The 72,089-nt window shown below is 35.0% G+C and overlaps 4 protein-coding genes across 5 annotated transcripts; 1 reads left to right on the plus strand and 3 right to left on the minus strand.

Annotated features, from left to right (window-relative positions):
• Positions 1–8,054: 8,054 nt before the first annotated feature.
• On the minus strand, positions 8,055–9,895 carry LOC128034757 (uncharacterized). Its single transcript, XM_052623597.1, has 5 exons — positions 9,550–9,895; positions 9,328–9,405; positions 8,909–9,213; positions 8,563–8,767; positions 8,055–8,068 (listed from the first exon to the last, which is right to left on the minus strand). The coding sequence occupies exons 1-5, from the start codon at positions 9,893–9,895 to the stop codon at positions 8,055–8,057; spliced, it is 948 nt and encodes a 315-aa protein (XP_052479557.1).
• A 23,133-nt stretch (positions 9,896–33,028) lies between these two features.
• Positions 33,029–34,514, minus strand: LOC105804363 (F-box protein At5g07610). Its single transcript, XM_012636954.2, has one exon. It carries the CDS (start codon positions 34,416–34,418, stop codon positions 33,237–33,239), a length of 1,182 nt encoding a protein of 393 aa, XP_012492408.1. The 5' UTR covers positions 34,419–34,514; the 3' UTR covers positions 33,029–33,236.
• A 22,112-nt stretch (positions 34,515–56,626) lies between these two features.
• On the plus strand, positions 56,627–61,164 carry LOC105804362 (uncharacterized). 2 transcript variants are annotated; one of them, XM_052624551.1, is made up of 6 exons: positions 56,627–56,866; positions 57,368–57,409; positions 58,048–58,284; positions 58,917–59,006; positions 60,472–60,591; positions 60,891–61,164. In XM_052624551.1, exons 1-6 carry the CDS (start codon positions 56,633–56,635, stop codon positions 60,933–60,935), a joined length of 768 nt encoding a protein of 255 aa, XP_052480511.1. In that variant the 5' UTR covers positions 56,627–56,632; the 3' UTR covers positions 60,936–61,164. The 2 variants fall into 2 exon arrangements, with proteins under 2 accessions (XP_052480511.1, XP_012492407.2); XM_012636953.2 differs by having other exon boundaries at positions 56,628–56,866; positions 57,239–57,409.
• Positions 61,165–62,452: 1,288 nt separating this feature from the next.
• LOC105804361 (uncharacterized) lies at positions 62,453–68,451 on the minus strand. The gene is made up of 4 exons (XM_012636950.2): positions 68,193–68,451; positions 68,005–68,060; positions 64,860–67,915; positions 62,453–64,172 (listed from the first exon to the last, which is right to left on the minus strand). The coding sequence occupies exons 3-4, from the start codon at positions 67,863–67,865 to the stop codon at positions 62,754–62,756; spliced, it is 4,425 nt and encodes a 1,474-aa protein (XP_012492404.1). The 5' UTR covers positions 67,866–67,915; positions 68,005–68,060; positions 68,193–68,451; the 3' UTR covers positions 62,453–62,753.
• Positions 68,452–72,089: the final 3,638 nt, after the last annotated feature.

Raw genomic sequence — 72,089 nt, forward strand, 5'->3', positions numbered from 1 at the left:
CTGGATTGTAGATCGGTTTGGCGACAACCATCTTCCTAAGTTCTTCAAATATTTCTTATTATGTTCTTCCGTAAATTGATTTGATCGAAATGATGTTGGATGTTATTTTGAACTTGAATTTCAATTGCCAACCCATGAATTAAATCTCATAGAGTTGGGATTACATGATGAAACTTTTATTTCTTTAATGGTTGAAGCATATATTTGATTTAATCTACTGTTTCATTCAATTGCTTCTATTTCCTAACTATATGCATACATTCTCTAGACATAGATGAGTGTGCAATATGCCCATGAACTAAATATAATTCTGAAAATGTTGTATTAATTAGACTAAAATTGAATGATACAAATGGGTATTCGACTGAATACCTACAACAGACTCTAGACATAGAGTAGGGTTTGCATAGAATGAAGACAAAACATATAGGGTGTCGTGCTAAAGCCTATGGACATAGGCCAGGTAACTTGAGATCTTGCTCTCGAAAGAAGCAGGTCACTTTAGGTCTCTTCTAAGCAGTAGGTTTCGTATGGTTTAGCTCGTATTACGATTAAATGTTATATTAACTATGAATTAAGATTTTGAATATCCTGATTTAATTGAATTGAAATAAATTGATGTAAGTCCAGAAAATAATTGATTTGAACACTATTATTCGATATTATTGAACTGATGAACGTAGGATAGGATGCAATTGGCGTGCTAATAAGTTTTTAATGCGCACAATACAGGTTTGATTGTGTTGAGAGAATGATTATTGATTCACTACTGTTCACTGAATATACTGAAGTCCAACATATGTTATAAATTTTTGAGTCATATTATAGTGATTCTAGTGTGTTACTAGGGTGGATATAAAGCCATCGGGCATGGCACTTGGTACCCAGGTGTGTTTTGGAAGGATGTTAGCCTACGGGCTAGGCACTTGGTGCCCAGGTGTGTTCTCGGTTGGTTAATCTCACTCAAATATTCTAGTGTGTTTTGGATGGTTAACCATGTATCCAAATCTGTTATATCCTTCATTGGGAAAATTTTAAATGGTTATATGATTTCTTAATAGATTAACTTGAGTTGTTATAGAGTGGTTTAGTATTATTAAATAGATAATTCATTAAGAGTATGGCTGTTAAGACTCACCTATTGAATGATTGTGACTGACAGGATCCTAGTTTGTTAAAAGTTAATGTGTGAATTATATATATACTTTTACAATAGTTTATAATTTTAACCGTGGAACGTACTAAGCTTTAGTAAAGCCTACTCATGTTATTTCTTCTGTTTCTTTGTAGATTACGTTTTGTGGAAACCAAGCGATCGGATCAACTCGAAAATCACACTATCCAGATATTTTTTGGTAGTTTTTGAATGTTTAACTTTGGGTTATATGGCATGTAATAGGTGATTGTAAATTTTGTGGTTGCTTGTCACTTGTAGATTTTTCTTATACTTGAATTGATGATGTCCTAGTTAGATTTTGGATCATATGTATATATATATGTTTTGGCTTTTGGCTTGTAAAAGTCCATAAGTTCAAGCTTTGGTTATTTTGTTCAATGCTACTTGTGAATGGCTAGATTATGTTAGAATTAGAATTGAATGAATTGAATAGTAATGGTAGATTTGGCATGAGATAGTACAGGTATTTGATAAGTTTGATTGAAATTTAATTTTGTATGAAATGTGAATTTGGCTTAGATATTGAATTATGGTGTCAATGAGGACATATTGGTTAGACATTTAAGTGTTTGGATAGGTGAAATTATCGTCTCTTGTGTCATAAGTGATTATGGAATGAAATGAACTTTTAAAGATGAAATTTTACCATTTTAATCTTAGGTATCGATATTTTTGCATCTAGTATCGATACTTGACCATATGAACAGTTTTCAAAACAAACAGAATGCAAAAATTGTATCGATTTTTTATTTGAGTATCGATACTTTTTCATAAAATATCTATACCCTAAAATAATTATCGATACCCTTATTTTGTAAAGAAAACAATATTCAATTTTGGTATTGATTTTCAAAAACGTATTGATGCAGTATCGATACCAATTATGGATTTTCATTATTAACTTTAAAACTTTAAAATATTATAAATCTATCTTATTATATGCATGCATTTTATAATTAGGTACTGATGCGGCCACGCCCCAGAGTGCACCTAGCTCGAGCAAGGACCCATTGGAGCTACCATAAGGTCCTATCACACGAGCTTGATCCAAGCTATTCAAAGAGGCCATGTCGGTCTTACTCAACCAAGTGTGGGGCGAGACGTTGGCTGGACACATCGAGAGAGCTTGGACCAGCTCTACAATATCACCTTGCAACCTCTTGCAAGCCGAACTCATCTTAAACTCAGCTCCTTGAGCTTAATTCAGCTCAACTTAGCTCAATTGAGCTTATTCCTATCCTTTTAATTCTTGCATTTTTTTTTGCTGGAATAAAATAAATGTCTGATTTTATTATTAAGTGTTTAATGTGTCTTATTTTAATACAAGTTTTTAATATGTCATAACCTAATAAATGTTATTAATTTTTCCTAGACTAAAACATGTTTTTATTATGTCCTATCTGCTGCCGATTTAATGTGTTCAAATTCAATTTAATTTGTTGAATTAATTTGGTGCAGGTACATGCTTGGGACAGCTTTAATGCAAGGTGTTGATGGTTTAGCTCTCTAAAATACGTTTTTGTGTACAACAAAAGACAAATGAATAGCTGTTGCTTTATTTCTCCTAAGCTGACCGTCTATGTCTCCCAGGCAACTTTAAAAGTGTTCACATTACTGGAAATTCCTTCCACATGGAGAGACTATTGGTTATGTGCATTCACACCTAAGAGTTATTCAACTTCATATGTTCATACCTTAAAACAATTGAAGATTCCAAGCTGACTTAATTGAAATCAAGACTATTCAGTTGATCAAAGCAACACAATTAAAGAGCATTCAATCCTTTTGGCCGAATCTGCCCACACCATTCCAACTCCTAATCAACCTAAATTAATTACAGCTGAATGAAGCCCTCTAAAAGTTGTCCATTGGTGTCACAAAGGTTGGGGAAGCTTCATGGAAGTTGCTAGGAAGATTCCAAGAAACTTCAGCTTATTTAATCTGAAAACAAATGGCCAATCAGCTCCCTAAGTGCCTATTTGGCTAGCTAGATGTTTAGCTATAAATTTAAGGTAATGGAGTGTGGAGGATTACTACAAAGAAATAGAGATTGTGATGATAAGGGCAGACGTGCAAGAAGATGGTGAAGAAACCATGGCACGCTTCTTGGCTGGTCTCAACCGAGACATTGCCAATATTGTAGAGTTGCAACACTACGTCGAGGTGGTGGGCATAGTGCACATGGTCATCAAAGTGGAGAAGCAACTAAAACGCAAAGGCATTGTCTGAGGCTACTCCACCGTGAACACTTCAAAATAGAGACAAGGTATTAGCAAAAACCCTCCATCAAGTCGAGCCAAAGAGCTAGAGAAAACAACTTCTATACACGGTGCCAAGTCCAAGGGACAGTTAGTAGCGTAATTATCGATGGTGGGAGTTGCACAAACGTGGTGAGCACTCTCATGGTGGAGAAGTTAGGATTGCTGACCACCAAGAATCTGAGCCCGTATAAACTTTAATGGCTCAATGACAGTGGTGAATTGAAGGTAACGAAACAACTACTTGTCTCTTTCTTTATTAGAAAATATGCCGATGAAGTACTTTGTGACGTTGTACCCATGCATGCGGGCCATTTTTTACTTGGACGCCCATGGCAATTCGATCAACAAGTCCTCCATGATGGGTATACAATAGTTATACGTTCAAACATTTAAGGAAAAACGTAACTCTAGCAATATTTACGCCAAAGCAAGTATACGAGGACCAAATCAAATTCAAAAACTCTGTAGAACAAATGAGAGAGAAAGAAAATAGTGAAAATGTAAAAGAAAAGAAAAATGAGAAAAAGAGAGGAAAAACAATAAAAGAAAATGAGAAAAGAAAAAGATGAAAGAGGAAGAGAGTGTGAGAAAATGAGCGTTTTTGCAAAAGCAAGTGATGTACGAAAGGCCTTGATGTTGAGACAATCTGTCCTTGTGCTCATGTACAAGGAGAACTTCTTCAATACTAATGAATTACCCAAAAACCTGCCCTCTTCTATTATGTCTCTTTTGCAGGATTTCAAAGACATGTTCTTGGAAGAAACTTTGAGTGGATTGCCACCCCTTTGAGGAATCAAACATCAAATCGATTTCGTGCCCAGAGCTGTCATTCCAAACCGACTAGCATATAGGAAAAATCTCGAAGATACTAAAGAACTCCAACGACAAGTCAATGAGTTGATGGAGAAAGGCTATATCCGTGAAAGCCTTAGTCCATATGCCGTACCCATTTTTTTGGTATCGAAAAAAGACGGAATGTGGCTCATGTGTGTTTATTGCCGAGCTGTGAACAAGATTACCATCAAGTATCGGCATCCAATACCTCGCTTAGACGACATGCTCGACGAACCAAGTGGTGCCAAGTTATTTTCGAAGATCGATCTTAAAAGCGATTACCATTAGATTCGCATGCAAGAAGGCGACGACTGAAAGACGGCCTTTAAAACGAAACACGGTTTGTATTAGTGGTTGGTCATGCCGTTTGGCTTAACCAACGCTCCTGGCACTTTCATGATATTAATATTATGTGTTAAGATCCTTTATCGGTAATTTTTGCGTTGTGTACTTTGATGACATACTCATTTATAGCAAATCGTCAGAAGAGCATGTAGTACACCTTAAATCTATTTTGGTAGTTCTTCGAAAGGAGACCCTTTATGCTAATCTTAAAAAGAATACTTTTTTTTACAAGGTTATTTTTCTAGGTTTTGTGGTCAGCTTGGAAGGTTTAGAGGTGGACCAAAAGAAGATAAAGGTTATACAAGAGTGGCCGACGCCGACAAATATTAGTCAAGTTCGAAGCTTCCTTGGTTTGGCTAGTTTTTATAGGCGTTTTGTGCCCAACTTCAGCAATATAGTCGTGCCATTGCGTGAGAATACTTCTATGGTGATTTATATGTTAGTGATGATAATTTTGGTGAAACCTTTGCTGCATGTGAGAATATGATGTGGTCGTTGAAAGCACCAAAAATATCCTATCCCTAATAAATAATGAAAAAGAATAGTAAAAGGGAAGTAGGGTCAAATCCTCAGAGACTGGATTTGCACAATATCTTGTTCCGTGGAATCCCAAGTAGAGTCTTGCCCAAGACAACCTGCAATCCTAAAAAAATAAAAAAAACAGAATTAAAGGTTTGGATCTGGAAACGAAGAATAAAATAAAAACAGAATTAAGAATATTGAATCGAAAATTTGAGAAATTAAAAATAGAGTTGAGAGAAAGGAAATTCTTATGGGAGATTCCAGCCTCCAGTTGTCTCATTCCGCCTTGGGTTCAATCCTCTGCTTTTAGATGATCCTTCCCAAACCGAATAAGCCAGTTATAGTGGAAGAGGATGCCTACGACCACCAGCTCCAAGGATTTAGACTTACGATTTAGATGAACCTGACTCTAGCCAACAATCGCTTCTGTGGGATCGTCTTATGCTAGATCAACGCTTCTCAATGGAAAATCCCACGCCATTTTGTCTCTTGGGCTCGCTTAGGGGTGTGCATAATTCGGGTAAAACCGAAAAAATTCGGTTAACCGACCAAATTCGGTTAATCGGTCGGTTAACCGAATTTTTTCGGTCGGAGGTCGGTTAATTTTTTTATGATTTTTCGGTTAACGGTTAATTCGGTTTGAAACCGATCGGTTAACCGAAAAAAATAATAAATAAAATTATCCAACCCAACCCAAACTCAATTACCCAACCCAATAAAACTAAAACTAAAGTTTACCCAATTACCCAATCCAATAAAACTAAAACTAAAAGACAACCCAATTTACTAAAGTCTAAAACCCAATTTACTTTAATAATTTATAAAATTTTAAATTTTAAAAATAAAAATAAAAAATTCGGGTAATTCGGTATTTTTCGTAATTCGTTAATTCGTTAATTCGGTAATTCGTTAATTCGGTAATTCGGGTAATTTTAACCAAAAATAAAAATACATAATTTTGTTAATTTGGTTAATCGACCTTATTAACCAAAAAATTTCGTTCGGTTAATTTTTTAAAAAAATCGGTTCGTTAACGGTTAAAATTTTTGGAAGGTCGGTTAATTCGGTTATAGTAATTTCGGGTCGGTTAACCGGTCGGTTAACCGAATGAACACCCCTAGGCTCGCTAACCTGTGACGCAGTAAGCTAACGAACCGACTGTACAACCTTCCCAAAACATACAAAGCGTACCGCCTTTGCATACGTTGAAAAGCTTACTTAAGGGACGCCGACGTCGGCCACTCAGTCTTGGAGAAATGATGAATACTCAGCGAGGAGGCTAAGTACGAATTCTAAGCCTCATGAACTCTTTTGAGGATTTTTGACAACCTTCGGCTAGATGGGTTTAGTGGCTCATGGTTGTGGTAGAAAATAAAATAAATAAAATAAAAATAAAGATTTTATTGAAAAGAAATATGAAAAGAACAAAAGCCTAGACTTTTGAGGAGAGAGTGTTTACAGAAAAAGATGGGATCCCCTTTTGAGTCACTTCACCCCTATTTATAGTGCTAGGGGAGATAGTCTAATCCTACTTAAATTCCTAAAAGACAAATACATTTAATTGAAGATAAATAAAGATAAAATAAAATCCTAAAAATAATCCTTAATAATTTTCTCAATATTAATTATCCTAATATAATTAAAATAGAGTTTAATAGAATAAAATCTCTTCTTTTTACATTTCAACCCTTGTGTCCTCCATGCTTGCACTTTTGGCACCAACTTTTCCTTGTGTCACACATTGGCCCTTTTTATCTCTAAATGCCCTTAATTTTGCTTTTGCCTCAAATTTAATCCCTATGAGATAAAAGATCATAAATAGCTCAAATTAGCAGGATCATACTCAGAATAAATACATAATTAATACATAAAAATACGTTATTCTAGAGTGTTATCAAATCCCCCCTACTTAGCCCATGCTTGCCCTCAAGAATGGTTCCTATCTACTGTGAAAGTTAGATTCTGCCATAAAAGAAATACAACTCCAAAGTTTTATAAAAATCAGTCAAAAATGCATATGAAAAATAAAGAGAACCCTAAGCTTGCTTTAAGTAAAACATAAAAAGTTTTCCAATTAATACACACAAAAATTAGAATCAACTTGAATTATTTAATGAAAATTAGGTAAATTACCAAACCTACCAAGACACTCTATTTGTTTCCTCCTTTAGTCCCCAAATTATTTTTTTTTCTTTTTTTCTTTTTTTCTCTTTTTTTATGCTTTAGGAATATACTTAACCTTTTAACGTGAAGAGAGATGACAACCAAGCACCCCACCTCGGTTACTCAGCCCAGCAAACTCCTAATTTATTATAATTTTTCTTAAGAACACATCAAACCTTTTGATGCGAAGAGAGATGACAGCCAAACACCCCACCCTGGTTACTCAGCCCAACATGTTCTTAAACATTAATTCCGGTTAGCGGAGTTTTACCTAACACGTCACACAACCTTTTGACGCGAAATAGGATGACAACCCAAGCACCCTACCCCGTTACTCATCATCACGTTTTAAGTCGCACTCATAACCACGTAAACATTAAACGATATTTTAATAATAACTTTTTATGAGGACTTTAGAGAAAAAAACTAATCAAGTGTCAAAAATAAGTTTCAGTAATTACCTTAATAGTCATCAACATATTTTAGCATGCAAACATATTAAGTGCCTACTTTGTATTTAAACTTGATCAATTTTACGAAAAGCAAGATAAAGTTAACTTTAGGAATCACAATTATTTTTAGTCTGATAAGAATAAAACAGTGGAGATGGCATCAATTATGGAAAATTCATAATTTTCTTAGAAAACAAGAATCATACTTGTAGGTCAAACAGTAGGCAATTCTTGGTAAAAATCTTGGGCATAAAAAGAGGCAGGAGATTCCAAAAAAATAAATATGGGCAAAATAAAGTCTCAAGCAGCAACACCTGCAACAATAACCAAAATCACAGCAGAAAATGATAGTAATAACGAAGAGTACCTCCCCCTACTGAAAGCACATTGTCCTCAATGTGGACGAAAAGAAATAAATAGGTAGAAAAGTTTAGAAAAACTCTTCGTGTTGTTAATGTCGATCGCAAATGATGGCAATGAGCTTGGTCAGTTGCTGGCCAAAGGTTTCAAGTCGGGCATCAATGCGTTCTAAGCGTTGCTTAACGGTTTTCTTCGAAATAAAAAAAATTAGGTTGCCTCCCAACAAGCGCTTGTTTAACGTCGTTAGCTCGATGTCGTTATTGGTTCTATGGTGGTTCCAAATGGATTTTCTTAACCGTGTGGGCTTGAAAATTCTTATAAAACGGCTTCAACCGCTGGCCATTGACTACAAATCACCTTCCAGATTATTCACTCTCTATTTCAACCGCTCTGTGTGTGAACACTTTAGTAACAATAAAAGGTCCCTACCATCGTGATCGAAGCTTACCTGGGAATAACTTTAACACGGAGTTATAAAGTAAAACTTTTTGTCCTACCAAAAAATGCTTTTGAGCCACTTTCTTATCGTGAAACAACTTTGTCTTGTCTTTATAAATGTGAGCATTCTCATAGGCATCATTGCGAATTTCTTCTAACTCTTGGATGTCTAATTTCCTTGTCTGCTCTGCGGGTTCTAACTCCAACTCTAGTGCCTGTATAACAGAAGGTAACAATTTAGTATTTAGAGATAATAATTCATTACCAAATTCAATTTCATCAAGTTCAGAATTATCTCCATAAATTGACTCAAAATTCTCTTCCACCAAAGAGTCAATTATGTCAATACGATTTACGCTCAAGATTTCACTTGGATGGCTAATGGCATTGTAGACATTAAACTTTATAATCTCCTCATCATACTCCATCGTGAGAGTTCCACTTCGAACATCAATTTTAGTACTTGCTGTACTAAGGAACGGTCGCCCCAACAGGAGATCTGAAGATCCAGGAGTGCTATCCTCCTCCATTTTGATCACATAAAAATCTACAGGGAAAATAAGCTCGTTAACTTTTACCAGAACATCCTCAAGGACTTCTTTTGGATGCACAACAGACCTGTCCACCAATTGAATTACAACACCTGTTTTTGTCAAAAAACCTGCGTTAAGTGATTCATAAATAGAATACGACATTACATTTATAGAAGCCCCTAGATCACACATAGCCTTCTTAATTCCCAAATGGCCTATTTTGCATAGTATTGCAAACATGCCCCTATCCTTGTATTTTACCGGCATTTTCTGCTGTAACACTGCAGATACATTCTCACCAACATTCACCCTTTCATTACCTGTTAATTTTCGCTTATTGGTGCAAAGCTCTTTGAGAAATTTAGCATACCGCGGTATTTACTTGATGGCATCCAACAGCGGAATGTTGATCTCGACATTCCTAAATGTTTCGAGGATTTCCTTGTCCTCTTTACGTCTTTAACACTGGTTGAATCGTTCTGGAAATGGAGGTTGAATTTTAGGCAATGGAGGCTTCGGTCGGACCTGTTCGTCTTTCTCGGGTTTTTCTTGGGCAATTTCTTGGGCAAGATTCCTGTCAGGAATTGGTTCCAGTACCTTTCCGCTTTGCAACGTCACTGCATTTGCATTTTGTCTAGGGTTTGGTTTTGTTTGTGACGGTAGCTTCCCTTGAGAGGTCAATTTCTCGATCGATGTGGTCAACTCTCTGATGGACGCCTCGGTTTTCTGTTGGAAATCCTTCGTCTCTTTTTGGAAATTAAGAGTTTGCTGTTGAAAATCAAAAACATTAGCTGCTAACTTATTGACCATGGTTTCTAGAAAATTACCTGAACCTTGTGGCTGTTGCGGAAACCGATTTTGGTATGGCTGGTTGTTTCGTGGATTGGCCCCATAACTTAAGTTAGGATGGTCCCTCCACCCTGGGTTGTAGGTATTAGCGTAGGGGTCGTACTACCTTTGTGGCGACCCAGAGAAATTTCCCACAGCATCCAGATGGGCTGTGGTATCATCATACAAACTGGGACATGCATTAGTTGCATGATCAGGTGTAGCACATATTCCGCATAACCGAGTTGTCTTCGTTTTTTCTTCAATAAGAGAGTTCATCATATTAGTAAGTCTATCAACTTTATCCTCTAAGGTTGAATTACTTAGCTGGTGAACCCTTCTAGGGGGTTCAATATTAGCTCGAAACTGCTAAGAATTTGCAGCCATCGTGGAGATCAAGTCTCTCACTTGTTGGGGAGTCATGTTGACCAATGTTCCTCCACTAGCAGCGTCTACCATATTCATCTCCATGGGCTTCAAACCTTCGTAAAATTATTGGATTTCTCCGTTATTCCATGTTGTGGGTAGCTTGCACTCAACTTCTTAAACCGCTCCCAATAATCGTAAAGGGACTCAGCTTCTTTTTTGCCTTATTCCAACGATCTCTCTTCTTAGCTCAGCTACTCGCGACGCTGGAAAAAACCTGTTCAGAAACAAACTAGATAGATCAGCCCAAGTTGTAATACATCCAAGGGGTAAATAAAATAACCATTCCTTAGCAGAATCTGCTAGGGAGAAAGGGAAAGCACACAATTTAATCTGATCCTCAGTTACTCCCTGAGGTTTCATGCTAAGACAAACCATATGAAATTCTTTCAGATGCTTGTGGGGATTTTCATTTTGTAACCCATGAAAAGTTGGCAATAACTGGATTAAACCTGTCTTCAACTCAAAATCAGTATCCATAATAGGATACGTGATGCACAATGGTAGTTGTTCTGTCGGAGCTTCGGCCAGTTGCCGAATCGTTTGAGCCATTGGTTGGTGTGTTAGATTTGGGTTTTCGTTAGCCCTAGCGTTAAGCACTTCTTCAAGTGAGTCGACTTCTACTTTTTCGCTTTCAAGTGTTCGAGTAGGGTTTTCGTTAACCCTAGACTCAGCTTCGTCGTCAACTTCTATTTCTGGCGGTGGGTTACTTTGAGTTCCAACCATCGCTGACTACTTTTTTCGTAACTTTGTCTCCTTGCGATTGGCTCTAGCAATCTTCTCAATTTCTAAATCGAACGCAAGAGTACCTGGAGCAGATCTGGTTATAAGAAACAAAAACAAGATTAGTACGTTGCCAGTCCCCGGCAACTGCGCCAAAATTTGATGCGGTCGTTGGAAGCACCAAAAATATCCTATCCCTAATAAATAATGAAAAAGAATAGTAAAAGGGATGTAGGGTCAAATCCTCAGGGACTAGATTTGCACAATATCTTCTTCCATGGAATCCCAGGTAGAGTCTTGCCCAAGACAACCTGCGTTCTTGAAAAAAATAAAAAAATAACAGAATTAAAGGCTTGGATCTGGAAACGAAGAATAAAATAAAAATAAAATTAAGAATATTGAATCAAAAATTTGAGAAATTAAAAATAGAGTTGAGAGAAAGGAAATTCTTATGTTAGATTCCAGCCTCCAGTTGTCTCGTTCCACCTTGGGTTCAATCCTCGGCTTTTAGATGATCCTTCCCAAACCAAATAAGCTAGTTATAGTGGAAGAGGACGCCTACGACCACCAACTCCCATTTCATTCTGACATCTTGAGCGTTGTGTGACGTGTAAGAAAGCCAAGTCCAAGATTCAACTCCATTGCTTGTACATGCCACTCCCCATTCTCTAAGCTCCTTGGATGGATATAGCCATGGACTTTGTCCTTAGATTACCGCAAACGAAAACGGGGAAGGATTCTGTTAACGTTGTAGTTGATAGATTTTCAAAGATGTCACATTTTATTGCATGTACAAAAACTAACGATGCTATTCACATTGCTAATCTTTTCTTTAGGGAAATCGTTCGACTACATGGAATTTTAAGAACGATAGTGTCTGATCGCGACAAAAAGTTTTTAAGTCACTTTTGGAGATCATTGTGAGGGAAGCTCAGAACCAAGCTACTGTTTTCAACCACTTTTCACCCCCAAACGGGTGGACAAACGGAGGTGGTTAATCGAGTGTTTTCTACAATGTTGCGAGCCATCATCCAGAAAAATTTAAAGTTGTAGGAGGAATGCTTACCTCATGTCGAGGTTGCATATAATCGATCAGTCCATTCAGCTACTAAGTTTTCTCCTTTTTAAATTGTTTATAGATTTAATCTGATAACTCCGTTAGACTTAGTGCCTTTACCTAACGATCAATTTATTCATGTAGATGCGAGGAAGAAGGCCAAGTACGTCAAGGAGTTACACCAAAAGGTTCGAGCCAATATCGAAGCAAGAACTGAGAGCTATGTTCAAAAAGTGAACAAAGGCCGAAAGAGAGTTGTATTTGAGCTCAGTGTTTGGGTTTGGGTTCATATGCAGAAAGAACATTTTCCAGCCCAACGTAGATCCAAGTTAATATCGCGAGGAGATGGACCATTTCAAATCCTAGAAAGAATCAACGAGAATTCCTATCGACTTAACTTACCGGGTGAGTACAAAATTAGTGCAAGCTTCAATGTGTCTGACTTATCTACTTTTGATGCAGGTTCCGACTTGAGGACAAGTCACTTTGAAGAGGGGAGGGATGATGCGGCCACACATCATCCACGCCCCGGATTGCACCTAGCTCGAGCAAGGACCTATTAGAGCTGCCACAAGGTCCTATCACATGAGCTTGATCCAAGCTATTCAAAGAGGCCATGTCGGTCTTAGTCAACCAAGTGTGGGGCGAGATGTTGGCAGGACACATCGAGAGAGCTTGGACCAGTTCCACAATATCACCTTGCAACCTCTTGCAAGCCGAACTCATCTCAAACTCAGCTCCTTCAGCTTAATTCAACTCAACTTAGCTCAATTAAGCTCATTCCTATCCTTTTAATTCTTGCATTTTTTTATTTGTTGGAATAAAATAAATGTCTGATTTTATTATTAAGTGTTTAATGTGTCTTATTTTAATATAGTTTTTAATATGTCATAACCTAATACATGTTATTAATTTGTCCTAGACTAAACATGTTTTTATTATGTCCTAACTGTTGCCAATTTAATATGTTCAAATTCAATTTAATTTGTTGAATTAATTTGGTACAGGTACATGTTTGGGACAACTTTAATGCAAGGTGCTGATGGTTTAGCTCTTCAAAATACCTTTTCGTGTACAGTAAAAGACAAATGAATAGCTGCTACTTTATTTCTCCTAAGTTGACCGTCTATGTCTCCTAGGTAGCTTTAAAAGTGTTCACATTGTTGGAAATTCCTTCCACGTGGAGAGACTATTGGTTATGTGCATTCACACCTAAGAGCTATTCAACTTCATGTGTTTATACCTTAAAACCATTGAAGATTCCAAGCTAACGTAATTGAAATAAAGACTATTCAATTGATCAAAGCAACACAATTAAAGAGCATTCAATCACTTTGGTCAAATCTGCCCATACTATTCCAGCTCCTAATCAACCTAAATTAATTTCAGCTGAATGAAGCCCTCTAGAAGCTATCTGTTGGCGTCACAAAGGTTTGGGAAGCTTCATGGAAGCTGCTAGGAAGATTCTGAGAAACTTCAGCTTATTTAAGCTGAAAACAAATGGCCAATCAGCTCCCTAAGTTCCTATTCAGCTAGGTAGATGTTTAGCTATAATTACTTAGCTAATTTTATGTAGTGGGGACTTTTGAAAACTTTGAATGGAATTCTGTCATTTTTGTGAGATTTCTTCTCTCAAATTTCGTCCAAGGACTTAGTTGGCTTATCTGCGAGTTAGTGGCGTCAACCTTTGTCTTTTATCGAATTCACCACTCTCGTAGAGTGGTGTTCACCAAACTATACCTTCGGTTCTTACCTCTCTAAGTAACGGGCCAAGGTCCCAATTCCATAACCTAAATCACCTTAAGATCATATAAGTTTTGGGTCAGCACTCCATTATAGTTTTGGTTCACTCTTGAATCTTAAGCCTATCTTCCATTCCATTCTCACTATCCATTTGAACCCTTCTGTTTTTTATACTTAGCCGAATCCATCGCCTATCTTCCTTAGCCATTTTTAACCTATTTCCATCACCTATCTACATACTTAATCAATTACTCTCTTAGCTAGAAAATTGGAACGATACTTCTATGTTCGACGATCAGGCACAACACGACTCAACTCACCGTACCGAGGCAAGATCGTATCAGGTACTTATAGAGTTTTAATTTTTTGTATATTTGATAATTCAGGATCTCATTTATCAATAATTGAGTTTTTTTCTAGTAAATTAGTTTCTGATTATTAAATTTAGTCATAGAATCTTTTTACTCGGTTTCGGTGATTGGGCCAGGCAAGAGGTGTTACATTTAGTGGTATCAGAGCTACGATTTAGTCGATTTTCAGACTGAACGTAGCATATTAAAGTCTAGAAATTACATTCTATACAAACATGTGATAGTGTGATATTGATTAATCTGATCTAACCCATGTTTCATTTTTAGATTTGAAATATGTCGGTAGAATCTGGTCGTGCTGGCATTGATGAAGTGAATAGTAATGCTCAAACTAATGAACAAGAAGCAAGTCGTAGTTTACCAATTCCACAACTGTCTAAAAATAAATTTTCAAATGTTTTCTTCGGTTTAATGGGTAAATGGTTCACAAAATTCATTCGAACCAACCTTGTGCCTCAACAACCTTCACCCCCTGTTGTACCTCCTGCTGTACTTCCATCTCCTCAAACAATTGAAACAAGTCGACAGATTCTTTTTGATAAAGTCAAAAAATATGGTATTGAGGAATTTTGAAGTAGAACGAATGATGACCCTGTTAAAGTTGAGTATTGGCTCAAAAATATTCAGCGAGGATTCGATGAAATGGCTTGTTCTCCTAATAATTACCTTAGATGTGTTGTATCTTTACTTAAAGACAACGCTTACAGTTGGTGGTCAACGCTAACAACAGTGATACCGAGTGATAAAATTAGTTAGGATTTCTTCAAAATAGAATTTCAAAAGAAGTATATCAACAAACGATACTTAGATTGGAAAAAGAAAGAATTCTTGAATTGAAGCAGCGAAACAAATTAATAGCTGAGTATGAAGAGAGTTTGTACATCTCAACAAATATGCTTGAAAAATTGTACCAAACGAGGAAGAAATGTGCATCCATTTTGAAGATGGATTATGCGATGAAATTAAAATGTTGATTAGAGGGACAGAAATATGAGAGAACGTTATTTTGTCAGATCATGCTCAAAAGATAAGTTTACAATCACAAGAGGTAGAGAGACAGAAAGGCTTTGGAATTTGGTAAAAAAAACATTTCTAAGTCATTTTCTGCACCACCGTCAAAGAAATCAAAAAAATATTTTAATCATGTTACATCACCATCTGGGTTCTCAGGTAAAAACACGTCGAGACAACATGATTCAAAAACTCAATTTAAACCTGCTAATAGTGTGTGAAGTGTTCGTACGGCTCCAAGACCGGTGTGTGAGCATTGTGGGAAACCTTATGTTGGTGAATGTAAGATAAAAATAGGTGCATGTTACAGATGTGGTGCGATGGATCATTTTGTGCAAAATTGTCTGAGATTAGTGGGAAATAGTAAAGAAAAGAACAAAAAGTAGTTTTCTACACCTCAAAAAGTAGGCATCCTGGTCAGAGTAATAATACAATAGCAAGTTGTAGTGGGAATAAAGATACAGCTATCAAATCTGAAGCTAGAACACCTACGCAAACATATGCTATCCGAGCCAAAGAGGAAGCTACTGCACCTAATGTCATCGTTGCTACATTCTATCTATTTGATGTTGTTGTGTATGCACTAATTAACCTTGGGTCAACTCATTCATATATTTGCACGACATTAGTAATGGATAATTTACCTATTGAGTCAACTGAGTCTGATGTTCGATTTACTAATCCACTGGGTCAGAGTGCGTTAGTTAATTTTGTAACACCCCAAAATAGGGTCTAGGAGTTTTAAGGGTATTTTGGGAATTTTAACCTATATGAGCTCGTAATTTTGTAAGATTGGTACTCGATAATGTTTTTGATTAGGGCATCTTAACTGTCAATTCAATTTTTGAAAAAGTGTTCAAGAAACCCTTAATTTTGAAAAGAGACTAATTTGTAACAAAGTCAAAATAGTAGGCATTTATATTGAAGTTTTGCCATTTTGTAAAATTGAACCTATTTCATCCCTTTCAACATGTTTTTCACATCTTTTTCTTTTTGCTTCAAGTTTGTGTCGCCCCTTGCTATTCCCCTTCCATTCTCCATTGATTTTTGAGTCCCAAATCACAATACATTGATTTTCTATCATTCCTAAGTCATTTTCCATCATACGCCTTCAAGAAAAACACCCAAAAACTCCAAAGATTTCATCATCATCTTCAAACGTTGGGCTTTTTAGATTTTTGTCAAAACTCATTCACTCTTTCGTCAAAGGTAATCATTCAGGTCACCATCAATTTTTAATGTTATTTAGACTCTAGAACTGTATTATTAACCCTCGAATCACATATTTTAAATAAATGCCGAAAATTGAGCCATTAATGGTGGATTTCAAGATTTTGCATAAAAACTTGGTTTCAAAGTGTTTTTCAACTCGTTTTAGCAAGATTAGGAGGTTTTCAAACTTATCTTAGAGTTTCGTCAATGATTTCTCATGTTTTAATGAATTTTATGAAAATTGCCTAAAAGAAGTCAAAAAATGCTGATACCATGAATTGAGTAGATTTGTCTAGTTTCAAGGTTGTGAATTAGGCGTAGATGAATAATTAGATGAACGAAACTGATTTTATACCAAAATGTTTAATATAGATCGAGATATTAGCCTATAAAGTTTGTTATGTTAATAGTTTAAGTTACATGGGGACTTAGCTTAAAACTTGTGTTTTAGTCAGTTTGAATGAACATTTGGTTGATAGGTGACTCTGGTTATTGTGTGATTATATGTTTTAAGCTTCGGATTCGTTAGAGATTGCTACGAGTTAGAGAACATTAGTTGAGCTTTCGATTTTTGACAAAAGCATAAAGTGGTGAGTGTATAGAATTGCTACTCGTAAACATGAGTCGTGTGATAGTTGGGAAGTTAGACATAGCCTAAACCCCTACTCTAAATTCTGAGTGTAAGTTTTCTTGAACTATGCCTGCCTTATGGTTATGTGGTTATATAATGTGAATGGTATGTTATATATGGACATGGTGCTTATTGTGTAAAGTGCAATTACATACATGGGGTAAATGTGTGGAATTTATGTTATATTAATATGCTAGTGTCTTGCAAAAATTGCTAATATGAAGTGTCAGTGCATGGTTATTTGGTAAGTAACTATGCATTATTTTCGGATATTTTGGCCTTGTAATCTTGGAACCATTGGATATAGTTGGCATGACATATGATTGTGGGTACTCACTTATATGTACGGAGATTTTTGGGCGTTAAGGCTCTGGTACATGTTTGGAAGGATAAGGGAATATGAGCTAAGCTCCAATCAAAGGAACATGTGAGGGGAAATAAGGAGAATGTTAGCTATACGCTTCACTTTTGGGACATGATTGACTCTACGAGTCTAGGTGGTGTAAGGAGATTCGTGTATCTGATGTGTGATGATAGAGTTCACTACATGTTTTATAGTCCAAGTTCCATTTTATCTTATTTTATTTTATTTTATCTCTTATTATATAATTGTGTGAAATATGTTCTATGCTTGAATAAATTTGTATATGTGCTACAAAAAGACTCCTATACTATACATGTTTTTGTATTAGATGATGCTAGAGTTAACAATGTGCTAATTGTGAATAAATGATTGGTTGTATTGCATGATGACATATTTATGTTATGGTTATTCTATTCAATCACTAAGCTTGCAAAAGCGTATTCCCCCCATCTCAACGTTTGCAGATTAGTGTCGTACGGTGTGGGCGGTGTGGTTTCTAAGGGAGTGATCCAAGGAAGGCTGGTGATTTTTATAGGTGCTTTATTATTTTCATTTGCTTTTGGGAGATAGGCAATATGGTAGAATCTATTCAAGCTATTGAATTTTGGACGTTTGAGTTGGCTTGCGTGAATTTTATGTTATTATTTATGTTAAAATACTTGGTATTTGATGTTAGCATGATGACAATTGTTCGGATCAATTTTGGTGTTTTATGTTATCAATTAAGCTATACGAATGATTATTTAACTTGGCACTTGATGCATGTTGTTTAGGAACTATTTAAGATGAGTTAATTGCATTCCTATGTTGTAATTTAGCTCCAATAGTAGAGGCATCGATATTGGTCTTCAAAAATCGATACCGCTGGGAATTAAAACGTACAAGAAATAGAATAGAGATTTGGTATCGATACCCTTTCTTGAGAACCGATACTCGGGGAAGAAATATTGATACTTTGTTCAGAGGTACCGATAATTTTTTACTTATGGGTTTTTGAATCGAGAAACAGAATGCTCAATTGGTATCATTTTTCCAAGTGGTATTGATACCACTATAGAAAAATATCGATAATTGATAATCAGTATCGATATCTGCTGACATCTTTGAGAAATTTTGCTACTTGACCATTATGCATGACTCTGGCTGTTGGTGTGATCGATTAACAAAATATTTGCATGTAATAATGATAATTAATCATTTGAACGCAATGATCCTTAATCATCTTACCAAAAGATGTTTGACTTATTGAATCTAGCATTCTGTTTCATGTAAATGAGACGAGACATTGGTGTGGCATCCCGTATTCGAGACTGGCAGCTAGGCTGGGTATAGGGTGTTACATTTGGTGGTATCAAAGCCTAGGTTCATTAACTCTCGGACCTAGGAGATTTTTATGTGTTTCGAGTTTCGAAACTCACGAGTCTAAATCCCTTTTGTTGTTTTCGTTATTGGTGATGTAACCTGATTGAATTGCATGAGATATCTCTTATTGTGATGTATGTAGGGTACGAACAGGAACACATCGCCTTTAACCCTAAAGTTTGCTTGCAGGAACGAGACTTAGATCATTCCCGCCACTTACACCGTTCGCTTGTTTATTTTTATGCTAGATTAATTAGACATGCCTCCTAGATGTGTTAATGTGAGAGCTAGTGCTCAAGAGGATAGTACATCCGCTGCACCTCATGTGCCGCCGCATAGAGTGAACATCCCTGATGAGGGTGTAGGGCCTTTGATGGAAGCCATGATAAGAGCATTTCAGCAGATTGCTGGTGCTAACCCTGCATCTGCACCTACCAATCTGGCACCGGCTAATCGAGGTTTGCCGCTTGAACGTCTTTGGGTGTTAGGTGGTAAAGAGTTTTCTGGAGTGAAAGACACTGATCCAACCATATCTGAATACTGGTTGGAAGGATTTGAAAGAATCCTTGAGCAAATAGCATGTTTTGATAAGGAGAAGTTGGGATATGTTGTGTCCTTACTCGGTGGTAAGGCTCATTGTTGGTGGAATACAGTTAAGAGAGGTACTGTTACTGATAGATTGACTTGAAACTACTTTCTCAAGGCTTTTAAGAGGAAGTATATGGGTGAACAGTATATGGAGGCTCGTAAGCATGAGTTTTTGGACTTAATTCAGGGTGAATTATCAGTAGCTGATTATGAGGCTGAATTCGTGCGACTTAGTCAGTATACTCCTGAGATGGTTCCTTTTGAAAAGGACCATTGTAAGAGGTTCTGTTTTGGGCTAAACTGCGAGATTCGAGTTTATTTGGTAGCTCAACCTATAGAGATGTTTGATGAGTTGGTTTAGAGGGCTAAGGCTGTGGAGGAGACCTTAGCTAAATGCCCTATTTTGTGTATACTGATTCTGGCAAGATATCTTTTGCTAGTGCATCGAGACGACCATCTAAGAGAGGGCGTGATAGTCATGTCTCTAGTAGAGGTGTAAGACGTGGGACTCGACCGAGTCAGTTTAAGTAGAGTGGTACTGTGGCTAGTGCTAGTGGTTCAGTAGGTAGTTCTAGATGGCCGCTTTGTGAGCACTGTGAGCGTAGGCATTCTGGAGAGTGTCGTAAGTTGATAGGTGGATGTTTTAAATGTGGTTTGAAGGAACATTTCTTAGGGATTGTCCACTTAGATTTAAGGTTTCATAGACTCAGAGTTAGGCACCTGCTACTGCGCATGCTAGAGGCCGTGGTCACAGTAGAAGTAATGGGAAACTGAGTGGGCAACGGATTTTTGCTCATACTGTTTCTACACAGGTTGAATCTGGAAGACTAGCTCAAATTTATGCTGTTAGGGAGCCGGAGGATCACAAGCCGACTGATGTTATCGTAGGTACCTTTACTTTACGATCTACTCCGTTGTTTTCTTTAGTTGATTCTAGATCGACATATTCTTATATCTTGAGTGAATTGGCATGTAAGTTAGGGATTCCTGTTGAGACTATTGGTTTGGGTATGACTGTTATTAGCTCTTTTGGTGATAGTATACTGGTAAATAAATTTTATCGTAAGTGTCCTCTTATGGTTCAAGGACATGTTTTCTCTGTTGATCTCATGGACTTGCCATTTTCTGGATTTGATGTGATACTTGGAATGGATTCGTTAACTGAATAAAAGGCTAGGGTAGATTTTGAGACTAAGCAAATTTCCTTGAGAAATGGTGGTGGAATGGAAATATTTGTAGTGGGTGAAAGACAGGGTTTTATGTCAAATATGGTTTCAGCAATGAAAGTTGAAAATTTGATGGGTAAAGGTTGCGAGGCTTATCTGGCGTATGTGATGAATTTTGTTAGTAAGGAGGTAAGAGTTAAGGATATTCGCACTGTTAGGGATTTTCCTGACGTGTTCCCAGAGGAGTTACCGGGTTTACCATCAGACCGAGAAATGGAGTTTGGAATTTAGCTTTACCCTAATACTGCATCGGTTCCCATTACGCCCTATCGCATGGCACCAAAAGAGCTTAAGGAGTTAAAGGTTCAATTGTAAGAATTGTTGGATAGAGAGTTTATTCGACTGAGTCTATCTCCGTGGGGTGCACCGGTTTTGTTTGTGAAGAAAAAAGATGGTTCAATGCAGATGTGTATTGATTATAGGAAGTTGAACAAATTAATTGTTAAGAATAAGTATCCCTTACCTCGATACGATGATTTGTTTGATCAGTTTAGAGGTGCAACAGTATTTTCAAAGATTGATCTTAAATATGGGTATTATCAATTAAAGGTGAAAGAGTCAGATGTGTTGAAAACTACTTTTAGGACTCGGTGTGGGCATTATGAGTTTTTGGTGATGCCATTTAGATTGGCTAATGCTCATGTCGCGTTCATGGATTTGATGAATCGTGTGTTCCATTCATTTTTGGATCAATTTGTGGTTGTTTTCATAGATGACATCTTGGTATATTATGGTTCTAAGGAAGATCACGACGAGCACTTAAGGGTTGTTTTTCAGATTCTTTGAGATAAGCAGTTGTATGCGAAGCTAAGCATATGTGAATTTTGGCTTAGGGAAGTGGCGTTCTTAGGTCATGTCATATCAGCAAAAGGGATTTGAGTGGATCCCAAGAAGATAGAGGCGATTTGGAATAGAAGCCGCCTATAAGTGTTACTGAAGTTAGCAGTTTCTTGGGTTTAGCTGGTTACTATCGTAGGTTCGTTGAGGGGCTTTCACTCTTTTCTGCACCTTTAACGAAACTACTTCAAAAGAGTCTGGTGTTTGAATGGACTGATGAAAGGAAAAAGAGTTTTGATCGACTTAAGGCAATCTTAACTAAGGCACAAGTGTTGGTTCAACCGGAACCTAGGAAAGATTTTGTAGTTTATAGTGATGTTTCGTATTCGGGACTTAGTTTCGTTTTGATGTAATAGGGTAAAGTTGTGGCTTATGCTTCAAGGCAGTTGAAGACGCACGAACGGAATTATCCTACTCATGATTTGGAGTTAGCTGGTATGGTGTTTGCGCTTAAGAATTGGCGACATTATCTTTATGGAGAGAAGTCTGTGATCTACACAAATCATAAGAGCCTTAAGTACCTCATCACCCAAAAGGAGTCGAATTTGAGGCAAAGACGTTGGATCGGGTTGTTAAAGGATTATGATTGTTTAAGTAGAAAGTCGATGATGGGATTGAAAGCTATGTTTACGCGCTTGAGTTTAGCTAGTGATGGTGGTTTATGTGTTGAACTTCAATTAAGGTCGACTTTGTCACAACAAATTAAGAAGAAACAACCATTAGATTGAGAATTGTTAAAAAAGATTCAACAAGTTGAGCAAGGTATTAAGGGAGATTTTGATGTTGATAGTAATGGTATCTTGAATTTCCAAGATAGGTTGTGTGTGCCACAAGATATGGATTTAAGGCAATCGATCCTTACTGAGGCGCATAATAGCCCTTACGCTATGCATCCCGGAAGTGGAAAGATGTATCATGGTCTTATGAAAGTTTACTGGTGGCCTGATTTAAAGCGTGATGTTACAAATTTTGTGACTCAATGTTTGGTTTGTCAAAAGGTGAAGGCTGAACACCAATTTCCCTCGAGTTTACTGCAACCTATTGCGATTCTTGAATGGAAGTGGAAAAGAATTACTATGGATTTTGTTTCGAGTTTGTTATTGACCCCTTCAAGGAAAGATTCGGTATGGGTTATAGTTGATCAGTTCTCAAAAAGTGCACATTTCTTAGTCGTGCAAACCAATTATTCTTTACAAAAGTTAGCGGAGTTGTATATTGCTGAGATTGTTCATCTTCATGGGGTTCCAGTTTCAATTATTTTGGATAGGGATACGAGGTTTACTTCGAGGTTCTGGAAAACTTTGCAATAAACTTTGGGATCGAAGCATACTTTCAGCACGGTTTATGATCCCCAAACTGATGGTTAGTCTAAAAGGGTAATTCAAGTTTTAGAAGATATGTTGTGAATCTGTGTGATAGAGTTTGGAGGTAGGAGGTAGTTTGGAGCGGTATCAGCCCTTAGCAGAGTTTGCTTACAACAATAGTTACCAAACAAGTATTCCTATGACCTTTTTTGAAGCGTTGTATGGCAGGAAGTGTAGAACTCCTTTGTGTTGGATAGAGTTAGGTGAGAGGTGAATTGTTGGGCTAGATTTGGTTCGTGAAACTGACAGAAAGGCTAAGCTAATTTGTGATCGTTTGACAGCAACGTCTGATAGGCAAAAATCTTATACGGATCTAAAACGTCGAGCTATCGAGTTTCAATTTGGTAATAAGGTATTTTTGAAGGTTTCACCGTGGAAGAAAGTCTTGAGATTTGGTAGGGAGGGTAAGTTAAGTCCTAGATACATTTAACCCTATGAAGTAGTTGAGAGGATAGGTCCGGTAGCTTATCATCTCAAGTTGCCACCGGAACTTGAGCGAATTCATAATGTTTTCCATTTCCCCATGTTAAGGAAGTATTGTTCTGATCCATCACATATTGTGCCAGTTGAAGAAGTTAAAATCCGTGATGACCTTTTTTATGAGGAAGAGCTAGTTGAAATTTTAGACCATGAAGTGAAAGTGTTACGAAACAAGAGAGTTTCGTTGGTTAAGGTTTTGTGGTGTAATCATAAAGTGGAGGAGGTTACTTGGGAAAGTGAGAAAGCAATGAGACGTCAATATCCCTATTTTTTTAGCTCAGGTAATTTTGAGGACGAAATTCTTTTAAGAGGGGGAGAATTGTAACACCTTAAAATAAGGTCAAAGAGTTTTAGGAGATTTTAGGAATTTTGGCCTATATGAGCTCAGAATTTCATAAGATTGGTACTCGATAGTGTTTTTGACTAGGGCATCTTAACTGTCAAATAAATTTTTGAAAAAGTGTTCTAGAAACCTTAATTTTGAAGAGGGACTAATTTGTAACAAAGTCAAAATAGTAGCCATTAATGTTGTTATTTTACCATTTTGTAAAATTGAACCTATTTCATCCCCTTCAACATGTTTTTCATGTCTGTTTCTTTTTGCTTCAAGTTTGTGCCGCCACTTGCTATTCCTCTTACTTTCTCCATTGATTTTTGAGTCCCAAATCACAATACATTGATTTTCTATCATTCTTAAGTCATTTGCCATCATAAACCCTCAAGTAAAACACCCAAGAACTCCATAGATTTCATCATCTTCTTCAAACGTGGGGTTCTTTCATTTTTGTCAAAATTCGTTCATTCTTCCGTCAAAGGTAATAATTCATGTCACCATTAATTTTTAATGTTCTTTAGACCGTCAATGGTGGATTTGGGGATTTTGCATAAAAACTTGGTTTCAAAGTGTTTTTCAACTTGTTTTAGCAAGATTAGGAAGTTTTCAAACTTATCTTAGAGTTTCGTCAATGATTTCTCATGTTTTAATGAATTTTAGGAAAATTGCCTAAAATAAGTCGAAAAATGTCGATACCATGAATTGAGTAGATTTGTCTAGTTTGAAGGTTGTGAATTAGGCATAGATGAATAATTAGATGAACGGAATTGATTTTATGCAAAAAGGTTTAATATAGATCGAGATATTAGCATATAAAGTTTGTTATGTTAATAGTTTAAGTTACATGGGGACTTAGCTTAAAACTTGTGTTTTAGTCAGTTTGAGTGAATATTTGGTTGATAGTTGACTATGGTTATTGTGTGATTATATGTGTTATGTTGGAACACCAGCACCCCCACGGCGCAGAAAAAATTAATAAATCTGGCGATCCAAACCACGGATCCATGTGTAAGGAACGAATCAGGGTGAAATAAGGTTTCAAAATTACCGAATCTTTATACTAAATAGGCAGCGACGCCTTGGCAACGAGTATTCTATTCTACAATCGAACCAAGTTGCAACCTTTAGTGACTCTGGCCTCTACGCAATCCACCCAATTGACAATGAACAGAAGAAATCCCCAAAACTGTTTTGAAGAAAACTTTGCTTGACGGCTGCTAGACCCTTTAAGCAAAGGAAAAATAGGACTTCATATTTTTAGGGTTTTTTTTATATAAAAAAAACTCCCTCTTATCCCTCTTATAATTGGTATATCTATAAATAATGAATCATAATTCATTAAATAAAGTATATAAATATAACAATGTTTTAAACCGAAAATTATAATTACATTAATTATAATAATGATTTCGGTAAACTATATTTATTTGAATTTATATACGAACCAAAATCATATAATATGTTCTCATTATGTGTACAACAACCTTGTACATATAATATGTTTGATATTTGATTACCCAATTAAATTAATTCTACAATTAATTTAATTCATGTGACAACCAAACACAATACCAATTATGTTTTATTTCGTTCATTTCAACCATAGGGTGTGACCCTGTAGGTTCTTGTAACGTTAGTAGTAATACTAGAACGATTCTAATGTTACAAACAATGAGTGGCATCTAGCAATACATCATTTCTACCTAAGTTACAAGAAATCATGATTCGACATAACCTTTTTACGATTAACCTTTCATGCATTAATCCTTAAGTCCTTTATCTCTAGGTTGGACACAAGTCATGGAATAGTCACACTTGCATAGTCCATCCCATGTTCCTTGATATCTTGAGTAGACTATGATATACAAATAAGTATGACATCTCATATCAGCTTATTTGAGCATGGCCATGCATTTCTAGTCTCACTCAATCAAGTGGCCTAAGATATTACTCCCTTTATGTAGGAGGGACTTATCCTATATCGATCAACCATATCCCTCTACATAGATTGTGGTATATCCAACATCAGCCTTTATAGAACAACCAGTTACGGTGTATGTTTGACTGTATCAAAATATACAACTTACGATGTTGGGATAATGATGATCTCAAGTCTGAGGATCATATACATATTAATCACTATGAGTAATGTTGTGACAATTACATAATAATCCAAGAAACATACTCATAACGGGTCAGTCCAATGGAAAATCATTTGTTCACCTTGAGAGTGTTAAATGCTCATTTGAATTTGAATGTTCTCTAAGACTTTTTGTTTTACCAACCATGCCTTGTGATATGGCATGGTGTGGCGCGGTAAACTTTTGAATGGTCCAAAATGTCGAGCTCTTCCTCACGGATGCCATGATTTTCCATTGACAACTTGTTCATCACAATGCGTACTTTGCCTCGTATTTCTCTGCTCGGGAACATGTAACAGTGAAATTCACTCCGAGCTGTATATTGTACCACTTGGCTGCGATCACAAAAGCATCTTTGGATTCAAACTCCATCCCAACTTCTAAACGGCCGAAATCTAGAGACGAAGTCACATGCCCTAGTCTTCTATGAGGAAGGTCTAGGAATTCTAAACCATCCTCAAAAGCAAGACCAAGGGTACGCATGTGGGGTGGGGGTTTGTACACAGTAAACCCGGGTTCATCCCATCAGGCAATGTCTGAAGCCTAGCCGTCAGATCCACCATCTTTCGATTCAATGGGAATGGGATCTAGTTTTGATATCACTGTAACTTTTGCACCATCCGGCCTAGGCTCCTCCATTAGGTCATTATCTATCGTGCAATCCTCTTAAGGTTGTCTGGATATGCCTTGTGAATCTGGCGTCAGCCCCAAAATCACTTCTTTTTGACCCACTCTAGTAACTTGATGACATACATGCCTGAGTGTTACCGGTGTTGCTCATCGATGCTCCAAAGTTAAAATCAAAGGAATTGGGGAATGTCGTGTGGGTGTATCGTATGCCCAATGACCGAATACACCCGATTGTCCCCCTAAATTGACATCGAAGGGCAAAATCGATGAATGCCTTACCATTGATGATAATTTTGACGGGTCTTAGTATGAGCTTTGCAGCAATGTTGTGAATCCACCACAAAAACGTGTGGTAGGACTTTCAGCTTCTTGACCCGGAGTGGAACTTGGTTGACACCGTGCGATCGAGCTCAAATCAACTTCATCCTCTTCGATGAAGTCAATATACAACTCCAGTACAATATGCCCACAGGAGCAATGGGATTCAATCACCTGCTCCAAATCGTTATCCCTCCCAATCTCATAGATGATACATCTAACGAAGTCATATGACGAGAGATATCTACATTTGAAGCTCAAAATTCTTCTCTAAATCCCTACTTTACGCCTAACAATTATTCGAAGCTCTTTGAATGTTAAGCTTCTGTTGAATGCCAGATCTTCGGATTGCGCAGATACAAAATGGGGCCAATCTCGATCTCACAAATTTGACCGTTGTAATGGATAACTGCTCTGACTTGTCTTCTCATTTCGACAAAAATACCTTTTTCCACATGTTTAAAATCAAGGACATAGTAAAAAAACACAGTTCTCATCATTCAAAACCCTAAACCTACATGTAATTTTACGATTTGCCTTTGCTTCGACAACAAATGTAGGAATGAAATCCAAGCTTGCACGACAACACTTGCTGCTTGTAATGGAAACCTTCAACAACCTACTTCAAAAGTCGTATGGAAAACCAAATGCTAGTATTATGCTTATGAATTTTCAAGGGTAAAACAAGCTACCCCAAAGGTGCGTCTTTTAAGAATCTTAAATTTTATCCCAATAATTCAGAGCTATAAAAAATCCTAGAGATAAAACACCCCATTTAGGAGGCATTTTCAACTAATATGCCAGAGATGCTTTGAAAACGCCCTTACTAGGAAGTGTTTTCAAGTCAAAAATGCAAAAGGAAACGTTTTCACTGCCATGCCAAATGAAAACACCTCCTGCACGGAGCTTTTTGCCTCTGGGAGTTTCAACCCATCCGAGACCTGTAACCTAGGATTCCTGGGATAAAAAATAATTTCCCATTTTACCCTTCCTCATTCCCTATATCTATGCACTAAACCTAAACCTCCTCACCTCACCCACATCTCTAATTTTTTTCTTTCTCTTCCATTTTGAAATTTTCAGTTTGAGATTTATTTCCCTCACTTTGAAAGAGACATAATTTTAGTTTTAAGTTATGTTTAGGTTCACAGTGATGTCGTGTAGCCCGGTGACCTACAAATTTCACCTGTCGTGTGAGTGTCGAGCCATCATTTAAGAAGTCGGGATCACATTGCAACTCGAGTTCCAAGTTGATGGTGATTATACCATCTCGGGTAGAAGTGTAACCAAGGTTTCAAGTTTACAAAGGATATGCTGCCAAGGGACGGAGCATAACTTTGGCCCTAATTGGCGGTGGTTATGCAGGCACAACAACGATTTTTTTCATCACCAAATAAGGAAGTTGTACAATATAGAAACAGAAGTACGATGAAGAAAAATGCAGTGGCGTTTTAGTATAAACAAATAAGCATTTTATCCATTTCCAATGAATTACTTGAATATACTAAAACGTCACTTTGTTTTTCTTCCTCGTACTTTTGTTTCTGTGTGTATAGCATCCTCCTTTGATTATGAGAAACTCACGGCCAATTGGGGCCCCATTTATGCTCCATCCCTTAATATCATAAACTTTGTAAAATCGAAGCCCTAGTTACACTTCAACCGAAGATTGTATAACCACCGTCAACTAGGACTTTAAGTTGCAACGCAATCCAGCTTTTCAGTTGATGGCTCTAGCTCACAAGCCAGATGAAATTCGTAAGTCACCCAACTCCACGACACCACCGTAAATTCAAACATACCTTAAAACTATAATAATGTTTATCTCGAACACAAGAAAAGATAAATATACAAACTTCTAATTTCAAACAACAAGAAAAAAAAAGAACAATTTACGAAAGTGAAAAGGCTCCACACAGGACGCACTTTTAGAAAAAAGAAGAAAGCACATCCTACGTAATGCGTTTTCTTTGGAAGATCAATGAAAACACCCTGTAGAACGTGTTTTCTTTTCTCTCTCCAAAAGCAATGTAGATCGGTAAATTTTCTAGAAAACATAGTTTTTCAAATGATTTTCTTCAGTATATACTTGTAATTCTGCCAATTTTAAAATTTTAAAATATTTTTATTTTTAAATTTTACTAATTTTATAATTTTTCAATTTTGATAATGTTTGATATTTTTACATTTTTTGTAAATTTATCATTTTAAATTATTTTTAAATTTTTAATATTTTTAATAATTTTTATTTTTAGAATTTATAAAATTTCTATAATTTCTAAATATTTTTTATATTTTTAATACTTTTTGACTAGTCAACGACAACATTAGGAGTTCACAACCACATTAGCAATGAACTATATACATGTGACATGTTCGATTGGTTGTTTTTTTAAACACTGTTAATTTCAAGCGCCAAAAAATTTAATGGAACAAAATTTTAAATATTAAATTGGAATCAAACAAATTTATGTACCAATATAAAAAATATAATTTAAAGACTTAATTGTAAATAAAACCAAATAATTAATCAACGATCAACAGCCATTTGATTTAAGCTTAGAGAAGGTAACATTAAATTTAATTTGTTGCTCTAAAGTTTGTGATGTTTTTTGTCAAAAACCATGGCGGAAGTAAGTATTTATAGTGTTAAAATTAAATCTTGGATGCTGAAGAATACACGATTAAAGTTAAAAACTATGCGTATTATTTTAAGGAAAATTAAGCCTTGTATTCAAAGACGCTATTGCCAAAGACAATTTTATAAATTATATTATAATTTTGAATATAATAGTTATATCAAGAATCTATCTATTTCATTGTTTTGATTTTTTTTAACAAAAATTTTCTTCATTTTTCTTATTTGAACAACCAAATGTAGACAACCCAAAGAGAGATTTTGCTTTAGAAATTTGCTTGAATATATAAATTTTGTGATAGCCTTGCGAAGAAATATCTAATTTCAAATTTTGCAAAAAAATATAGAGATAAATTTAACACTTAATGTTTATATTTTTATCACTTTAACATTTATTTTTTAACTAAATTTGCTTTTAAATTTTTAACAAAGAATCAAATTTAATAATCAACCGCTCAAAAATAATTAAATTGTTAATTTTAACAAAATTATTAACTAAAATGTTAAAAGATTAAACAAAACAAACTGTATAGCAATTCACATTACTTAATGCTAACTTATTTTGAATTTTTGTCAAAGTTTTCTTTTTGAATTTTTATAATTTTAAAATTATTTATTGATGTGAGATATAAAATAAATAGAGTTATGTCATCATGAACTATATACAAACTGCCATACAGGTTGTTACGCCAATAAAAGAATAGTTTAACTCTTTTTCAAAGCTAATGGCCGAATTAGCTAAAAAAAAATAAGTATCAAACCGACAAAAAAAAATAAGTATCAAACCGACAAAAATTATAAAAATTGAGGCCTACCCTACGAAAACGCTGAAACAAAACGGAAAGCAGCAACCCCATAACAAGAAAACAGCAGTTTAAATACTCGGAAACGATACCCAGAACACCAGAAAAAGATTGAATCCACAATACTACAAATATCAGCAGGCAAAGCATTAAACAATCTTCCATAAATGAACCACCTCAACAATAATCACACCCCAAAAGCATATCACAAAACAATATAAAAATTCCAGCATCCTTATTGACCATCAACCTAACCATTAATGCCAATCCTACACTAGAAACTACCCAACATAATCAAAAATCCAAAGCTCCTATTCAGAATTCCCCCAACATTGCAAAAGCAAAAGCCAAATAAAATATAAATAATTACCAAAATTGGATAACCACAATCAAAGTCCAATCCGTTTCCATAATAGACAACTCAGCACTTACCTTAAGTGGAATTCACTTTATCTCTCTCTTTCCTTCTTGATTGCCCATGGTTTGCTATCCAACCTCTAATCAAACATGCCATTTCTCCAAAAATTTTGCAATCAAATTCACCTACCAACATAGTTTTTGCTTTGTTAGAATTATTTGGTTTTTCTTTTCTTTTGTTTCAACGTGTTTATAAACTTTGAAAAGTTAGAATTCAAGGTAATTTAGACTCAAGGGCAAGATGTGCTGAGAGAAAAAAGAAATGTAGTTAAGGTTACTCATGTCGATTGCTTTACATGACTGACTCTGAATGAGAAACAAGAGTGGGATGCACATGTTTTGGTCACCTTCTTGTTTTCTATTACAACTTGTACTTTTAGTATTGTCGAGGAGTAAGAGTAGGAGGAGATTGATGTGGCAGTTCACGAGGGTTGAGAACTACAAGTGGTGTTGAGATGGAGGAAAACGAGGACTGTAGAGAGCTGGACAGGGAGAAAGAGCCTTAAGAGATGGAGTGTCGGTACACGAACTAAATTTCAAAAGTTTAAAGAGTAAACGGATAGAAGTATAATTAGGCCTTATATTAATTTTGATAATATGTATAAGAAACGATCATTTTTCATCCTAATACATAAATACAAATCATCTCAAATTGAAATGATAAAAAAAGAAAAAAAAGTGAGATTTAAATTAATTCAAAATTATGCAATTTTTTAAAAGTTCCATTTTCATTCTTTTGATTTTTCAACACTCCACCAAGTAGTGAATGAGAAGAAAATTATTTTTTCCTTTAATCTTTCTTTCCTACCAAGTACACAATAGAATATTTTCTTTCTACTTTTCTACTCCTTCAATTTTTTATCTTTCTAATTTTTTTTCCACCCTACCAAGCAATCTCTTAATGCTAAACCCCAAATGACCGGCAAAAACGACTTCAGAGAACTGGAATTAACATATAGCTATATACAATGCAATAAAAATTTACAATAATACATGCATAACAAGCACAGCCCTAAAATTAACTGTTTACTCATGCTTTCAACCTTTTAAATCAAAAACAGGCAATTCGTTACAGTTCACATTGGTTAAACTTCAATTGCCTAGTACGATAGTGTTTGCATGAAAACACAAAGATTAATACAATAAACCAAAGACAAGAACCAATGAAGACTGAAAGCTGGCCTTATGATGTCATTGTGAATTCCGATCCAGTGAAAAAGGGCTGAGAACTTGGTAGTCTGCATTCACAATATCTGAATTTCTCCAAGCACCTATCAAATTTCTACTAATGGAACTTTGCATATCAAAACCAACTGCCCAGCTCAACAGTAGCTCCATCATTGAATTATATATATCCTATTGTCAGCCTCCACCACCGTTACTGACGCCATGTGCCATTCCTAATCAACTTATTATTCTGCTCGAGCGAAATGTACTAAAATTGGTCAATTTCCTATACAATAGGCATAGTGAGACTCAAAGAGTTAGATCTATATTCTTGAAGAAATATATTATAAAGGGCAAGCCTTCTTTCTAGATTGCTAGCAGTTAGCGTCTTTCCCCAAGGTTAAATGCATACATATTTAAACTCAGGAAAAAGCCACACTGATGCACGCTTTTGCCCAGCATTAGTTCCAAAAAGTTTCGAGTAAATGAACGCTAGAAAAGGCCCTCGTACTCATCTTAATCATAAAAGTGATAATTCAAGGAGCATGGAAGTTTCAGTTAACAAATGATTTCAAATAAATATGATGAGATAAATTCCTTTTGGTAGGGGTGAGCATTCGATCGAATCGAATCAAGTTAAAAAATTTTAAGTTAGTCGAGTTGACGAATCCTATTTTAACAACCGAACTCAATTTATTATTTAACTATACAAACAATATAATAGTTTTAACTTTTAACTTAATGGGTAAATATTTATCAAAATAACGTAATTTTTCCTTTTAACTTAATGATTTTAATTTTAACTTTAGAAAAAAACAAAAATTTATCAAAACAACGTAGTTTTGCCTTTTCTTATTCTGATTTTCGAATAACTCGAATTGTGTAATTCATATTCAAGTTAAACCGAAAATTTTAATTTTTTATTCGAGTTAATCTGAATAACTCGATTAACTTGAATAACTCAAACTATTTAATTCAAAATTTGAATTTTTTATAGAGCTTTTCGAATCGAATTGGATTTTGCTCGCACTTACCTGTTGGTTCTCTCTCATCCTATCAAACTTTAATTTTTTTTTTTTACAAGTTAAAAATGGTCAATCTAAGACAGCATAGGGAATCATGTCCCAATGGTTAATTGATTATGCTGAAAGAGCTTAGAAGTCAAACAAGAAATTTTGAACCATACATAAAAAGCGGTTAGCCACGCAAACAGGAGGTGCAGAAGGAATACAGCACATATTGTTTAAAAGAAGCATAGATCATAGAAATCAGTAAATATGAACAGGCAAACTAGATTGCTAATTTCACTTGATACAGGTAAAAATTCCTTAGTGATGAGAACACTATCACCCCAACTCCTATAACTGCAACTTTATGTAACCACAATGTTAAGCATACAACATAAAAACTAGATTATTTACTAAAATAAGACCTGAGAAGATTGATCCGCATCCAATCATAGTATAAGTTTGCTAGACCCTCAAACACACGAGAGTGTCTCAAAATATTGATAGACTTGAATTCCAATATAATTCAATGGACACCGATTGAGAGTCTCCGGACACTGCTTTAGCTCGTAAACATTTAGCAAAACCCCATTCTTAAGCTCATAGCAAATTGCTTTATAATCCACGAGAATCACAACTTTTGACTCCTCACCTTCAGATCGGATAACAGATAAAACATGGAATCCATAATAGATATCAACAACAGGTAACCTCAAGTCAGGGAAAGCTTTCATAGTATCATCCAGGTTCAGACAGTATTTAAGAAACCAATGAGAATAATCAGCCGCCATCTCGAAAATATTAAATTTAAAACAAAGTGGCATGTATGTAACTCCAAGATGCAAATGGCCCCTAGACTCCCCAAAATATCGACTATCCTCATCCTCCGAGCCTTGCGGAGCTTGAAACATAGGAGCCAACATTGGCATTTTCTTTAACACTTTATTCTCCAAATCAAACCGCAAAGATTTCCTACCGTTACTGTTCCAATGAAAGACCCCATTACAGAAAACACCATGGTCAAACCTTATATACTCGTTGGCCCGAAAACTAATCCAAGAAGAATCCCATTCATCAGACTTTGATGAATAGATATACAGACCGAACCTTCTATTTGGAGAAGGCAATTTCCTTACACAAATGATGTTATAATGAGGTGATTTCATAGGATCAAAGGCTAAATTCACAGCACGCAAAGAACCCAATTGAGAAACAGGTAAAGAAATCATTTTGAACTTACGGGTTGTTGGATTGCAGATGAAGTACCTCAACCTTTCATTAATATTGTAATAAAAGTGACCCAAAAGCAAGCCGTTGCAAGATTGGAGGATTTTGAAGTGTGGGTCAACAATGAAATCCAAGACGGGAAGTCTGGTATCAGGAGTTAAGGGAAGAGCGGGTAATTCAAAGGGAGGTCTGTAGTAGTTGCCGATGCCTAGAAAGAGGGCTGATGGGGTTAGAAAGCCTCGGTTCTGGTGGTGAAGAGAGTGGGAATGAGAGAATTGGAGGCTGGAAATAAGGGAACGCCATTGTTTAGAGATTAATTTGAGTTTGAGGAGATGTTTTGGAGGGATTCTTATGAGGATTTGGGTGAGAAGGTCGTGATTGTAGGCTATGGTTTCTGCCGAAGGCGAGGAGGGTCTGCTTTTCTTCATGCTCGCAATCGCAATCCCTAATTCTTCGACATTTGGGGAATTGGGAATTTTGAACTCACTTAAATTATTTGGAACAATTCCATCGCAGTTTTAACACAAACCTTGTAATTTTGGGAATTAGTCGGTTTTGATAGAATTATTATTTAATAATAAATTAATTTTCTCACTCCTCTCTCAAGTAAATTTGAAAAGTAGCAAATTAGAATAATTCATCATTACAAATATTTTAATCTTACAGGTCACTTATCAGAGTCTCCAAATTCACATGATATTTTAAGAAAATCTTCAGCCATTTCAAAAATATTAAATTGTAAACAAAGTGATGGCAAGATGCAAATGTCTCCAGGACTCTGTGCATCCGAGTTGGCATTGGCATACCTATTCTCCACATCACTTTCCCAATGAAATCTATGTGAAGTTGAGCATGGGACAGGCAAAATTGAGAAGGCCATTGCTTTGAAACGGATTTGAAGTTAGGTTTGTTGGCTATGGCTTCTCCTGTCGAACTCAACAGATTGGGTAACTCGTCCTCTTTTGACTCGCCTTTTTTCCTTGGCTTCCATGTCTATTTCATGGATTAGTTGCTTACAATTGTATCCAACACCACAAGTGCCTAGCACTTAGAAAGCTGAAATGCATACCTAGATTTCAAAGACACTGCCGAATAGTTAAGTTGTTTTCTTCCACCATACGCCACGACTTAATATTACAAAGTAGATAAAATATAACACGATATAAAAATACTAATTTTAAAATATAAAATCAATAGAATATAAATATCTTAAATTATATATATTAAATATTCAAATTACGTTGAGCGAAACTAAAGAAGATTTGTAACGATGAATTCATATTTAAATATTTAAAGACCCAAAACTTCAGCTTATGTAGGGCACTAAAGCAAAGTGAGCTCCCCCATGCTACTACCACCCACAATCCAAAATATTATTTGTCAATAGCCTTGCTTAAGTTGTATACTTTTTACAGTGGTTTGGTTGTGATATTGTAGCAAGTTTTTAATTATAGTGGAATTTTTTAGTAGACTTTCAAGTCTCGTGATTTTTACCCTTTGCTTTAAAGAGATTTTCCACATAAAAATCGTGTCTCGATTTATTATTTTTGCTCGTGATGTTGTGGCTTATTTGCATTCGTTATTAATATATTGTATTATTGAGTTTGCCATAATTGCTGAATTAATATTTTGAAAGTGTAAGAATATCGATTATGCTTCCACGTTATTTCAGCGAGTTCAGTTTCATCCTAACAAATTAGTATCAGAGCTTCATTCTCGTGCTCAATAATCATGAAAATTAGCACTAATCAAATGATTATGTTGAATGTCACAAATTATCAACTTTGGCGAAACAAAATAAAAATCTTCTATTTGGGAAAGTTTTGCATCTTTATGTTTTTGCTACTCAAAAACCCGAGTAAAAAATTAATGAGTGAGAATTTGACCATTAATAGGTGTGCGGTTTTTTCAGTTTGTTGAATAAAATGTTTACAATCACATTGATCAAGAGACACGTGCAGACACATTATGGAAGCTTGAAAACTTGTAGGCTTCGAAGTCCGACAATAACAAGTTGTTCATGCTTAAGAGAAAGATGACGTTAAGTTACAAGAAAGGGACTTCTATAACCAACCACTTGAATGAATTTTAAGGTTTGCTGACTCAACTACTTGGTATGGGACTTATATAACCAAACGGGGCTTTAGTTGCTTGCTACTCTATCGGACTCTTGGGAAAAGTTTTGAGTTTCATTCATTAATGTTGCTCCAAAAGGGTATTATGACCTTGGAAATTGCTAAGAGTGGTGTGTTGAATGAAGAGGTGAGAAGAAGGTCTCAAGGTTCTCTATCACTGTTCGAGGTTCTAGTTACCAAAAGTAAGGGGAGAAGCAAAGAAAAAGGTGAAAAGGGTAGATATAAAAGCAGAAGCAAGTCAAGATTAAGATACAAGAATCTTGAGCATCATCATTGTGGTAAGAAATGTCATATCAAGAAGTTTTGCTACAAGTGGAAATGAGATAATAAAGATAGTGGTGATAAACAAGAGAGAAGGAATAATGAGAAATCTGAACATGTTACTACTGCTATTGATGATCTATTAGTCCTTTGTGATGAAAATTTGATCAACCTAACATGCGACAAGACTAGTTGGGTGATAGATACCAGTCTTCACTTCAGGTAATGTCACAGAAAGAGTTCTTCACATCATATACTCTTGGAGATCTTAGGGTTTTGAAGATGGGTAATGATGGCTTGGTACAAGTTGTTCACGTGAGAGATGTTACCTTGGTTACTAATAATGGAACCAAGTTGACACTTAAATATGTTAGGCATACATCAAATATTTTTTTGAATTTGATTTCTATAGGAAAACTTGATGATGATGATTTTTATAACACTTTCAGTGAGGCCCAGTGGAAATTGACTAAAGGCGCATTGGTTGTGGCTCGAGAGAAGAGGAGTTTGAACTTATATTTGATGTAGGTTTTGACTTCTCGAGGTGTGGTGAATGTCACAAAAGATGATGGCTCAATAGAGTTGTAGTATGGCGACTTAGTCACATAAGCAAGAAAAGGGGCTTAATTTTTTTTGTTAAGAAGAATCATCTTTCGAGTTTGAAAAATACTACACTGAAGAACTGTGTTCATGGTCTAGCTGAGAAGTAGAGAAGAGTTTCGTTTAAGTGTCATCCTCCTTCGAAAAAGTTAGATTTGCTAGAGTTGGTTCATTCTAATGTTTGTGGTCCGTTGAAGGCTAGGTCACATGGTGTTGCATTTTACTTTGTGACTTTCATTAATGACTGTTCAAGAAAACTTTATATGTATGCTTTGAAAGTAAATAATTATGTACTTGATGTGTTTAAGCAATTTCAAGCTTTAGTTGAGAGAGAGACTGGAAAGAAGTTGAAGTGCATCCGTACTGATAATGGTGGCGAGTATAGAGGACCATTTAATGTTTACTGTTGATTACAGTGAATTAGACATCAAAAGACACCGTCAAAAACTCCACAACAAAATGGGTTGGCTAAAAGAATGAACCAAACATTGATTGAGAGAGTTAAATGTTTGCTTTCAGATGCAAAGTTACCTAGATCTTTTTGGGCTGAAGCTTTGTATATAGTGCACTTGTGATTAAATTGTCTCATAGTCTTCCTTTGTAGGGTGATGCATCGGATAGGGTTAGATTTGGCAAAGATGTGTCATATGATCACCTATGTGTGTTTGACTACAAGGCATTTGTTTATATTCTAAAAGATGAGATATCTAAGTTGGATGCTAAGACTTGACAGTGTATCTTTATTGGTTACGGTCAGGACGAGTTTGGGTACAGATTGTATAATCTAATTGAAAACAAACTTCTAAAAAGCAGAGATATGGTTATCTTTGAGGATTAGACCATTAAAAATATTGACAAGATGGAGAAGACGGATCCACAAAGTAGTGGCGATTTGATTGACATGGATCTGGTTCCTTTAGGTTTTTCTTCAAATCCTATTCAAGATTATATGCAAGAAGATAACATTGATGACCAACAGGGCATAGTTAATTTTAATGCTCCTATAGATGAGTTTAAGAATGATTAACACCAAACACCTATAGCTCCACCAATACTTCGACCTTAGAGATCAACTAAAGATCAATGATCTTCCGTGAGCTATTCTATTGATGAGTATGCTCTTTTGACTGACGGGGGAGAAATAGAGTGTTTTAAGGAGGTATGGAGAGTGAATGCAAAGATAAGTGGATTGAAGATATGAATGATGAATTTCAACCCTTGTATGACAACCATAGCTTTGAGTTGGTGAAATTGCTAAAGGGTAAAAGAGCTTTGAAAAATTGGTGGGTTTACATGCTGAAGCAATAAGATAATTCAATTCATGATACAAAGCTAGATTAATAATTGTTGATCAAAAATTACACACGCAAGTATAAATATCATGACAATTAGTATAAAAATATCAATCTCATGGAAAGTTATTACTAATTATAATGGTAATCACCAAATATTGCTCTAATACCTATTGAAATAAATCGATAATATAATTTTCTAAACTAAATCAAATAAATAAATAGAGGTGAAGAAATTAAAACGAAATAATCAATCAATAATAAAACCTAGGATTACAATTTCATCCAATGTATTAGCTAATTATTCTATTTTTACCCAATTTATCCTAATAGAGTTTATTACTAACCTAAGGTACTAAGATTCCCTTGATTCTTTTCTAAGTAATTAATTTAATCTAACTATTGAGCTGTATTCCTATCCCAATAATTCAGACCAAATTGATTAAGAACAAACCCCAATTATGGCTACCAAGGTAGTTAAATATATTCTTATCTGAATTACGAACCACAGATTGACCCATCTAATTTAGACCAAGAGTTATTCATTCTAAACCTAAAACGAAAAGTCTTCTTCTGATTTCTTTAGGTTTTGACCGACTAATAGTTGGCCAAACTATTATCAATAAAGAATAAGAATGAATAAATAATCAAATCTTTATTTTTAAAAAAAAGATGGAAATAGAAAATTATTCAATTAACTAAACAAGGAATCCATTACAATCCTAGAAAGAACTTAGTTCATGGAAAAATTGAAAAACTTCTTCAAATAAAAACAAGAACTAGTCATAGAAAAAGGAAACGAGAAGAAAATAAATGGAGAAACTCAGTCTTCTCGATGAAATCCATCAATTCTTAATGTTTGAAGGTTTTGGCTGATTCTCTCCTCCTTTTTGTTTAGGTCGTTTTTTTCCTTTTATAACCTCTAAAAATTGTAACTCTTAAAAACTATCCAGGTATGTGCGCTGCTCCAGCTGACGACCTTTCCATTGGAACAGAAAGTTGTCTAACAGATATCAATCATGCAGTGAACAATAAGTAATATCATTAATCGATACAGTAACAACACAATATCATTAATCAGTGCAAATATACAGTTAGAATTCCTACACAATCCAGCCTCTACAAACCACTCTGTCCCGCCAAACACAACATGTGGGGATAAAATCAACCCGCCCTGCCAGACACACCAAGATTAGCACCGGTTGCAGCACTAAACAGTATTGCAGCAAAGCTACTAGTAAAATAAACGGCATATAGCCATCAGTAGGTCCACATTCGTCTTGGGCGACCCATGCAACCTTATCAGTACGGTACACTTCCTCCAAATATAACAACTGTAACAGCCCGATTCTGGGCCTAGTCGGAACAGTGGTTTCGAGACCACAAATCTGATGAGGGAAAATATAATTATTATTATATTTTTATGGTCTAAAATTTCACAGAAAAATTTCGTGAAAATTTCGTTCGAAAATTTCAACGTTTGGGCACTCAATTTAGTCAAAAGGACTAAATTGTAAAAAGTGAAAAAGTTGGGTTCTATATGTTAGAGGTGTCCAATTGCTATGAAACTTTAAATTGGAGGTCCTTATGTGGTAATTAGACCATTGGTTAATTAATGGACAAAAATGGGCATAGAATTAGTGAAATAGATTTTTTTTAAGTAAAGGCATTTTAGTCATTTGGTTATAAAAAGAAATAAAATGGGAAAAAGATGGAAAAATGGTGTCATCTTCTCCATAGTTGCTGCCGAATTTTAAGGGAAACCATAGCTAGGGTTTCTTTGCTCTTTCAAGCTCATAGTAACTGCATCCTAGCCCCGTTTTTAATGTTCTTCGCATTTTTGAGATCCTCGTAGCTCGGTTTAGCTATTTCTACCATTAATTCATGTTAGGGTTCATATTTGGAAAAATACCCATAGGTGAAATGTGTTTATTTTGCTGTTTTATAGTAGAATATGAAGCTAGGAATTATGTTAAACAACTTTTGCTAGGTGATTTTAAGTCAAAATGGGTAAATCGACATAATCGGTAAAAATATTTAATGTTCATAAGTACATGTTAGAGTGAGAATTTGATATTTCCATAGAAGGAAAAAGTGTTCATCATGTTGTAAAACATAAGAATAAGGAGTGAAATTTAATTTTCGAGCTTGGGGACAAAAATGTAATTATGCAAAAGTTTAGGGACAAAATCGTAATTTTGAAAAAATTTGATTCGAAGCTTGATTTAATAAATTTGAATGTTAAACAAGCTCAATTTGTTGTTATAGATCAAGAAAGACGAGAAGTCAACCTTAATCGAGGAAAAGAGAAGATTGGGGATTAAATTCCAAAATCTTTACATTTTGTATCGGGGTAAGTTGTATGTAATTAATAAATTGTTATAATTATTTTTGTTATATTTCGTGACAATATATGCAAAAGGGTTGGATATGAAATAGTTATATTAAAGTTAGAAATTTGAAATTGATAGTTAATTTGTTTAAAATCAGCTTGGTTTATGGATATACCAACTGCAAGTAATGGTTGAAGTGATTTAAATCGAATTATTAAATTGGTTATGGAGTTGAGTGGAAAGATTGATATTATAATGTGCTATGGAGAAATTGTAAATTAGTGGAAAGTAAGAATCTTTGTAGAACTGTCGGAATGGTAAAGATTTGAATAAGGTATCGATGAACACGTGTGTAGTACTGTGTGAAGGCTACCACGTGTATCGATAAATAATGGTCACATGTGTAGTACTAAGTGAAGGCTACAATGTGTACCGAGAAGCTTTGGTCACGTGTGTAGTACTGTGTAAAGGCTACTACGTGAATCGATAAATGATGGTCACATGTGTAGTACTAAGTGAAGGCTACTATGTGTACCGAAAAGCTTTGGTCATGTGTGTAGTACTATGTGAAGGCTACTTTGTGAACCGTAAAACTTGATCACGTGTGTAGTACTATGTGAAGGCTACTTGATCACGTGTGTAGTACTATGTGAAGGCTACTACGTGTATCGAATGATAAAAGCAACATGGGTAGTACTGTGAGAAAAACCCCAAATATTTGTTGTTATACTGACATGTTCAATGAGATATGAGTATGTGATTGGAACGTGATAAGTTGCGAAAGAGTGACTGAAGTGATGAAGTCTTGTAATGTGTTATAAAATAAATGGTTATAGTGCTATGTGAATGAGGGATGTTGGAATAGAATAGATTTGGACAGCGACAGTGATGTTAGTTTGAAAAATTACCAAAAATTATAGAAATTGAGTTAGTGGTTGAATAAGACATGAAATTAAATCTTAATGAGCCTACTTTCACATAAAATAGAAAGAATGGCCAAATGAGTTATATATTTTGAGATATTGGAATTTTAGTGAGATAAGATCTGAATGATTTCGAAATCCTCTATTCTGACTTTGGAAAATCACTAAAAATTTTACAAAAATAATTATGTTTTTCAATTTACATTCTTAAATTTCTTATTGAATCTATTTTCAAAAGAAATAAGTGGGAACATCATTTGAACTATGTACTAAGAGATAACTAACTTTTAGTGAAGAGAGGTCAGAAGTGTCAAGCAATGAAACAGGGGAATCTTTAGATAATAAACTGTACTAATTGGCTAAACCAAAAATTCGGTGACGCAGATAAAAATAATTTACGGATCTTAATTTGGAGTTGCATAGCTCCAGATAAAAATAATTTAGTGACTGTGACGCAGAGAAACAGTTTGCTGGAAATTAAATAGATAATAGATTTATGTGTGATAAAACGTATATTATATATGGTATCATGCTAGAAATTTATTTATCAATTACATACATACTTACTAAGCTATAAGCTTACTCTTCTTTATTTTTCCCTTGTTTTATAGTGATATTAATCAGCTCAGGAATTGGACGGGATCAGAACATCATCCACTCTACCATCATCATCTTTTGGGTATTTTGCAACCAATACTTTGAAAAATGGCATGTATAGATGACTTAATGTAATGTGGTATAAATTTATATATATATATATATGTATAAAATATTGTTTGGTTTAAAATGTTGGTGTATATTAATTGATAAATTGTTTCCTTAAACTATTAACAAAGTAATTAGAATGTTGTGGATGGATAAATTGTGTCTGAACATATAATTGTATTTTGTTGAAATATTGAAGTTGTTTGAAATTGTGTTTCGAGAATTTTCAGGAGGAATTGAATGTTTATGAAAAGGAATTATGTCAAAATTTTTGTAAAAAATCAAAAAAAAATATTTCAGATCGTTTGATAACACTTCTTACTTTGTTTCGATGATGAATACGGGTAAGAGGTGTTACAACAACCCATCCCCATGCAATATCTCGTGACATAATATCATATGTGTATGCAAAATGTCATGCTCAATCATAGTCATACATATCATAGAGAAAATCAATCATACATAATGTAGAAACCATTTTTATTTTTGGAAAAAACAAAAATTAGTTGTCGATGAAAATTGGAGTCACCGCCAATCTTTTATTAAGGTGTGATTGGATCACCTAAAATGACTTTGGCCTACAAGTTTTTAGAGAAACGGGTTCGGGAGTCAGTTACGTTCGAGGAAGGATTAGCACCCTCGTAACGCCCAAAAACTGGTACCAAATTGATTAATTAATGTCTTAACGTCGAGAGTTAAAAAATACGATCCTTAATTAAATTAAATTATTTATTAAGATTCCCTCATTTTGAAACAGAAAACATCACACCCAATGCGTTAGGGCACAATATTTTATTTCTTCAAGATGAGTTTGTCCAAAAGATTTGTATGATAAAATTTAAAAGAATATTCAATTGTTTAAGATTTATGACGAAACCGCAGCCCAATACGTTAGGGCACAATTTCTCAACATCCCAAACATTGAATATTTCATTTATTAATATATATATATATATTTTAAAATCTTTGTCTCGAGAAATCAATACGCCACATCCAATGCGTTAGGACACAACATATTAAATTCCCAACAACAAGCTTTTTCATTTTATTATTGATCAAAGAGCAATTCTCGATTGTTAGATTTAACGAAGAAAATTGAAACCCAATACGTTAGGGCTCAATTTTCTTGAAAATTCTAAATACGAGTATTATCTCTATTTTGAAAAGTTCTATTTTTAAATTCGAGTAAAAAGATTACGTAATGTTATATTGAATGTATGTATAAATGTCACAATAACAAATACAACAATGGCATAGAAATAATATAAACAAATAAATAAACGAAATGAATATATAAAAAACCGTAATCCATGACATGCAAAATATCAAATGAATAAAAAATATAAATGTAAACACAATTAAATAGCGAATGAGGAAAGCAAGCAAAATAAATAAAGAAAAGAAGGTATATAATATTCACATAGAAATTATTAAAATTAAAATATACATATGATTTACAAATAAAATTTTGGGTTATAAAACTTATCTATGCATTTATGAAAACAAAAAAAAATAAATATATGCATATATACATAAATTATAAAATATGTGTTAAAAATATAAGTAGGTAGTTAATCATTTTCAAAATAAAATAAAAACCATAGATGTATACGTATGTATATATATAAATATAATGGAATATTCAAAATATATATATATGCATATACACATAAAATATATTAAAATAATTAAATAATAACTACATTATCAAAATTAATTTAAAAAATATGAGTATATATATAAATATGAGAAAAATATTAGTTTTAAAAAAATAAAATGTACATAAAAAATAAATATACATGTATATAGATTTTAAAAAATAATTACATATAAAAGTTACAAAATAAAAATAAAAATAATTACATTATTAGAATTAATTAATTTTAAGAAAAATATAAAAAAACTAAATTGAACTGTATATAAAAAATATGGGGTAAATCCGTAAATAAGAAGATAAAAGCACTAAATTAAACGCGAAAACAATAGAGAGGGACTGGAAGAGAAATTTTCCCTTCTCCTCTAAAACGGCGTCGTTCAAGTACGGCTAAATCGAAATTGAAAGTAAATTAAAGGGCAAATTTAAAAAACCTAATTGTAAAATATTAAAAAGGCGGAGGGGTTAAAAGCGTAATTTACCCCTCCGCTCAAAAACACGCGGATCCTAGGCCGGGTCGGGTCGGAGTCGGGTCGACCCATGCCCAAAACGATGTCGTTTTAGTTGGCTATTTAAGCAAAAAACCTTTCAAAAAAATCATGTCTTTCATTTCTTAAAAAAAATCCAAAAAATGCTCTCAACCCTCAGTTCTCCGGCGTCCAATCCGGCCATCAGCCGGTCATCGGCCACCGCGCTAGTCACCGATCTCCGGTGACGGTACCGCCGTCTGTGGTGGCCGGAAAAGGGAAAAATTCCTATTTGACCTTTCTCAACCCTTCGAAGCCCAAATCCGGGTTCAAAACCCTCAAAAAATTAACGGAAAAGCCTCAAAAGCACAAGAAACCTCTCGGTTTCCGACCGTCTTTCCTAAGAGACGACTTCCTCGGCCGTTCACGGTGATCTGGGCTTGAAAAATAAAGGTTGTATTTATTTTATTCGTATGTACATAAATAATAAAAGTATATAATAGCTTTTGAATCGATTTATGCCTTCTCCGTATTGAACTCTCTCTTCGTTGTGAAAAATACATGCTTTTTTTATTGATTTTTTTCGATCCTTTTTACAGTATATTGAGTGTGCTTTTATAACAAACAATGAACAAAAGAAAAAAGGTATGAAATCTCTTAGTGCATCTCGCAGATTTCTTCTGATTTTCTTGTTATTCTGCCGATTCTTATTTCCTTTTTTGTTATTTCTTGCTGTGCAGGTGAACGGGAGAGGCGACTGCGGTGCGAGGCTTACCCCAGAAACCCTAGGGTTTCTGAAACTGCTTTGGGCCTGGGATTAATTTTGGGCCTATGTTTATTTCAGTTTGGGCCATGTATTCTGGGCCAATTGTTTTGTTTTTGGATTTAGCTTTGTAAAAAACTGGACTGTTTATTAAGGGTCGGGTAAAATTTAGGTATTACAGCTGCTCCTCTTTGCTCGTTATCATGTAACGGGAACGGAGCAAAGACTTTAAAAATGCCCAATTTACCCGGTCGTGCTGGAACTTGGTACTCTTCTTCTTCAAGTAGCCTCATTCCTTCCTACTGCATCTTCAGAGGTATAGGAACTAGTGCTTCAATCTACTCCACTGCAATATTAAGGAGATAGGGTTTGTACATTGTAGTTCCTCAAAATTTGCTATCTTTAATCTGCTCCACTGCAACTTCAGGGAGATAAGACTTATAGCTTCAACTTGATCTACCGCAACTTAAAGATAAATTTGATGCGATCTGCTCTACTGTAATTTCATAGAGATAAGATCCATCACTCTAATCCACTCCACTACAACTTTAGGAAGATAGGATTTGTTTATTTAGTCTGCCCCACTGCAATTTCAGGGGGATAAGACTTGCTTTCTTGAGTCTCCTCCACTGCAACTTCAGGGAAATAAGACTCGCTTTCTTGGGCCTGCTCCACTGCAACTTCAGGGAGATAAGACCTACTTACTCAATCTACTCCTCTGTAACTTCAGGGAGATAAGAATAGATGTGATCTGCTCTTTGCAACTTCAGAGAGATAGGATCTGTGATTTTAATCCGCTCTACTGCAACATCAGGGACATAGGATTATTGGCTTTAATCTGCTCCACTGCAACTTCAAGGAGATAAGGTTCGCCATCTTCAGTTTTTAATCGCAATGTTAGGGAAATAAGATTCGCCGTCGTAGCTTCAATCAGTTCCACTACACCACCAGGGAAGTAAGATTCGTCGTTGCAGCTTTAATCTGCTCCACTGTAATGCCAATGAGATAGGGTTCGCTACCCACAGCTTCAATCCGCTCTATTTCATCTAATCCAAGCCTTAACGCCAGGGAGATAAGATTCGCCGTCGTGGCTTCAATCTGCTCCGCTACAATGCCAGGGAAATAAGATTCGCCGTTGTGGCTTCAATCTTTTAAATTGCCATGTTAGGGAAACGAGATTCACCGTCGTAGCTTCAATTTGTTCCACTACACCGCCAGGGGAGTAAGATTTGCCGTTGTGGCTTTAATATTCTCCAGTGTAATGTCAAAGAGATAGGATTCACTGCCCACAGCTTTAATCCGCTCCACTTTAGCTAATCCAAGCCTTAACGCCAGGGAGATTAGATTCGCTGTCGTGACTTCAATCTGCTCTGCTACAACGCCAAGGTAATAAGATTCCCCGTTGTGACTTCAATCTTTGCAACATCATGGCGATAAGACTGATGTCTTCGATCTACTTCACTGCCAGTACAAGAAGGCAAGATCTGCTATTTTCAACCTACTCCACTGCTGCTCAGAGAGCCAAGGCTAGAGTTTCACCGGTTTGTTCTCTAGGGAACATAACCTGTGTCAACCTAATTATGCCTAGTGATTAGGATGGCATAAAATGAATCAAATGCTCCTAACTAGACATGTGTGAATGGTGTTTGCATGAATGCATAATAATATTTTTTTGTATAAGGCTTTAACACTGACGTGCTACAACGCCTTCTTGCTTGACTGGCTTTTCTGAAGAAACATTTAGTCAGGTTGCCCCCCACTGTAAACCTCAAAGTTCAATCCATTTAGGCTCAAAAATTTGTACCATCGTTCTCCCACTATGACCCAAAGGTAGAAAAAAATTGGCTTTTCTAAATCCTCTCTTATCGTAATTCAAGGATCCAGATCATGAAACTTTTTTACACCGTTCCCAGGGTGCCATACTAAATGCTCATGCACAAATGAAGGGTTTTCTTTCCAAAGGGAAATTTTTCTTACTCCTTGGTGACTGAAGCTTTGTCACCAATCAAGACTTCTTGTCATCTCAATCAATATTTAGACAACAAAATCCGAAAGAACAGTCCTAATTTAGACTTTTCCTTCTTAGATATTTCAACTTTAAGCTTGGTGCGTTCTAAACAATAGTCCTGTTTTAGGTTACTAAATTGTTTAAGAATTCCTAGAGTAATATGCAAAACTTCTTTTGTGAAAGTTTATTAGTCCATCAATCATTATTCTAATGTGACATGCTTTCAAAAATACTGACTAAGAGATTAATTAATTCAGGGCATAACTCGAATAATAGAAAATGAATTTATTGATAGCAAGTGTCTTGAAAAGAAAAAAGTATTCAAGAACAGCAAAGAATGAAGTATTACAAGAACAAAAAAAATTCAATACAAGTAATATGAAGACTAGGTGCATTGGATATCGCAGCTTGAACTTCTCCGTGCAAACTAAGAACCATTTTGAATTTAACATGTGTTTAGCGGATCTACAGTACTTTTGTCGATGCCCCAAGACGTCGCATATCCTTTTCCTGTTGAGCAAAATCACCACATGCCCCAATCTGACCAATGTTTGAGCTGCCCTTTTCGGGTTTTCAACTCAAATCCCCTTTGGTCTCAAGGCGCCCTTTGCGGGATTTCACCTTGGCCTCTACTCTTTTTTTTTTAGAGTGCCCTTTGTGGGTTTTCACTTTGGTTCCTCCTTTTCAAGTGAAATATTTCTTGACTGAATCTGAATTTATAGGATTCGGTAAATTTTTTCCATCCATTTCACTCAAAATCAAAGCACCTCTAGAGAAAGCCTTTTTTACAACATAAGGTCCCTCCCAATTTGGCATCCATTTTCCTCTAAAATCCTTTTGTAAAGTGAGAATCTTCTTCAACACCAAATCCCCCTCCTAAAATTCTCTAGGACGAACCTTCTTATTATAAGCTCGCATCATTCGCTTCTGGTACATTTGACCGTGATGAATAGCTTTTAGTCTTTTCTCTTCTATCAGGTTCAACTGATCATACCGAGATTGGATCCATTCGGCCTCATCCAATTTTAATTCAGCCAATACCGTGGAGAGAAGGAATTTCAACTTCAATGGGTAGGACTACTTCCATCCCATAAACCAAAGAAAAAGGTGTTGCCCGAGTAGAAGTCCTGATAGATGTTCGGTAAGCAAGAAGAGTGAATGGCAACTTCTCATGCCAATCCTTGTAAGTTTCAGCCATTTCCGCCACAATTTTCTTGATATTTTTGTTGGCCACCTACACTGCACTATTCATTTTTGGACGATACGGGGATGAATTATGGTGTCTAATAATGAATTGGTTGCAGACTTCCACTATTGTGCTGTTATTCAAATTCAGTGCATTGTCAAATACAATCCTTTCAGGCATTCCATATCGACATATGATCTCTTTCTTCAAAAATATACTGACTGCTGACTTCGTGACATTAGCATATGAGGCTGCTTCTACCCACTTAGTGAAGTAGTCAATAACCACGAAAAATGAAACGATGTCCATTAGAAGCCTTCGGCGATATTGGCCCAATAACATCCATCCTCCACATGGAGAAAGGCCTTGGAGAAGTCATAACATGAAGATGTGAAGGAGGCGCGTGCATTTTATCCCCATAAATTTGGCATTTATGGCACTTCTTGGCATAATTGATCCAATCTCCTTACATGGTGGACCAGTAATATCTCAACCTCATGATTTATCTAGCCATGGTGAATCCATTGGCGTGTGTTCCACAAATACCTTCATGGACTCCTTAGCCTCTACAGCAGCCACGCATCTCAACAATATTCGATCCTTTCCCTTTTTGTATAGAATCTCTCCATCTAAGACATAGTCAATAGTTAATCTCCTCAATGTCCTCTTATCATTCTCCGTTGCCTGATCAGGATATTTGCAATTCTTTACATATAGTAATATATCTTGGTACCAGAAACGATCATCATTCTCTATTTCTTCAATACTATAGCAATGGGCCGGGATCTCCTAAATACTAAGTTGAATGGGCTTCATGTCCTCTAATCTGTTCACTTTAATCATGAATGCTAAAGTGGCCAGAGCATCAGCCATCTGATTTTCTTCCCGTAGGAGATAACAAAAGGTAATGTTGTCAAATTCTTCAATCAATTCCAGAACCAATCTCCGATAACAGATCAACTTGGGGTCTCTTGTCGCTCATTCCCCTCTTAGTTGGTATATTACCAATGCTGAGTCTCCGTATACTTCTAGTGTCCTAATTTTCCGCTCTATGGCTGCCCGGATACCCATGATGCAAGCTTTATATTCAGCCATGTTATTGGTGCAATCAAAGTCCAATTTACTGGTGAAAGGATGATAATCTCCATTTGGAGATATCAGGATTGCCCCGATCCCATTACCTACCGCATTCGAAGCTCCGTCAAAATTTAATCTCTAAGAATGATTTTCTTGGGGATCCTCTTCAGCATTTGCCACACACATCAAGTCTTCATTCGGGAAATCAAAGTCCAGAGGTTCATAATCTTCTAAACCTTTGCTAGCCAAGAAATCTGTTATCGCACTCCCTTTAATGGCCTTATGACTTACATATACTATATCGAACTCAGAGAGCAAGATTTGCCATCTAGTTATTCTCTCATTCAACGCTGTTGACTCCATCATATACTTTAAAGGGTTTAATTTTGAAATTAGCCAAGTCGTATGGTAGAGTAAGTATTGTCTCAACCTCCTTGTCGTCCAAATCAAGGCACAACATAATTTTTCGATGGACGAATATCTCATTTCACAATCAGTGATTTCTTACTGAGATAGTATATCGCCTTTTCCTTTTTCCTAGTCGTATCATGTTGACCCAACTTACATCCCATGGAATTGTCGAACACCGTTAAATACAAAATCAAGGGTCTATCTAGGCTAGGTGGTGACAGCACTGGAGTATTGGATATGTACTGCTTTATCTTTTCAAAAGCTTCCTCGCATTCTTCATTCCAAACACCTAGATTATTTTTCTTCAGAAGACGAAATATGGGATCACATTTCTCGGTTAGTTGTGAAATAAACCGAGCAATATAATTCAGTCTTCCTAAGAAACCTCAAAATTCTTTCTGAGCACGTGGTGGCGGTAAATCTCGTATTGCCTTGACTTTATCTGGGTCAATCTCGATTCCTTTTTCATTGACTATGAAGCCCAACAAATTTCCTGACCACCTAGCTCTAAAAGTGCATTTTGTTGGATTAAGTTTGAGCTAAAACTTTCTTAGTCTTAAGAACAATTTTCTCAGGACCTGCACATGTTTCTCCTCTGTTCTGGATTTGGCAATCATATCATCTACATAAACCTCAATCTCCTTGTGCATCATGTCATGTAATAAGGCTATCATAGCTCTTTGATATGTTGCTCCTGCATTCTTTAATCCGAAGGGCATATATACATAAATTATAAAATATGTGTTAAAAATATAAGTAGGTAGGCTCGAGTAATTGTAATTATGTTCAGAAGAATGGTTCTGATAATTCACAATTTACTTAATAATGGAGTCAGTCCATAATAAGTATCATGATTGAAAACTCTTATTGTATACTCTTTACAAAAGCAATTCATCCAAATGCTTTGTCTGATGACCTTATCATGTGTGTGTTCTTAATGTTTAATATAAACACTATCAATACATGACTGTGACAAATTGCTCATTCGAGAACAAACAACTCGTGATCACGTTCCATAATCATCAATCCACACAATGCCAATGAGAGGATATTGTTGACTTTTTTAATCGAGCTATGAATTCCATTTTTGCTAGAAAAGCCATGTCATACACAAGTCATGTACCCAACATATCGGCTATGGACTCGATCATCTTTAGAACATAAGCCTCCACTTATATCAAAGCACATGAGTTTATATACACATGGTTAGTGACTAACTCAGGATTTAGGTAAATCACGCCATGAACATCACAAGTGAATTAATTCAAAAAACGATTCAAAATTAATTCATCTTGGGTCCAGTCCAATGTATAATTCTTCCAATGATTACATCTATGTTTCTACCCTTGGAGTCAACTGCTCTAATAGCCAAAACTAGTAATCTCCCCAATTGGAATTGTAGAAGAAATAATAATCATTCTAAATATTTGAATCAAATGCTCACTTTGATTCTTTTACAGGATTATGGACTCGTTTAGATTGTCTACTGAAGTAAGTTATCTTTCTCACAACTTAGACGTTTTTACAGTGCCACTTATCATAGACAATCAATGAGCTAATATTTGTTTGTCACAATTTTGCTATGCATGCAAAACATGAAATTCAAAAATACAAAAGACATAATAGTGAAATGTGAAATTAAATTTATTTATTCATCGTTCAAATGCATAGAAAATAATTACATGTTTACTACAATATAGGTACATTTATCAACATTGTGATATCTAAAGTGTTATTCATTTTGCTAAGAATTCAACTTTTTATGCTCAATCTAAACATATAGATGTAAGATATTGATATAGATGAGTTCGGAAGAGGATCACAAGTTTATCCAAGTAGCGAATTTGATTTTGGGCTCTAAATGATAGCAAAGAAACTTGAATTTTAAAACAACCTGAAACGCAAACAAATCCAAATCAGACCTAAAAAAATTAAATGAAGCAACTAAAATAAATAATTAAGATAGAAAAAATAATTAAATAAATCAAATATTTAAATAATTAAAAAGGAACAAAATAAAATAAAGAAGATAGTGTTAGAAAAAATCCGGTTCAAAAACAATTTTCTTGCACATCAAAAAAATTAAATTTTGAACACCGACCTAGTTTGTGATATTGTAGCAATAAATCGTAGACCAAATTCGCACTTGTATTTTCAAATAGATAGATCCTTGTCGTTCCCGGATTTCAACCAAACAATATTCTCCATTATTCTCATACCACAAACTATTTCGAGTATGGGTTCAAACGATTCGAATCAAATACAGAACTAGAAAATAGTTTTCTTTTCTTTTAGGTTAAAACGAAAATTTCTTCTCAAATAGAAACCGGTAGAATTTTTATTCTAAAAATTATATTTAATTATTAGAGAATAAAAGTCTCTTTATTTTTCGGTAAAATACTGATATCTGAAAGTTTTGCCAATAGTCCTACTGGTGCCATATATTTATAAGGGGAGAAGCTAGAACCCTTATTGAATTGTAGAAGTTTATTTCAACTTGAAAAACTAACTCCTAGTTTAATTAGGATGTAGGGGGCAGAACCTTAGTTAATAATACTAGGGTTTGCCATCCCACCTTATAACATAAGGGGCTTTTGGGTCTCTTCATATAGGGTCCAATTACAAGTACTTCTCGAGCTTTTAACCAAATACTTTATAATTTGATCCAACCCAATGTTTATTTTTCAATTTCCCAAAAATAAACTTCAATATATTTCCAATTAAATAATTTTCTCAACCTAGTTCTAATTCCGTTAAAATCATGACGACTTTACCATACAAGAATCTATGATAAATATATTTAATATTTCTGCTTTAACAATTTACTATGACCAAATGATTTATTTCCATTTTCAAACTTCATTTAGTTCAAAAATATAAACTCATTTTCAAATTTTATTTTTCATTTTTATTTTGGAGAAAATCACATTCATTTTCAAATGATTTCATTTCTTCATTTTTCATTTTGGAGAAAACCGTAATCATTCTCAAATGTTTCCTATTTCTCGATTTTACCATTTCTATTCATTTTTGTTCATTTGATTCAACATGCAAACTCATTTCTAGTTTCAACGAGCTAGCGGAGGGACCGATTAAACATATACAATTGAGGATAAAATGGTTTATAATTAAGTTTCAGCTTTTCTCTTATTAATTACAAACTCGTTTAGCAACGAAGTCATTCCACTATAGTATCGTGACTGAGCTCTCCCCAACGACATAGCATTACAAAAGCAACTCGATCAGTGCTTGTCCAATGATCTTGTCATAAGTGTGTTACTTTTATAGGAGATCCTTAATATCTTTAGAATAATATTCGTTCTCCCGATATGATCCTATTTTATCTCATGGTAACCATTACATCTTCCTTAATGAAAAGTCAACTACTATCAAATAGTATTCCAGTCATCCATCACAAAGACGAATGACTCGTGGCCATGTTTACTTTTCATCAACCATGTAATGCCAATGAGAGGATATCATTTACCCATGTCTCGAGCTAGGAATTCCACTGTTGTAAGTGACGCTACATACTTCAGAAGTCGTACACTTAATGCACCAGCTTTCGATTACTTATCTATTCAAACTCAGGATTTTACTTACATCAAAGTGTACAAGCCACACATACATAGTTTGTCATCCATTCAGGATTTAGGTATGTCACACTATGAATGTAAAAAGTGAATAAATCCACAAATAGATTTAGGATCTATTCTTCTTGGGTCTAGCTTGATTTACTGTTAGTCCATATAGTCACAACTATGTCACTATCTTCTAGAAGTCATCTACTCCAATGCTCAAAAGAAAGCATCTCTCCAATTGGATTTGATAGACGACATATTAGTCTTTCAATTGGATTGCTCATTTTCGATTAGACTAAGGAAATGTTTAGGTTCGTTACTAATATAAGTTGTTTTTTCCATATTACATTCCAACCACGTAACACGCTTAGTATTAGTTTAAACATTAGACAACCAATGAGCAACATTTGATTTCATTTTCCATTGTGTGCAAAAACCATATGAGAAAAATTGTACAAAATATTAATGTGATCAATGAATTTGTTTTATTAACTAATCTATTCAAAAAAATTACAAGTTTACAGGTGAATATACTACACTTAGGGCACCAGATCCAACAAATAGATGGAAGAAGATAAAAATGGCGTGTAGAAGTCTTAAGGAGCCTTGGAAACCTGAGGAATCCACAATCTCTTTCAAAAAAACTCTAATTTCCCCTCCAAGAAAGAAATTTGGTAAGAAAAAGCTTGAAGATGATTCCCACAATCTAAAAAGATTGTTAAAACTCTTCTAAAAGAAAACTTAAGAGAATTTTTAAAAGAAAACTTAAAGAGAATTTTATTAACTCAAAGTGAATAATGAATGAATTCATTTTGTACAATGAATAGACCTTTATATAGGTTAGCTAAGTACATATAAATAAAACTCTCGAGTATATCGAAACTCTAGTTAATCTAAATAACAAGTAGTTTTAAACTAAACTTTCTTATTAACATAAAACTCCTAAATAACTTAAATTACTTAAAAATTATCCAAAATTTGGAATAAATAAATAATAAAATAATAAAACTTAATAAATACAATATTGGGCTCATATATAATACAATTTAAGCCTAAAACTTGAACCCAATATGATATAAACTCGAATAAAAAACTTGAAAACTCACAATTTCTATAATAATCCCATCTAGAAATTCTACTCATGTAGTCTTCACTAAAATAGTCATGACTTAAGCTTCCGAACTCGAAATCGATTGATTCAAAGAGCATTTCAAAGCTAAGAGATAGCTCTTCCAAATATATGCGAACATCTAAGCCCATAATTATCTGGATACCATCCAAAAATTCGTCACAAGTTGATGTTTATGTGCATTGATTGTTGATTTATTGTGTTATTGGGTTTTCTATAATTTTCGAATTAATTTTTTGTGTGTAATAATACCAATTGTGCTTTTGTGTTGTTTCGTTAAGTTCAGTTTCGTCCTAACATGATAATTGTTTCTCGACTAAATCAACATATGATATGGTAATGGAAGAGGTTGGATATAGCAGTGGTGTGCACTGGAAACGAGTCTAGCAGTTTCAAGGACCACAAAAGGTCCAAGATTTTTTCTGGCTAGTTTGTCATTGACACTTGCTAACTAATGGGCGAACACATGAGGAGGCATATTGCGAGTCACCCATATTTTGTTTTTTGTGAGAATGTTGTTGAAGACATTAACCATAAGCTATGTCAATGTTTTGTGGCTCAATCGATATGGGGTGCGTGGTTGAAGAAAGTAAGTCGACTGAGTTTATGTCATTGGAGCTCAATGATTGAATTCCTGTAAATATTCAAGTTAACTGCATATTTTGCAAAGGAGGCTAAGGATGGGGATCTACTCTTTGGATTTGTTTGTTGGAACCTTTGGCTTAGAAAGAACAAGATGATCTTTGAACCAAACTATGTGGAAGTTGAACGAGTGCTTACGAGAAGCTTTAGATGAGAGATGAGACAAGAACTGCGCTGGCACAACAACATTGTTACACGTGAATAGAGGGTAGTGAGTTAGTCGACTAATTAGAGGGGAATGACTTTCATGTGGTTGGTATAAGGTGAACATTGATGCTGCAACAACGACCATTGGGGAGTTGGCTTCCGTTGAGAGGATTACATGGGATAGTAATAGCCAATGGGTTATGGAGTTCATACGACGGTGTGGAGCATGTATAATTGGTGATGCAAAATTATGGGGAATTTACGATGCCTTGAGTTGTGCATGGGATATGGGTTTGAGGAAAGTTATCCTAGAGACAAACAATTTGGATGTACATTTATTGGATAAAAGAATCAGTAATGCCATAACCAAATGCCTTAATGCGTGTAATCGTGGCCATGTTTAGACGGAAATAGGAGGTGTAAGTAGTCCATATTTATCGTAAAGGGAATTGCGCCGCGGATGGGATGGTAAGTCTTGTTTTGGGTAGACCATATGGGGTGTGTATCATACAGAAGGCCCCTTTGACAATCATCCAACTGTTACAAGATGATGAAAATGGCATGGGTTTGAGAAGAATGACTCTCACGTAGGTTAATCTGCTTTTACTTTTTAGGGTAAACTACACCATTAGTCACTAACCTATAGTTAAGTTTTTGTTTTGGTCACTGAACTATTCGAAAGTTTTCATTTAAGTCATTGAGCTATTCAAAATTTTTTATTTAAGTCACTAGTTTGTTAAGATTTTCTAAAATGTTTCGCCAACGCTCTAAACGACGATTCGATGATTGGTATAATGAATCAGTATCCATCGATGAGTAGGAAAACATACCTTAAATCTAAGTCAATCTGACAGTTAGTTAAAGATTGGAGAAAAAAGTTGTTTGAATTTTGGTTTGCAGATTTGTGATATCCAAAATTGTTTAATGAAAGAAAACTAAATTGTAGAAGAAAAGGAGAAAGAGAAAGAGAGCTTTCGATTGGTGCATATAGTGCGAATAGAGAAAACTATATAACATCAATTTTAATAGCCCAAATGACTTAAATAAAACTTTTGAATAGTTTAGTGATCAAATTGTAACTTTTTTTGTTTAGTGACTAAAACGATAATTTACTCATAGTTTGTGACTAATGATGTAATTTACCCTTACTTTTATTAAAAATTTAAAAATTTGAATTTTAATAATTAAATCATATCTATAGTTTTTCCGGGATTTTTTTTGAAAAAGAAAAAGAATCAAATAGAGTCTGTTTGATTGGATTAAGCCCAAGAACTTGGTATTTGGATACAATGTTACCCACCCTAATAAAAACGGGTCAAGTCCTAAACATGTCGTTTGAACCTCATAACCTGAAGCCAAGACGACGGGGAAAAAAGGAAAAGAAAAGAAAAATGGCGGAAGACACGTTGTATCTTCAACTGCACAAGCTTTCATCTGTAGAGCAAATTCTTGACCAAATTTTAACAACACTATGGAAAACACGAAGGTCCGGTCTTCGCCCGCCCGACAAGTCTCGGTTTCAATCTCTCCTTTCGCTCCCTTCCCTTCCCGACCTCGACCCTGTAATTTTCCTTCTTTTTTTCCTTCGCACTTTCTCTGCAACCAAACACGCTTCTTTCTTTGCTTTGTTTTAGTGTAGTTTTTGTTTGAAGTGTTAAACCTTGAAACTTGGAAGTTAAACATTAAAAGGATTCCGCGTTTTAAAATTGTTTGTTATTTTTGCTATTATTATTTATTTTTATAACTAAATATACACTTTACTTTTAACTTCTTGCTTTTGATTTTTTTTTTCTTTTTGAAAATGTGAAGTGATAATCTACCGGAGACTAAATTAGATTATAGGCTTATTGCAATTGATAAATGATTTTCTTTTCTTGATGTTGTAGTGATAATTGATACTTGAATAATAATATGTCGAAAAATGTGGTGAATAGGTATTGGCATGCCTTCGATTGCTTATCAGGAAATCTGTACATGAAAATTTCAATGGCGATGATCTTTTGAAGCTGTTTCCGCCTGATTTGTCACTTGATTTGCAAAGTCTTCTGGTTCTATTGTTGCAGAAATATCAGAGTCAATGGAAGGAAGAACTAGCAAAAGAACAGGTAAGTAGTAACTTATTTCATAATTGTTCAAAAAAAAAAAAAATTCTACATGCCTGTTTACTGCTATGCTAATGCGAGTTGGTGATTTGGGTGTTGTTATTTATTATTAATATTGTTTGCAATATTTAGGCAACTTATGATTGTGGTTTAAACAGAATTCAGTGCCTTACAGTCAATGTGAATTGGGGACATACAAGCTGATTCGTTAGCGACTTGTTACTTTTACACAGCTGTTCTATTCAGGGGTCGTTACAAGCTGCAATAAGTGTTTCACCTTGAGGATCTTTGTGATAGTTATTCAAATTGAATTCAAAACCTTTTATTCAATGTATGTAGAGGCTATATTATTGATTTATTAATGGCTTGTTACTTTCACACAAATCCAAAAGATCTAGGATGTTGCAATTTGTCCCAAAAAGGTTTAGGAAATATTTTTCTTAAAAGATGAGAGTGATTTTTATAGCTAAGCTTTCTGATGTAAATGTAATATACTCTAATTAATAGTTTTAGACTGTTTACAATATCTATTGAAAGCTGGTTTTGCAAGGTAATGTAATGGTTCTTCTTCTCCCCCCTCCTAATTCTCATCTTATTTAATTTTTTGGTTGTAATGCCTTGTTGATATTCATCTTATCCAGCATCCACATTCATTGCCAAGGACCAGTGTTTCCTGTCAGATAAAGGCAAACACACCACCATCTTTCACACCATTGCCATCTTCTGATATTCCAAATTCCTTGTGGCCTCGTCAAGATGATCCTAGTACCAGCACTAATCTTGGTGATTTTGGGGCTTCACCAATCATTGCTGATGCAGCTGGTTTTCGCCTGGCTCCCTTGCTAATGCAACAGGATGCTGGTCCTCCAGACAATCTGGTATATAAAACTTCTTATTTGTTCTTTAGTTTCTTCTTCAATAAATCTAAATATAATTAGTTAATGTTCATATCATTTCATGTATTTGTACTCGTCAACTAATCATCTCCCTTTTCCAGCTACCTCTTGGATTACTGTCTCTTTCCTTGCAATGATGAAATTTGTGCAGCAACTTTTCCCCCACATTACCATTAATCCTCAATTAGTCTAAATCAAACACATGCTTCTTATTAAAAGTTATCTTTGTGTTAAGGAAAGGAGTTCGGTATAATTTATTTTGGTTAAAGGTATATTCGTCTCCTTTCTCAAATAGTTGAAAGTTCTGACTTGCCTGTACACACATAAATGTAAGAATGCTATTTCTTTTGATATGGCAGCTGGTCTGAGTTTCCTACTTGGGTTCAATTCTTGATTGAGACTTAATTAGCTTTATTGGAATGCTTATTACCCTCTTTCTGCCATTTAACTAATATCGTTTGTTCACCCTAATTCTATTGATTATTGTTGTTTTCTCCTTAAACCACATCAGATTTCTTAAGCCAAAAATATGTAAATGAATTAGCTATCACACTTTATTTCTTTCTGGCTCATTTTATATATTTCTTGATGTGTCTTATTTAATTTGGTTATAGGAAGTTTTACCCTGGCTTAAGTCAATGACATGGACCATGGAGAATCTCAACTCAGCGCCAGCCAATAAAGCTGCTATTATCCATCTTAAGGTATGTGAATCGTGTATGGCAACAACCATCTAGACTCCATTGTGAACACCAGAATGGTTCCCTTTTTCTGATATTCAGAAAGAACTTATTTGAGGAACATTTTACATGTCGCCAACACAGAGACATAATGTTCTTCCAAAATTCTATGTGCTATTATTAACTTCTAGTGGAAGAGTAACAAGAATTATTAGAGAATTAATGATGCTTAGACTTTAAGAGCACTGGGAAAATCGACAAAATAAGTTTCATGTTGTTATGACCAGATAAAAACATGCTCTGGAGTCTGTCCTCTGTTTATGGAAATGCTTTTCTATGGCTCTCCTTCCAGCTACTCCACATCCAAGAAGGGGAAAATAGAAAAGGGAAAAAAATTCTAATGTCCTTCTTCCTACCTTTCCTTGTTCTTACTAATCAGCTTTAGGACAATATAAGGTGTCAGCTGCTGCTCTAAATGCACATAAATAGTGTCCGATTAAGGTCTTCATTAGGCTGGTACGCTTTGATTTTATTGATTGGGACCATTTTGATTCTTGTGTGAATTTTCATTCCAACTTTAGATATAAGAATACACAAAGGAGGATATAGGATTGTTTAATAAATGCTTATTTACTGCTGGTTACCATTACTTGCTCCCTTTAAATTGTTTGATCCATAGTACTTGGCCAATTGCTCATTTACTACATCAAATTGGTTGGGCTCTCTTAATGAAGACTCTGGTCTTACATTTTGGTTTGGGCTTATTTTTTTGCTAAGCCTGATAGGTTGAGACTTTTGCATGTTGTATTCCATTTTTCCAACTTTTTTGCTATGATAATTGGAGATGGTAAATGTAGAACATTGTCAATTTTATTTTGCCAAGAAAGCAAGGAGTAAATCCTGTTTATTGTGCATAAAATCTCCTAATTGTGTGTTACTTTGTAGGAAGGGTATCCATGCTCTTAAAACAAAGGCCAGCTACAAATCCTGGTGATGTGGTTAAGAGAGAATATTGAACACTAGAGAACTTAGTGTTATAGAAAGCCTCTAAGTTTCTTATTAATTGAAAGGAAAAAAATCAGAAAAAAAAAAAAAAAACTGTTTCTGTAAATCTGTTACAGCATATATTGAATAGACTTCATTGCAAGCAAAGTAACTAGACTTTCTTTCAAATAAAGTTTTATTATTAATCCTAGACTTAACCTCAAGAAATAATAATCTAGCTATCCAAAAAAGATTCCTAATACTTTAAACTAAATATTATAAAATAAACTGAAATAATAAAATAAAATAAAATAAAATATTTTAAAATTAAGCTCCTGCATCACCTGTGTCATTGAAATAATTATTTTGGTTCTTTGATGAATGAGGCCTTTCTTCTAATGAGAACTTCTTTGCCACAATCAAGTTTCTCATCCATTTAAGTTGGTAAATTCTTATTTCTTACAAGTGGTTAATGACTTATTTCTTTTCTCATCCCTGCGGGCAGCTTCAAGATTATATCAAGTCTCCTTCAGGAGAGAGGGAAGTGAAATTTCAGCTGACTAAAGACACACTTGAAGCTCTGTTGAGATCATTGACTTACATCAGCGAACAACTTTCAACCATGGTAAGAATGCCCTTTTGTATCTTATTATGGACCTAAACATTATGGTCATTATTATTAGTAAGAGTTTGGAGGAGTAGGAAATTGGTATTTGGGTGTTCAAGGTGTGCCTTGAGTGCTGTTGCATTCTTCTGTTATGCTTTTGGTTTTAAAGTCCATTATCTATGCTCTACTCCTTTAGTTTACCACCTTGCATGTAACGATTGTATTTGGAATCTTAAATTCTTGTTCATTTCTGTCTCTTATTGGGATATTCTTGAGGAACATTATACCTAGTTTGTTTTTGTCTTTTTATTTGGCAGACTGGGACTTCCTCAGAGCCGGCACAGAAAAAGCAAAAGCAGTAGGACCATACGGCCATAGTTCATTTCTTGTCTCTTTGTTTTCTGTACTGACATTATATATAGATTCATTTTGGAGTTATCCACTAAGGTTTGCATAGCGTAGATATCGAACTGATTTCTAAGTGCATGTTCAACAGAATGGGGTAGAATTCCTCTTAGCATGCTTTTGTTTGATTGTTGACTGTCTCAATGTAAATACTTGTTAAAATTTCATGCTCTGTTGATCCGACCACATAGTGAGATCTCTTTCCAAATGTCATAAAACCTAGCCTCCACTGATATAAACTTGATCTCTCCCAGAAAGTTCAAGCCTGAATCTGTTCAAAATGGTCAAAGTATCAGAGATTTAAGTGGTAGTGAACTGATTAATCTTGTTGGATGAGCTGATATGCGTCATTCAAATTGGCTGATTTGGAGTATAAGTTATATGTCCTGATGCTTTACATATGACCAATGTCACCGGACTTGAGAGTGTTGAAGGTTGGTATGTATCCATCATAGATATAATTTATACTTTAAAATTCTTTTCACATCATTAAAGGATCATATCCCTATACAGCCATACTCTTGTCCAAATAAGTTTCAGGCACAGTTTTCAAACCATAACATGTAATGAAATCTGGTAAAGTTTTGCCTGTGGACTTGGAGTATCTCTCATAAAATGGCCAACAGAATTGGAGCTGTAAAAGCCTTCTAATATGAAGCTAGCAATTTTTTACCCTTTCCTAACGGAAAAGACAGGATTAAAGTTGCTGAGTGTTCATGAATTGGACATGGAAATTCATTTTACACATTCAAATGTTACAAAAGTTTTCTTTTATGTTTATATATTTCTAAATAATTTTTTTTATTATTGTGAACAATAACTCAAATTGAATTGAGTTGGAACATACCTCAAATTACTAAAACTTTCTACCACAATTTGAACCAAGTAGTCTGTACCATGGAAAAACTCAGGGATAGTGTCGGATGATTTTTGAATTTGAATGTTTTAATTAAGATGCAAATATTAATCTATTATTCAAAATCATTTACTTTTGCATAATCGGATTATGGATATTCAAATTTACTATACTTTTGCAAACAGCAGATTTGGATATATGAATCTATTATTTGCTTTACTTTTAAAAACTTTTATTTAAAAGTTTTTTTATAATTACTAAATGCAAGTATTTAATTGATTCGAATATTCAGCAAATAATTTGGATACTATTACTTAAATTTAATGCGGATAATAAATGGATTTGCAAATTTAATTTCTATTTTTACAAAAATTAAAGATATGTGATCTATTGTCGTCCTTAAAAACTAAGGTAACTAACTTGAGAGAAGGTAAAATCAATAGTTCTCTCTCTTTGGGTTCGGTATCAAGTTTGCTTACAAGAAACAAGTCGGAATTTAGAAAGAAGTTGCAAATATTATGATAAAATAGTGGTATGTGATATAACAGTATACATGTACATTTTGGAAGGAGAGACAAAAAAAAAAAAATGAGAAAGCAACAGTATGACAATATGATAGAATTGAAACCTGCACCACTTGCATAACAAATATTCATATAATTTCACATAAATAAAGGATCAAAATCAATTAACTCCCTTACTTAAATTCAACAAAACTTTGACTACCATTAATCAAAAACATTATGGTAACCAAGCTAGAAAACCCAAAATCTCATCTCCAAAAAGGAGGGTTAGAAGAAAACTGAAACCACAAAACTCTCTTCTAACTTTCTGAACTATGTTTTGTTGCTTTCATTCATTATCACTGGAACTAGAGCTAGAGCTGGAACTTGAGTCATGAGTTTTTGCCTTCTTACCTTCAAGGTCTTGATCCACCAGCATTGTTTACACCTGAAGAATGTGGCAGCTTAGCTGGATCAGATTCCAGGCCTTGTTGGACAGCATTATGTAATTCCTTCAGAGATCTTGCCTCCACAACAGGTAATTTTGATTTGTTATCTGTGTCATCCTGTGGTTCCACAATCATACTTGGAACAATTACTTCCTCAACATCAGCTCCTTCATGCAGTTGCTTAAAAGCCAAATCAATATCTTCTGCTGATCTTGCTTCAAGAACTGGCAGCACCACATTAGTCTCAGTCTTCATATCTTTTGATGGTTCATTCCTTGAAACTGAAGAATGTGGCAGCTCAGCTGGATTAGATTTCGGAAGTTGTTGAATAGCTTTGTCTATGTCCTCCAGAGATCTTGCCTCGACAACACGTAATTTTGATTTGTTATCTCCATGGTCTGGCAGTTTCTCAATCATACTCGGAACAATTACTTCCTCAATGTCCACTCCGTCATGAAGTTGCTTAAAAGCCAAATCAATATCTTCGGCTGATCTTGCTTCAAGAACTGGCAGCACCACATTAGTCTCGGTCTTCGCATCTTTTGATGATTCATTCTTTGAGCCTGAGCCTGAAGAATATGCTGGATTAGGTTTCGCAAGTTGTTGAATAGATTTGTCTAAATCCTCCAGAGATCTTGCCTCAACAACAGGTAATTTTGATTTGTTATCTCCAAGATCTGGCAGTTTCTCAATCATACTCGGAACAATTACTTCCTCAACATTGACTCCTTCATGAAGTTGCTTAAAAGCCAAATCAATATCTTCTGCTGACCTTGTTTCAAGAACTGGAAGCACCACATTAGTCTCAGTATTCATATCTGTTGATGATTCATTCCTTAAGCCTGAAGAATGTGGCGGCTCAGCTGGATTAGATTCCGGAAGTTGTCGAACAGCTTTATGTATATCCTCCAGAGACCTTGCCTCAACAATAGGTAATTTTGATTTGTTATCTCCATGATCTGTCAGTTTCTCGATCATACTTGGAACAATTACTTCCTCAATGTCGACTCCTTCATGAAGTTGCTTAAAAGCCAAATCAATATCTTCGGCTGATCTTGCTTCAAGAATAGGCAGCACCAGATTAGTCTCAGTTTTCGTATCTTTTGATGATTCATTCTTTGAGCCTGAAGAATGTGGCGGCTCAGCTGGATTAGATTCCGGAAGTTGTCGAACAGCTTTATGTATATCCTCCAGAGACCTTGCCTCGAAAACAGGTAATTTTGATTTGTTACCTCCATGATCTGGCGGTTTCTCGATCATACTCAGAACAGTTGCTTCCTCAATGTCGACTCCTTCATGAAGTTGCTTAAAAGACAAATAAATATCTTCTGCTGATCTTGCTTCAAGAACTGGCAGCACTGCATTAGTCTTCGCCTTCATATCTTCCTGTAACAACACACATTCAGAATAGGCAATATGAGATCCCTCAGGTGAACTAATTTCCTCAATCAGAGTCGTTCCATTTAGTTTCAATATCAGCAATTTAATATAATTACACCACGTAGTCACACAAGGACACCCAAATACTGTAAAGTCTAAGATACATTGACTGCAATGCAGGGAACCGTATTACCATGTTGTCCAAGCTCACTCGTGGAGAATGAAAAGTGCGCATGTGAAAGCCACAGTATTTAAGCATACATGCAATATAAACATCTTATACTGGGAAAATCAACCACCTCGCAAAGAAATCCTAATTAGCCGTAAATATATAAGTATCAAATCATGCATATTTAATTAACTATTTCAACATCACTATTTGACACAAAAATATCATTGCTTTCAAGTCAACTCTTTCCTTGAGCTGGAATATCTAGGATTAAAGGTTATTTGTGTACAGCCATCACTTCTTTTGTAGATAAAGAAAGAAACAGAAAAATAAGGGGGAGGGGGAGGATAGATTATCATTTTGCTCCTACCAAACTCTGAGCTCGCAAAGAAGAAAGAAAAAGGCAGGGAGAACTTGATCTTACGAGGCCAAGAAAAGCATCTGGTATTAATTAAATGAAATAAATTATTGAAGAAGGAATTTGAAAGACAGTTGATAGAAGTCGTTCATCTTGCATAACTTACCTTGACCTTATCATGTTCATCCATATCTGTATCATGCCACAACAGCTGTTTGTCTGATTCTGGTGAAGAACCTTCTCTATAAGGCACATCTTGATAACTAGATTCTGAAGAAATTTCCTCCGCGGTTATACCACGGTTGAGACCAGCATCAATTCCTGAGTCAGAACTTGGTGATTGGGCTTGATCCATTTTAGATTCCTTTTTATGCTCCTCCCTGATGTTAGCCTTTGAAGAATGAACTTGTGAAACTTGAGCGACCGATACATGACCTGATCCCGCTGCTGTGGACGAACTTGCATCACCGGAAGGCGTATGCTCATGAGTCAAACCTGTGGAAGACAACTCCCCACTCTTATAATGGTGGTGATCAACATCAAGACTTGCAAAAGAGTTTGATGAATGCATTTGGTCTTCCTTAGGCATAAAACTGCCCTCTGATGAACTAGAGATATGAACTTGCTCAAGCTGAGTGTTTTCCTTATCAATTGCAAGCCTACCTACATCCTTCCCCAATTCCTCATCTGAAGATGATGACCCAGCATCTGTCGAAAAATATTCAACCACATTATGATCAGAAGAACTTGAAGAAACCCGTGGTGAATCCACAGATTTAACAACATTTATACTGTTCTCCAGCATATCTGTTGCTCTTCGTTCATTTTCACTACATAAATCCGAAGATGCTGCATGCATTTCTTGGAAAGTAGTAGTACTTGGCTCAGTTGTTTCGCCATGCCTTTTCAGTCCCTCATCAGTAGACTCAACCAGCATCAAGGGCGAAACCATTTTAGATATCTCAGCTAGTGTGTTGGAAGGGACAGACGAAAATGAGAGGAATTTCTCGAGCGATGGAGGACTAGAATCATAAACAGGCTCCCTACGTTGATTATCATCCACAGCCCTACTCGTAGAATGGGACTCTGATTCCTCAAATGAAGGTTGCATAGAAAAGCCAAATTCTTCAGTTTCATGATCTCTGGGTTCAAAACTTGCAAAACCTTCTTCCTTGACATCAGATATCTCTTCATCTGTCTCTGATGAAGATGATGATGACGACGACGACGACGAACTTGAGCTACTGCTAGAATCCTCTGTTACCATCTCTGTTCTAGAATGAATTTCACTGGAATTGAATTCCATAAGAGAAATTGGTGTAGCTCCAGACAAATTTGATTCCGTTCCCAGCTGATTTTCTCCATCTCCCAAAATGATCTCAACCACATCATGATGAACATCTCTATTCTCAGCTAGGAGAATATTAACAGACTCAACTTCCCCAGATGATTGGCTTTCTTGTTCATCATGGACAGAAGAATGATCTTCATTCAAGATTGGTTCAGTTTCTTGAGAAACATTTGGCTGCTTGTCCTCATCCAGAATTGAACTGACTGATTCCGTATCAGGAACAGAACTCATCTTCGACTCACTAGCTTCACTTGACTGCCTCTGGAATGAGGCTCCTTCTGTTACTAACCGCTCTGGAACAAAATAAGGTTTCCAGTTAAGCTCCTGTCTTGGAACGACAAAAGATGATGGTCCCACATGGAAGCTTTCATGTCTCCGAAACATGGATTCTCTTTGGGGAACAGTTTCCCTTTGATTAAAACCTGAAAAATCTTCTTGGAAATTGACTCCTTCAGGATCAGGTTTTTCCTGGCTTGAGTCACAAGGAAGATCAAAAGGGTTTCTGGGCCGTGAAATGGATGGGGCAGACCCTGGAATGGGAGGTAATCCTAGGTCTTCACAGGGATCATAAGGAAGTTCAAACGGGTTTTGTCTTGTAGAAATCGCTGTGATGTGTGAGGGAATATTAGCACCATCTAAGTCTATCAGATTTTTCTCATTCATTGACCTCATGTTTTTATGTGCTCTTCTCCTTGCAATAAGAGTCTCCAATCGTTGGTTTCTTTCAAGCTCTGAAGTCCCCAAGTCAATGAGATTCTTCTGATCATCCTCTGTCCATTTAATTGCAGATTTACTTTCATCCTCATTATCTGTCTTTGATCCTTTTCCCTCTTCCTCCCTCTGGTTCTCTAACTCATATGAATCAACACTTCCATTACTACTACCATGGGACCTCTCTGACACAGCATCCGAACAATCAACTGATAATAGAGCAGGCTGTGGTGCTTCTGAGCCTAAAAGCGGATGCAACTCATCAAGCGCCGGGATTATATCTGTCACCGAAACATCAGGAGAGGAATTCTCAGTGCCATCAGAACCAGAATCCAAATATTTATCATCATCATCATCCTCGTTGGCCACATCGTGTTTCCAAGATGACATGAGAGAAGATTCCAATTCATCACCCTTTAGTACATCACTGAAAGCTCCTGCAAATTTACTATGGTCCACTTCAAGATTCCTATCACGTACCCCATCTGCCACAGGCTCCCTCTTACTAAATACATCTTCAGTCCCCAGCATCTCCGGCAGAATTTCCCTCTTCTGGGACAACAAATCATTCGACATTCCCTGAATGACTCCATTGTCGCAATCAATACCCATACGCTCATCAACTAACATCTTATAAGAAATGGAACTATCGTCTTCCTCAACTTCAGTAACCTCATTATCAGCCAAACTAACTTTCCCATAAGCATTCTCTACTATACCCCTCCTCTCACCTACATGTCTTTCTACAACAAAATCACCATGATCAACATCTCTCTCAACTACATAATTTCCTTCTGTAGCTCCAGTTTTCAATGGTGAAACTTTATGACTAATTTTCTCTTCTTTTTCTTTTTCCTTTTCATCTATTTCGGGTATGTTTGGTGACCCAAAACTCAAAAGAAGACCAAGCAAAACAGCAGTACAAACCAAAACAGGAGATGCAGTCACCAAAATTGAAAACATGAAAGGAAAAGATCTATACAAATATATAATAAAACCAACCAAACCAACAAATATTGGATGATTCCAAACCAATCTATAACTTGTTTTAACTGATACCACCATAAATTTCCAAACTCTAACTCCAAATTCCAATTTTCCACGCCCCATCTCTCTCTCTCTCTCTCTATGTAAAAACCTATTTATTCTCAATTTCCAATCTGTTTAAAAATAAGATAAAATTAGAAACAAAACAACACAATGTATGCAAAGCAAATAAATTCATCAGAAAATTTAACTGTAAACTCACCTTAGGGGTACAATTAAATGAAAGAGAGACCAAGCAATAGAAGATCAACCCAATACCTGAAAGGCAACAATGGGGAGTTTTTGAGTGGTGAATTGCTAATTAAAATAAAATAAAAGAAGGAATTCTAAGCAAAGCTCAAAATCCTCAAATTATAAATTTGGAAGAAAGGATCAAAGAGCCAATAATACCTGGGAAAATTCAGAAACCCCAAGGCTTCTGAAGGTTGAAAATTGAAGCAGAATGGGATATTTTAAAATGGGTTAAATATAAAAAGATCATTAATTAAAGAGGAAGCAAATGAAATCCTGTGTTCTTTTTGCCTACATTTTGGGATTAGCAAAAGAGCTATGAAGTTGAAATAGTTTCTGTATTGCATTGAAAGCCGAAGGAGACATGGGTGGCACAAAAACGAGAGAATGATTGAAAAAGAAAGAGAAGAATGTTTCTATTAATCTATACCAATATATATAAAAAGAATCCTGTATTTGTTTGACAGCTGTCCTAAAAGGACATAGATGCCTTTTTTTTTTTTATTTGGGTTTTTCTCGCCAAATTGTTTGGGGAGATCACAAGGCGTTTTAGCGAGAGATCCACCCTCTACATCACAACCTCGCTTAATCAATCTTTCCAATTTCCGATGATTCAACCTTAAGCTGCAGGAATCTTAATTTTCGTCCTTTTAATTATAATTTCTGTTAATAATAAATTATAATTTAAAATATATTACACCTGCTCGTGAGTCTGATTATTCCTCTATTCGAAACATTTGTCTGAAAAATAAAATAAGAGAGTTTTCGACCAAATATACAACTCAGAAAAATGAGTTTAGTTAAAATTTAAAACTTATTTTCTATATGAGTTAGCCTTATATAATATTTTTTGGCCCGAACTTAATCTATTCCGACCTGAATATATTAAATTAAATAATAATTTTATATATTTAATATAATAATTTATCCACCTAAATAACTCAACCTAAAATATAATTTTAAAAATTATATTTAATACAATAAAATATTTATTATATTTATGGTAGTATTTTAATATTAAAACTTTTTAATGTATTTTGAATGTGTTAAAAAATTTATTTTAATATTTTTAAGTGCATTTAGTATATTATATTTTTAAAATTTATTTTTAAATAAAATTAATCTAAAAAATCAAATATAGATTAGTTGGGTCGAGCCCAGATTTACCTTAAATAGGGCCGAGCTTGGAAAAAAAGTAAATCCATTTTTATAATTAATTGTTATTATTATTTGTTGTTTATTTTTTATTTTCTGAGATGGCAAATAAGTGTTTTCTCATCCATTAGTGAAGATGAAACACAAGTCCTGGAAAATGTTTTAGTTCACATTTATAGCTAAAGGATAAGTTTCCTGAGGTTCATTCTGTATTAACATTAGCTAAAATTAATGATCCATGTAGAGATAGTCTTAACATAAGCAGAAAGAATTGTAGAGCCAGGTCCACATGATTTTTCTCCTCTAGGCTTGAGTTGCCATATCTGGAACCTCCGTAGCATCTCTTGTTCCTATAATCTTATCACTGATAGAGAGATGCTTCTAGTGAAATTGGTCTTTCCTTCTAGTTACAACCCTTTTCAAGGTTTTATTGGCACTACAAATGGTGCACATGAACCACTATCTTCTGATGCTTTAACTTTATCCATGAATCGCTCTGTTTGGGTTTACGCTGAACCCATATTCGTCCCAGTTTTTCTCATCGTTTCAGCTCTGTTTCTATGCTACTATGCTTCAGTTTCAGCTCAAGAAGTTGGTAATGTCAAAAACAGAGTACATTTATCTTTTTTTTTTTGGATTGCTAATATTATATATATATATGAATGAAATGAATTGCGGAAGATGAGAGAGAAATTGATTACATGGAGAAGAGTGAGAAAGGGCCAAAACAATGGGGAGATCTTAAGAAAGAATGGGCTGCTTGCAAAAATGGAGACTTACAGTCCCAAATCGATTTGTCAAATCGTAGAGTGGAAGTAATAAAGAAAACTGGGACAGCTATAGAAGATATACAAGCCTTTTCATTCAATTATCAAAAACAGAGGCCATGATATTTCTGTAAGAAATTAAACAATCCATCATATATGTACACACATGTAGCTAGAATAATGGGTTTTAATCAAAGTGATAAGCTATATATATCACAAGAAGAAGTTCATCTTCTTCACTTAAAGGCCAATGGCTTAAGGCGGATGATGGTAATTAGCTATTTTTCCATGGGTTTTAAAATGATTTACTATAAAAATAATAATTAGAGTTAATTATAAGGAGGTTCCTAGTTTTAGTCAAAAGTCAAATGCTAATGTATCTCCTTAGCAATCCATGAGTAGATTAACAAAATTTGTAACAGCATTAACTAATTTGAATAATTATCTTAATTACGTTGACTAAATTAAGAAAAAAATATTAAAGTGACTAAAATGGGACAAATCTCATTTTAGAGTGACCATAAGTGTAATTACCCTTTAAAAATTCAACCTTTAATTTATCAATATAATTTACTTGTTATCATATAATTTTAAAAGGTTTATAGGTATAAAAGGTCTTTTGAGAAAAAATCAAAAAATCAATTAAGCCCTTCATTATCATATTTTGTCTTTGATCACGTTGACTATTAAAATCAATTGATCAATTAGATGGCAAGACATGACAACCTCGATTTAGTTATTAAGTTCTTCTAGCATATTTCTATATTCAATCAACTTATTAATTTTCATAAGCAAAACATCATAACTTATTAATTTTCATAAGCAAAACATCATATTATGTGAGGTAATAGTGATATTTCTATATTGAAACAGTTTAATCACATTAACCCTAAGGTTATGCAAGCTAATAAAGTTTTTTTCGATATTATTACTAATTTGACCTAATTTATCATAAAAAGATCAAACATGCACCATTCATATATTGTGTCAATTAATTGCAATATTTTTATGATTAAATAATTAATTCAATTGTATCTATACATTTATAATGCATGAATAACATGTTCATGATTTTATCGAATGAATACGCAACCAAAACACATGCCATCATTAACAGAATTTTAATAATCTAAGCTAAGAGAATACAATCAATCTAACAACAACAAAATTAAGTCATTTTAATTAAATTATAAGTGGAAAATATTTAACAATCATGTTCATCAATTCAGAACAAAATAAAAAGTTAAAAGGGAAAGAAACTAGAAGACAAATCTGATGTTTCTCCGTAGTTGAGCTTGTGTTCTTTTCCTCCTTCACACAATTGCCTTCAAGATACCAAATTTTGTTACTCAAAAAACTTCTGAAATGTTTCTCTCAAACTCTTGTGTTGCTTTCTCAAATGGGAAGTGAAAGAATGAAGAATGGGAAAAGACATGATGATTGAGAGATGAGTGAAATGAGTGAATAGATAGGGGATGTTTATACTTATAGAGGCTGACTATTTTTAGAAAATAAGAGCCTTGAAAATCTCTCTTCACATGGCCGACCCTTCCTTTAAGGAAAGTGGGTGAATGACTTTGCTATTTTTGTTTGATTAGTGCTTGATTCATGATAGAGAAACCTTGAAATGAGGATAAGAGTTGGATGGTCACATGTGAGAATTTTGTGGCTTATTTTCAATGTTTTACCAAGTCTTGGGTGGCTAATTTGGGCACCTCTATGGACACTTGGGCCTTCTTCTCCTTAGTGGAAGATTTGGGCTCCTATTTCCTTAGCAGGCTGTCTATTTTTGCTGACCCAATTCTTAAGCTAGGTCAAGAGAATTTCTAGAGTCAAATGAACCTTTAATTGGGCATCCAAAGATGACCATATATAAGCCCTCTTCTACATGACTTATGCTGTGGAAATGCTACAACATTGAACATTAAAAGGTGAGCTTCAAGACTACCTTTTTCCTCCAATACATCAGTTGTCTCAAAAACTACAAAAATAATGTGTTTTAGTGTAAAAATGATCAAATTAGCAAATTCATCTTAGTATATTAGCTAATAAGATAAAATTATAACAAAAACTCCAAAATTTGTTATCAAACACCCGAAATTTGCATGAATTACTAGTTTAAAAGTGCTGAGGA

The sequence above is a fragment of the Gossypium raimondii genome, chromosome 11 (assembly GCF_025698545.1).
Source record: "Gossypium raimondii isolate GPD5lz chromosome 11, ASM2569854v1, whole genome shotgun sequence".
NCBI classification, from domain to species: domain Eukaryota; kingdom Viridiplantae; phylum Streptophyta; class Magnoliopsida; order Malvales; family Malvaceae; genus Gossypium; species Gossypium raimondii.

What these genes read in the sequence shown, in the direction of transcription:
- LOC128034757 (XM_052623597.1), bottom strand. Translation starts at nt 9,895, where the DNA reads ATGGTCAATAAGTTAGCAGCTAATGTTTTTGATTTTCAACAGCAAACT. An exon ending in TCCAGAACGATTCAACCAGT is followed by an intron (nt 9,406 to 9,549) that starts GTTAAAGACGTA and finishes GAAAATTAACAG; the next exon opens with GTAATGAAAGGGTGAATGTT. An exon ending in ATCCAAGTGAAATCTTGAGC is followed by an intron (nt 8,768 to 8,908) that starts GTAAATCGTATT and finishes TCTGTTATACAG; the next exon opens with GCACTAGAGTTGGAGTTAGA.
- LOC105804363 (XM_012636954.2), bottom strand. Translation starts at nt 34,418, where the DNA reads ATGAAGAAAAGCAGACCCTCCTCGCCTTCGGCAGAAACCATAGCCTAC.
- LOC105804362 (XM_012636953.2), top strand. Translation starts at nt 56,633, where the DNA reads ATGTCGTTTGAACCTCATAACCTGAAGCCAAGACGACGGGGAAAAAAG. An exon ending in CCCTTCCCGACCTCGACCCT is followed by an intron (nt 56,867 to 57,238) that starts GTAATTTTCCTT and finishes TGTGGTGAATAG; the next exon opens with GTATTGGCATGCCTTCGATT. An exon ending in AAGAACTAGCAAAAGAACAG is followed by an intron (nt 57,410 to 58,047) that starts GTAAGTAGTAAC and finishes CATCTTATCCAG; the next exon opens with CATCCACATTCATTGCCAAG.
- LOC105804361 (XM_012636950.2), bottom strand. Translation starts at nt 67,865, where the DNA reads ATGGGGCGTGGAAAATTGGAATTTGGAGTTAGAGTTTGGAAATTTATG. An exon ending in ATGAACATGATAAGGTCAAG is followed by an intron (nt 64,173 to 64,859) that starts GTAAGTTATGCA and finishes GTGTTGTTACAG; the next exon opens with GAAGATATGAAGGCGAAGAC.